The sequence below is a fragment of the Saccoglossus kowalevskii genome, chromosome 9 (assembly GCF_978046115.1).
Source record: "Saccoglossus kowalevskii chromosome 9, keSacKowa6.1, whole genome shotgun sequence".
Taxonomy (NCBI): Eukaryota; Metazoa; Hemichordata; class Enteropneusta; family Harrimaniidae; genus Saccoglossus; species Saccoglossus kowalevskii.
Genome location: NC_140649.1, coordinates 25,376,776 through 25,448,864, shown reverse-complemented (window position 1 = coordinate 25,448,864; position 72,089 = coordinate 25,376,776). Strand labels below are relative to the sequence as shown.

Here is a 72,089-nt window from a genome sequence, read left to right as displayed (position 1 = left end):
GCTCATTGCGCTGACAATGGAAACTGCACCATTGAAGGTGTATGCATCTGTAAAAAAGGTTTCACGTCTGTTGACTGTAGTATAGAGGCTGATAAAGCACCCATAGTGTATGAAATATATAGCAGCAGTGTCTGTGATATGCGGAGCAGATCATGTAGTAGAATTACTGTAGCAGCTTTGGGCATCTTCGACTCTGGGCACCTATCTTGTCATATTCACGAGTTTGAGGCATGTATAAATTATTTAATTATTTAATTAATTTATTTCCGAAAAATCCATATTAATCTAATTTTTGACTTAAAATTAAACTTTTTTATTTTTTGTTTACTAGTATAATACGGACACTGGTACTTTGATAGATACGGGGGTAGTAGCGGCCACATTTACTGACTTCATGAGTGCTTACCATATGACCTGTTATTTACCGGTGACATACGTAAACATGAGCCTGAAGTCGAGTAAGGAGCCATTAACATCGGCCATTCATGCATTTGGTATTTCTGTCAGCAATGATGGTGTAAATGAAAGCAACATGCTCTATTTCATTTTATATGACTCTGTTTGCGTCAATTGTCCAGAAGATGGACTATGTACCCAACGTGTAAGTATGGATTAATTGATCTTCGAGGCTAATCTTAAGCACCATTATAAGCCATCACTATGAGTTTGAATTATTGTTGTTTTATGTTTCACAGAAAGACGCTTGTCAGATAGATGGGAGATGCTATAGTGCTGGAGAGATCAGTTACTTCAATGATTGTCTCGTTTGTGATCCTGACAATTCAATTTCAGTTTGGACTTATCACTCTGGTTGGTATACTCTATTTTTTATTCAGATTGTTCACATCATAGCAATAATGTTCAAATTATTAGTATGCTATGTCCTAATAGATATCAGCAGAAACACAAACTCAAATATTTTTTTAATTTATGATGTTTAAAAGGAAAAAGAATGGATAACATTTGATCTTATATATTTGCCAAATCTAGAAAACTATAGGCAGTGTCACGAACAACCGATATTTTGCGACACGGAAATAGGATTATCAATATGGTGAGAGCACAACTTTTCTTTTGCTACAAAATATCATATTCGATACTTGTAAAAATAATATATGACATTTTTATTTAGATGTATGTCCAATTTTATCAACTACGAAGACAGCGACATCATTGTCAACGTCGATCAGAATTCCTGGAGTGGTTGAAGAGTCAACAACTGTAAACGTGGTTGTTATTCTGATCGTTTTTTGTATCTGCAATATACTTGTTACCCTAACTGTAATAGCAGTTGTACGGAAAAAGTAAGAAAATATACTATTTTTTTCAAATTAACGCAACATCATTCTCAGATGAATTAGCGGGAACTTGACATATCTTCAATGCACAGGTCATATGTTAGTTAAACGCTATAAGTACTATTATTTGTCCTCTACAAATGTAAGGAAGCCATTTTAATACATTTTGGCGATGTGTTATAAAACACACATTCATATATGACATATTTTAGACACATGTAACATAGATCTCTTGCACCCTCAGTGTCAGTCTAAATTCAATCACTATTATATTATTAAGTATTTACATTACCTGGATGAATCATTAATAAGACAATATACTTCTGTTTTTGTGTGGATTGAAGTAGACCTCAAACACGAATACTCAGCAGAAGGGATAAATCCTGTTGTCAACTGAAATCAGCAAAAATGTCATTTTCCGTTAAGGTATTTTAGATCGCATATGGATATATCTCATAGTATACCCGACTGCAATGATGGTTTACTCGTTGAATACATAATCACTTACATAACTGACCGAGCATTATAAAATCGCGTGGAAGAAAACTATTGGTTATCATTTTGATGCGATTGACAAATGTTTGAAGCTTATTCTCCTAAATTTATTCGTCCAGGCATGGGTATTAAAATAGCTTGGTATTTGTAAATTCTCTAAAATTACTTTAACAATTTTCTCAGTGATGTTTCTTTGTTTTGAAAACTTCCTCCCAGTTTTTAATTGTCAACTGTAACTACTGTCACATAAATAACATACAGTAAAGTCAATACACAAAATATATGTGACACCTGGTAATATGCATAGAATACACGTAGGCAAAATAAGGCAAAATCAGCATTAAATTAATATTAATAATTTAATTAATATATAGACCAAACGACCAAGGGAAAACCAATCAGAACAAACGACAAAATTGGTCCGTCTTAGTCTCAACGAAAATGTTTTCAAATGTAGTCCCAACGAAAAGTTTTACGATAAATAGTTGAAGTGTCGCTATTACTGTTACACGCATGCGTAGAATGTAATACCAATTTTAAGATCTCTAAGGATGTATGAGTTGGCTACAACACCATTGACTAGTGACTATGTCACGTGATATACACGCGAAATGTACAAGCATGCAGACTTGTTTAATTGTTTTTTATTTGTATTTATCAGGAAAGCTATGAATAACAGGGTGGATCCAGCGCTCAAACTTGGTGACAACGGTCTACAATAAGGAAACTCATCACGTAAACCAAAGCAACATAGCTTCAATTCATGTCTTCTTTCTATTATATGTGTGAAATATATACTCGATAGATTACACGCAAGTAGAACTGATCTATGAACGTCGATCAATAATACTTTAACATAATGCAATTACTCATGTTTAATATAGGATTTTATTGTCGTCACAGAGCTAGGAGTGAAGTGTTTTAGTTCATAAGTGATACCAATTTATGTAATAAATGAGTTGTTGAACACACTACATAGTTTGTTATTTTTTCAGTCATAATTCAAGACAAATAAAACGCGAAAATATATTGAATAGAGAATTATTTTTTCATTAATATTCTCGTGTAATTAGTAATTATGTGAAATATAATTGATATGTACTTAGGAATACTTTTTGTTATGGATTATTCTTAATATATTTCTTAATGTTCTTGTGAAAATCATGTTTTCTGTTTTTTATCATTAAAAGGAAATATTTTCACAAAGTCGAAAATAGAAAGCCGTAGTTTTAACTCTTGTTCAAAAATAAGTCTGAATTTATTTTTAAAGCTTTGGTAATTAATTCAATTTGTTTAGCCATTATGTGTCTTGAAAAGTAGTACCGCGAGATTTTTATTGAAACATTGAATTCCTTCACACCGTATGAAAACGGTAACTGTTTTACATGTCATGACCAGCATACGCGTTCCTTACCCACTTCCCGTTTCCACAGGCATAACAATAGCAATGGAGTTTGCACAATTAGGGGGAGCAGCCAATATTTAACTATGCGACCGAGTCCACAGAAAAGTAAGATCTGGCGCTCAGATTCTTCACATAAAGCGAGGAAGTATATTATGAGAACTGAGTGACAAAATGTAATTTCAACAGATTCAATTTTGTCTTTACTATGGAATTCCTATATATCCTTTCTATACATTAAGACCGGGAAAACATTTAGCTACTGCAAAAACACATGTTGCACGTTTATACCTGTACTAGATATTTTATGATTTTGAAAGTACCCTGCCCTTTTTGTTCACTAGACTGGTAAACAATTGTTTTTTAATAGGTTGATTAAAATTATATACACATAAATTATTCAGCAAGCGTAGGATTTTAATTAGTGTACTGTTATAAATAACTTTAAAAATAAAACTTTTCTATCACCATTCCATCATTTACAACTAGCATCGGAACAATTGGATTCACAGTTGAAAAGCTGCATTTACAATTAATTGTTCGTAAACCTGACATCACATGAAACCCTTCATTTGTTTACATTAGACGCATGAAAGCTATACACCATTTCTATAAATCTCGCCCTCTAGTGACAGAGCGCTTCTGTGGCGTCAACATGACGTGAATGGATGAAAGTAACGCTGTTCAATTCGTCATCTTTGTTTGGCTGTGTAGTAATTATTTATCTAGAATATAGTAAAATTTCTCAAAATATAATTTTCTTTAATGAACTAGTCCTATAGAGGTCATCGCCCTTCGGCAAATGACTCAAATTTATACAAAACTAAACCAAAGCCAATCAACCACACTTTGCTCAGAGAATGCGTATCAAATATTTAATTCGAAATAAACACAACATCAGTAAAATTGAAATCAACATGGAACCCAGCAGACTCACACAAAAATAGCCTCGAAAACTACATTGAGGCAACCGAAGTTAAGATATCCAAAATGACTACAAATAAATCCAAACAAAACATGAATCTGCCTAAAGAGCAGCAAAAAATAGACAATATCGTGATAACACAACTGTAATAAAACATTTCAGCAAGGATCGTGGAATGAATACAACTGAATGTATATATGACAGCCTTCATCAACTAAACAGCGAGAAATACTATACTAAAATTAATGGCAACGATATAATAGTTACAACTAAATTAGTCCATGACAGCTTATTACAGAAATGTGCAACCTGGAATTAATCGATTACGACACCTATAGATATACAGACCCATTTAAGGTAGCAACAGGGGAAATCTGGTCAAATTTTCATGTTTTTTTAATAATCGGTATATCACTTTCTTTTAGTGTATTATTTCAGTATAACTAACAAAAAGATAGTACTAATGTTATTTTAGACGTAAATTAGAGAGAAAACTGAGCACAGCAAACAGTCATTTAATTATTTACATAATCCAAATGATGGACAAATTGTGAACAATAGCATTACGTTGCTTCAAGTAATCTGTTGTCTCTGCAGCTTGGCTGTTAGCTATTGTAAATAAAAGCCCATCTTATCAGTTTCCGTTATATTGTCAGTGTCAACTGTTTCCGTACACACGCATTATTGAAAAAGCGAACGCACACCCAACACCTTTTTTTCGGCAAGGCAAAGCAACATCATTTTAACATTGGAATAAAGGGAGGTCGTCAAAAAAAAGTATTTTTAGCCCATGAATGAAGAGAAACGGGTCCGATTAAGTGGGTACAGCCGAAAATTAAATCCTGATTTTAGAAGACGCAACTTTTGTACGGAGAAGATTGATTGACACCGACACTGTTATTTTCGTTGACAAAGAAGTACGCGCGCGCGAGTGACAAACATTCGCTAATTTTAGTGAATTTGAAGTCTGTAAACGAGGAAAGTAGCGACATGCTGTTTTGTCGTTTTTGAAAGATAGGTGGAGTTCGGTTAGTGGAGGACATGGACAGACTCCATAGATGGCGCAGCTCTTTACACCACCGTACAACTATTTATTCACGGTGTCTCAATTTGCCCACCGATTTTATTTTATTATTATTTGTACCCTATTAATTCGCCACGTTCAAAAAATAATTTGTATCCTATTAATTTGCCATCAATATCGCTATATACCTTGTTTTCAGTATGTGTTTATCGTGTACACTTTACAGATTACTTCGAGTAGGTGTGAGCACCGGCGATCGTCGCAGCAAGCACAGCTTTGACCGGATGTTTCATTCACGCACAACAATAAAGTTGCTTTGCTGGATTATTATCTAGTCATCAAGCAGTAAATATATATTATGAATATCTATGATAAGCAATAATATCGAAAGCGTCGACAGCCACAGAGTTGAATCGGCATGCGTCCGCCATGTTGAAAAGTACATTCAGTTCTTACAAGCGTCAACTTTGTGGACCGCCCGGCTGCGTGAATTGACGATTTTGATTGGCCAAGCGCTTGACCGCTTGTCATAATTCCGTGATCAACAAGATGAGTGGTGCCTGGAAAACAATGGTTTAAAAAAAAAAAAAAAAAAAAAAAGCCCAAGTCTGTACTGTTATGACGCCAGTGCTTATTGCTAACGGTGTATTTTGTGTTACACTAAAAAGGCACATGGCCACGTAAATAGCCGCTAGATTCAGATCGCACGGCTTTCTTTTATTATTTCTAGCCAGTAACGTCAGAGGCAAAATACAGTCCCCAGCATGCATATCATTTGGTACAGGATAACTCTTTCTGTATGATTTTTGACAACGTTTGTTTGGTTGCACCAGGATTTTACCACTGCACGGGATATTCAAACCCAGACCTAACGTGAATTCTTCGTAATGCTTTTATTGCACTGTCACAGGCAAACGATGTGGCAGCGCCTACAGAACCGATGCGTCTTCGGTCTCAAAAATAATTTATCAGACGTTACACTGACTGCTTCTTGGCATTTCCAGTCATTGTAGATATTATGAGCTCATTTGAGACTTCAAAGTTGTAAATAGATGGGCACGTGCCAGCTTTGTTTTTAAACGGGATGTGTCACGCAATACGGACTATTTCCTGTCCCCTTCCAGTCAACAAAAGTGTTTCGTCTTTGCTCAGACAAATATTAACATGTCTGAGGTCTCCGTACACGGTTGTTGGTACTTCATTATTTGTGTACACCTCCTTTTCACGGCTGATTGTTTCAGTTTTTCGTTTATCTCCCCTTGCCGTGGTGACAACAACCGATGAATATGACGCAGACAGTAACAAAAATCACGGTTAATAATAACCGTGCCAAAACAATTTAATATACCCGACGGAGATGTGTTGAATATCGCAATCACGTGAATATGTTAATTTGGTGACTGTGCAGGAAATGTATTTCTAAGGAACGCTTTAGACAGTGTGGTTGTCACTGCAGTCGCAACTAAACAAAAATGTCTAAAATTCTAACGGTATTGATAATTTAAACCTATTGATTGTTTGGTTCACCTAATCCGCAAATAAACTAGATGCGATTAAATAACCAGTAAATATACTTGAGTAGGATGACCCGCCCATGTTTAGCATAACAAAGCATTTGAATTAATGAAGTGAATATGACGCCTTATTGACGAACCAGTGAAATGGATTGTCGCAAACATGCCGATTTCACCCTCCATGCAGTTTGTTTTAATAAAAAATAAAAAATAAATGCTTGCGCAATCCTAATAGCATTTAAATATCACAATTTCACAAAAGACAAAAATGTGTTGTTTTACAACGAACATTCAGGTAAATTTGTTTTTTGTTGTTTTCTCAGTTCACACATCTGCACTTTTTTGGACTTATCAAGAAAAAGTTGGCGGTACTTTATCTTACAAGTACGCGGTTGAAATTAACACCAAGTGTTGTCAGGATATCAAACTATACAAGTTTTGACGGGGAGAATTTTGCTGCCATTTTTTTCTTGTTTTATAACCCATAGGCTTCATTAATGACTTATTTTTTTAAAGAAATAATTAGTATTTATGATAATTATTAGAAAAATAATCTCATACAAGTTCATCGACACTTTATAAGAACCTTTCATTATTCTGCAAATCCCCAATCAAATGGTTAAATTGCTGGGGCAGAACTTTTTGATTTGTTGTTTTGACAGGGTCCAGTTAATCCCCAGTCACATGACCCCTGTGTAAAAAATCATTCCAAAATATGAAATATCAAATTCCTGAATATTTCAGCTTTCATAAAATATATAGTTTGCTATAAATGTGTTTTGATTTGAGTTGCTCAGATCATTTTAACTAAGTGACGGGATTTCTTCTGTTGCTACCTTAACTACAAAGTTAGAATGTCCCGGTGGTATTTACTGCCCAAAGTACACAAACCACCACCAGAGAGCAGTATATTCGTCGGTAGACCAATAATTAGTGGTTTCCTTGGTCCGACGGAGAGAGAAAATATCAGAACTGATTGACCATTTTTTAAATCCAATCAATAAAAAGCAACATACATACATCAGAGATATAACTTATTTCATTAACAAAATCGAAAACAAATACAAGTATCTGAAAATAACGTCCTAGTAACCATGGATGTTGTATCAGTATGTACTAATACTGTACACGAAAAAACGACCAATCAACTACCAATACAATACACACGAATTACAATCATGGTGATAGTCCTCTGAAATCAATACCATTGGAAAATATACTTATACTCGTTGAAATTATGTTGAAAAGAAACACATTCGAGTTCAATAATGAGTTAGCATGGGATCACCAGCTTCACCTGAGATTGATGACATAACATTCCACCTACTGGAAAATCTAATTTTACTACTTGGTGCTCAATATAATAAAACTTGTTATTGTTTTTGAGATGACATCTTCATGGTATTTAAAGCCACCGTACCAGAATTACACTAATTAGTTAAGGAAGCAAACACATGTTTCATAACAAATACCGCCTCACATTCGAATACTCTTCAAATTAGTCACGTACCTTGGCTTATATAAAGGACAACTCTTCCATGATCTGAATATATTAGACGTGAAAACGCACACAAAGGCAACGGAAATATCACTATTCAAATAATGTATTAAAGGTGAAACCATTCGGTATGCTGGAACATGTAATATTCTAAACGATTTTGTACCGAAAACACCGATACATCAAACACTGCATACGAAAGAATTTTGTTGTGAGTTACCATCAATGAACACATTTGAAAAACAAGTTATGAAGAGCATAACAAAACTGAGCCCGCTTGATTGCTCTACAGAACCTGGCCGGCTACATTATTTCTCACTCATTGATGCAAATGGTCCATTGATGCTGAATAGAAGTAAATTGTGAAGTATAAGTACGTGTAGTTACGTTCCCGTGTTGTACGTACCTACAAATGAAACCGGTGATGCAATACAAAATATGGTGAACATTACAGAGAGTAAACGTGGCAAGCTAGATAATTTAGTTGTGCTGTTCGATTCTGTTGACTCCAATTTTGTCCATGTAGCTTGAATGAATTTGCTTGCACATGTACATCCATCATTTTAAATGTAACTTTCATCGTGTTCCGTCTAGTCTGTCGAAAAAAAAACGTCCACATCACACACAGGCCCTGGCTAGCCACCTGACAAGTTCTGGCAAGGGATATCCAAACAGACTAGCCACTTTACAAAGGTGATATCCACATGCATATAGTAAAACAAATATGATCATAATTCAATCTCGCAAATTTAATTACATCAATGGTTATGTGCATATACCAGGATTGCATGACATAGAAGTAAAACAAGTATGTTGCTATATAATTTAGTGTACACACTCATTATAATTGGTTTAACAATATAAAATCCAGCATAAACCCTCACTGACAGTAATTTTGTACTACCAACCACACTACCGGGTTGTCATCTCCCTAGGCAAATTACTCATGTCAACTCTCACTAAGTAATTAAATAGCAAGTATGCACTAACCACTAGTTAACTGTTAACTCGCTATACAAATTACAACCGTTTGTCAATCGTATAAGTCAGATGGTCAACTATAGTATAGCTCAGTACGCAATCATGAAACAAGTAGTAATATAACAACGAAAACACCATAAATATAGCATCACACTATTTGTAAAATATCTAAAAACTCCAAGCCTGACATTCCAACAACAAGTTTATAGAGCTACTCAAAGCACAGATCACGTGAAAGAAATACACTACCACCAAAAACTAGAAAATATGTCTATCACTGTACGCATAAAAATCTATAGCCAGTTAAGTAAGAGTACATGGTAAAATATCAGAGGGTACATTGAAAAGCCAAGAAGTATAAATATAAAATTCAACAAAAAAGGTAATGAGATATATCACAACAAACAATCCTACCATTCAGTAATTGACATATGTTCACGCATATATTTTAGGTTACTAAGGTAACGCTCCTCATAACAACTTTGTTGTCTCTGGTTGCAGTGGGAACCAGTCACAAAGAACGAGGCAAGTTGTACTGATGGAACATAATCATGCATTGGACATACATAGAAATTCACACAGCAATTGAATATGCTTATAGTGTCGTTACATTACTGCCTTGATAATAGTTGCAACAATATTTGAAGATGTGAGGCTATAGTGAGATGAGTTATCTTTATGTTATACTGTCAATTGACGCACTTTAATCAACTATTAAACTACTGGTTCGAACGATTATAAGTATATCTGTACATCATTCCATAAATACATTTCAAGTACGGGGTTTAGCCTGATTTTTGTTGAAAATGAAGGTAATCTGTGATTTTTTTTGTTTAAATTATATCATTAAACATATTTCAAATCTTGTAGATGGAAAGTATGAAGCTCCTAATGATGCAAGTTCTAAACAAGGGAAGTATCAAGTATCGACATCTGTGTGATGAGTTGAAGCTTCACAAAATGCATTCTGCCAATACATCAATGTTTACTGATCTGGTATGCCAATTTAACTTGCATAGATTATTGTTACGAAAGATACGAAAACAATAGTAGCTAATTGTGCCTGTACAGGCGATAGTTGCCACGCCGAATGACTATATATTTTATACATATTGAAAATATCGTAGGAGACCTATTTTAAACACGTTAATGCTAGATATACGCATATTCTATCAGGAAAATATATATACCGGTCCATTATTTGCTTGTGTATTCAACTGATACACGTGGGCATCGGATATCTACCCCATTTAGAGTAATTGAAGTCAGTCATGTCTAAATATCGTCCAGCTACTAGATATACGCATGTACTGTTAGTAAATTATGCTACCAGTTCATCATTTGCTGTAAGATAATAGAAACGAGGATCTGTGCTCAAAATCGGGACTCGTATTTATCAATGCCGAGTAGTGACTGTCTTGCATTTAGAGTAATTGACGTCGACCATGTTGAAATATTCTTCAGGTAAACTGTGTCACAATCCAATTACCAAACTGCATTAATTCTCACTGTACGTTTATACAGTAGTTTTATATGGTTCAAATAGGAATGCAATAGCAATAAATATAAAATTTGAAGTAGTGTTAAACTTGTACAACCGTCAAATCATATTTATTGTCCCATTCGATAGGAGCCAATTTGTTTGATGTAAGTCATTTCAAAGTACATATTCCACTTATAATGTAGCAAACGCATCGAATAGCACTTCCAAAATAGATAATGAAATTTCAAATTATTTTCAAACAAAACTAGTATGAACAATGAATTTGGTGTTTTCTATCAGTTACAGTATTTCTATACAGAAACACCTATAGTGATGTAATGAAAGTTATCGAAGTGTTATTGAAACTGTTCCTGGGCATGATATATACGACATTACTTTTCCTGTAGGAATTGATGTGAACAACAATGATTACAAAACTTAAGCGACACCAAAACCTAGCGACAGTTTTTAGCAGACATAGGAATAGACTTGCAACTATTTGATGAGTTGGACATGTGTTTGGCAATAGCTAAAATGTTATTGTAAAATTTTCCCGGTCTTCATGAATATAAACGAGAGACAGCAATTCCGTAGTAAAGACAAAATTGAATCCTTTGAAATTACGTATAGTCACTCAATCTTTGTATTATACATTCCTCGCTTTATGTGGAGAATCTTGGCGTTAAATCTTAGTTTTCTGTGGACTCGGTCGCGTTGTTAAATATTGGCTGTTACTCCTAACCATGCTCACTAACTTTCCATTCTTATCTATGTGAGTAATCGGAAGTGGATAACGAACAGCTATGCTAGTCATGACAATGTAAAACAATTACTGTTTTCATACGATAGCTTTGTGATAAATACTGATGAAATTGGGTTATTTTTCATCCAACGATAACCTTGTGTGAAATCATTACAACTGGGCGGTTATATCTAAATATTATGTCTTTATACCATTGCGGTGATAAACATTGACAATGACACAATATATACTATTAATAATGTCAAGGGATGTGTTTTGGCTGGTTTAATGTTAATCAAGTCATAATCGTTTTGCTTCGAACAATAAAGAGAGGAGAGCCGTCGAGCTTGGGACGTACACTTAGCCTTCTAGCTCTACTCAGAGACAAACAATACTGTAACAATGAATCTATTGTATGGTGTAAGGTTATTGGAATGAACGAGCTTTAATCTCCAAAAACGATCTCTAATAGTGGCAACGGTAGACCAAACGAAGTACAGCAAACAATTTCTAAACCGCGATATTATATGAAAAGCTGCATTTAACCTCAGTTAATTGAAATATTTGATTATAACAACGCCCTTGTAACAACGACTCGCATCAATTTTGAATTTTAACCAATGAACTTTGTCATTTTGTATCACGTTATAGCTTATTTGATAAATCATGCGATTTCGTGTTCGGTTTCCCATGGATAGGTAACAATTCTGAATTATTATTACGTCTATATGATGAATGTTAATGTAGGTGGTCATAACACCATGCGTCACATTCCTATGTAGTGACGTACCACACAACCCGATTGAAGACATACACAATAATATTCTGTACCAGACATAGATGGAGACCATTTTAATCATTAACTTTTTGATGAGTGATAAATATTATGACTTGCAGGTGGTACATTGTTGATGTACTGTTTGGGTAATTCGGGGCAAGCAGGTTGATATAATCTGCGCGTTCCAGTAGCAGTTCAAGTACCCTGGTGGAAAGTCGGATATTGTGGATGTTCAAATATGTACATGCTTACTGGTAATTAGTAAGTGACGTCCAGATATTTGTACCCGTATCCCCACAAACTGTCAAGTTGGTAGGGGTTTGTTCGATTACATATTACAGAGTGCATATAGTAGAACTACCGTCTAGGATGTGACCATGTTGGACATATACGAGCTTCACAGAATATCTGGCACACATAACAGTAAAATCGATGCTGATAAGATAAAGGGAACTTCATATTTGCCATATACATCTTCCATAATTACCCGATAGGCAGCTGTTAAAACTGAAAATGGCAGTCGGTGCTATCAAGGTATTTCGTCAATATATATTCAAGCAGTCGCGGGAAGAGTACTAAGCTAATTATCTGTATTAGGTTATTTGGAGTAGTAGGGTAGTGTGTAACTTAACATTCCCTAATGTGTAAAAAGTAAAAGAGCTGGCCCAGTTATTTTCAGTTTCCCCAATCTTCTAAAATGTTATTTGAAACTAATTTGATCAGAGAGAAATGGAATTATTTGTCTTGTATTAGGAAATTTGCTACCAAACAGTCAGGCCAGTCGAGGAGAAAATTGTTTGTTGACAGGTTTTCTCGATGTCTCACATTCTGCCTTGTATATATGTTTCGACTCAACTGAAAAAGTTGGGTCTTACCAGATTGATATGCTACACGTGGATTGGGCTATCTGAGACAAAAATATGGAATTGATAGTATCCCAATGTGATAGAAGGAAGTATTCATGAGTAGATGAAGAAACAGTACCATGCGAGAAAGAAATGTATTGTTATGGGTTTTTCATTTTTCAAGGCGAATGTTCCGGCAAAGCTCTCAACTATCACCTTGAAGTATTTCATAGGTTTATGTGTATGTGCCTTCTCAGTTTAGAATTAGTTCATCAACAGCCAATCAAATCGCTTGTTTTATCGACGCGCTTGACCAAGCTATCAAAATAAATATGGCTGCGCATAGAGGAAGCTGTGTTGGATGTTGAAGCAATACAACGACCGTGACGATACCGGAACATCATACTACTCACATGTGTAGAGAGCAAAGATATTCAAGCAAGCTATACTTAATTCGAGTCTGATGTGTTCGTTGAAAGTCGCAACTGGAAGTCGTAAATGATTACGTTTTTATACTTTACCAGCCTTACCGAGCGTAGTAATATTATTGTTACCACTGAGTATTATAGAGGAGCAGGTGTTATACTTTAGAGATCATGATGCCACTGCAGCATTTATCGGCAGAAATGAAGCCAACGATGAAGACATCAGAAATGCAAAATTCCAAGTGATTTCTGGCAGTCATTTGTACCACGCTTTTATCGCGCAGCCACTTGACATACAAGATAATGAATGAAGTTACCGCATGTGGTTGGGGAGGGAAATATGTCTGAACTGAACAATATGTGGCAGTTTCTTTGCTCATGGATATTCATCAATCTGTGAATCTTAGAGTAGCGATATATTATTGGAGGGTAAGACTTATAAAGTGGGAATTAGCAGTCTTTGGGGGTCAATACAAAAAAGGTACTCATTCGGAGAACAGCAATATTTCTCATGTATGTTGGTTTGCATGTGACTTGCAGCTGTTCATACAGCTGCTTTGCCTGGCTTCTATTGAAGGTAGTACTTACTTGCATTGCGTTGTGTTATTGTGTGAAGTTGAGTTGTTAACATACTGAAGCTTTTAGTTATATTTGTCTTTAACATCTTTCATAGAAGTTATTCGCATTTGCAATCTCTGAGTTTCCAACAAATATTTGAGTGTAAACAACTTGCGTTTAATATTTTTTTACAATTACAAGTTGTTAAATTTAGAGAATAAACTCGCGTTTGATCAACTTGTTTGTTAAAATAATGTAATAAATATACTGGTATCATTGGATATTTGATTTAATTGTGAAACTTTCTAAAAAGTATAAATACCACTTCATCGAAGAAGATATTCACATTTTGGCTAAATTGTTTCCTTAATATAAGAAACGCCATCGGGACATCTAGCAAACCTTACATTAGGTCTTCTGTTACTCTCTTGTCACGATCGGGTAACTGTTGAACAAATTGCGATAGGTTCAGTTTAATTCGTAAGTTATTTTATTCATTTAGTTTCGTGGGGAATATTATTCTTTCGTGGTGTTTTTTTGTTTACTTCTTATGGTTCAACATGTTTCATTTCATTTGATTTACGATTTTTACCGTAGCGCTGACTCGAACCAACTGTCTTTTCAGGATAATTTTGTTTTATCTCGATGGCATGCTTGTGTACAGGCCACGGCGTTGGCCGTTGAGCGATGTTCCTTTTGCTAACTACTTCAATGTCTCGATTAGTTGAATTGGAAAGCAAAAAAGATGTTTTTTGGTTCCCGTGAGTATAATATCATGATTTATATTTCAGCTTAATAGTGGTTGCTATGACATTACTGATAAAGGTTAATGATAAGGCCAGATGGCGAACTAGTCGAAATCAGCCGAGACATCTCATGAGTTTGCATTTTTAAGATACACGGTACGTTGGTCGTAATCCAAAACTAATGGTGTTTGCGATTCTAAACTCATGCGGTATATCTGTGGAATGTTATTGCAAGACTATTGAAACCCATAAATATAAACTGGCGTTGACAACATGATAAGTAGTTTTCTTAGTAGAGCGACGATTAATCAATTGATTATGACGTATTCTGTACTTAGTGTGATTGGCTTAGATTTTATTGGACCCATACATAAATCTCGAACGGGGAATCGATATATTATCGAATTTACTGATTATTTCACGAAATGGGCTGAGGCTTTTGCGACGGAAGATATGAGTGCTCGAACAACAGCTAGAATTCTATTTGATGAAATTATATGCAGGTACGGAGCACCACGATGTCTCTTATCAGGGGGTAAAAATTTCTTGTCGGAAGTGATCAGGGCGACCTGTCAAATGTTTGGAATCAGAAAAGCAAACACAACACCATATAACCCACAATGTAACGCGAATACGGAACGTTTTAATCAAACATTAATTCAGGTATTAAGTATGTTTTGCGACTCTAGACAGGAAGATTGGGATGTATTTATACCGGCAGCGTTATTTGCGTATAGAGTAACCAAACAGGAAACGATTCAAGAAACGCCGTTTTACTTGACATATGGGAGACGAGCGACGTTACCAATAGATACAGTGTTGTTAGAACCAGAACAAGGGAATAAAACACCCCGAGATTATGCGGAATTACTGAAAGAAAAATTAAAAGTTGCCCATGAGACCGCTCTGAAATGCATTGAAGCTAATCAAGGAAGAATGAAATATTATTTTGACCGACGAGCGAAAGAGAGTACTTTTCAAGTTGGGACATTGTTTATTTGTATACGCCTAAAACAACATCGGGGTTGAGTAAAAAATTAGAACATTAGTGGCACAGGCCATATCGCACGTTTGAAAAAGTATCTCCCGTGAATTTCCGATTGCAACGCGTATGTGATGGGAAAATATTCAAAAATATAGTGCATGTAAATAGATTAAAACACGGGGCCTTACGAGAAGAGCAAAATGGCGAGAATATGGATAGGGAAACCCCTGAATTTGGAATTGTAAATACTGATGAGAGGAATACGGAAGTGCAAATTGAACCCCCACCCACTCGAACGGGAATTACTGAAGAAATTGTTCCTGATTTAGATGATGTGCCTGAAGGAGAAAATAATTCTGAAGGGCCCACAGGCACGGAGATGAACAGTAAGAATAGCGGATATTTTGGTATTGAAAAAATTATTAAGGGACGATTAAGGAAGGGTAAGAGAGAATATCTTATCAAATGGGTAGGTTACCCTAAAGAGCAAAATTCCTGGGAATGCTATGAAAATTTAAACGAACAAGCGAGATTATTTTTAGAAAACCACCCGATACCCCATATGGGGTCGGCAAGGGCCAATAAAAGAAAGCGGAAGAAGTTGATTAATAGTTTAGAAGTATATTAAAAAGAGATTAGTGTGTGACAAAACGAATGTCATTTAGACCCTGGGACGCACATCATTCATTACTAACAATAATACTTAACGAATTCATTCATACGGAATCGTTTCTCGATAAGCGTGGAGAGAATCTATGATAAGACCCATGATTAAGTTACAAGGAGAATGAACGACGTTGAGTGGTGGTGTGATACCTGCATTTCAATTGCGTACGAGTTGATGTCGGGGACACACCTTCATTTAAACGCCAGGCGGTGACGCCGTGGACATTTTGATGAGAACATAGGAAACATTTTAGGTGGGTACTTAATTTTACCATTCGATCACGCAAATTGAGAAATGACCGCGGATTTATCATTATCATGTATCATATCCCTTTCTTTTCATTTCATTACTAATTTTATAGTGCGTCTCCCGAGAAATTGATGTCAAGATGAAAATAGCGTTGGTGTTTATTAGTGTATTACTGGTCGTACGATGGAAACCATCTGTGCAGACGAAAGATTATGTTCTGCTCCCCAATTATGGAGTATTGTTTGAACGGGTAGCGAACATCGACAACAGTTTAACTTATTGGCATCATACGTTCGCAATACCTTATTTAGATATTCCTACGATGAGTGTGAATGAGTCATTATGTTCAAACGTAACGGTTCACCTCATTCCGAAGTATTGTGAGGAATACGGGGAGGTTTTGAAGTTAATTGAGCAACAGAATAAGTTCTATATGTATCACATTTCTAGAGACGAGAGGGCGATTCGTGTGTTGTTCCCAAAGATAGAGAGCCAAGATTTTGGCGATAAGTGACAGAAGAGGGGACTATTAGACTTTGTAGGGAAAATATCGAAATCTTTATTTGGACGTAAATATTTTGAAACAACATGTAGCAGCATTGGAAGATTCAACCGAAGTTATAACAAACCAAATTGTTGCATACGAAGATGATTTAAATTCATATGTTTTCACAACGAATAAGAGAATAGGAAATGCTTTAAATGGGATTAAGGAAAATCATGAGGCCATTTATTCGATCGTAACTAGTTTATCGCAATGGAGAGAACGCTTGAATAACATGGAACTCAATCAGGAGGCGTTAGAGAAAGAATTAAATTATGAACGACGATCCACACATTTAATGTTTCGATATGCTGTTACTTGAGAGAGAGACACAACGTAGGGTGGGTTCAATTGACGTGTTATTACAAGAAAGGTTGCCTTTACAATTGGTGAGCGGTGCGGAAGAAAGTACAAAGGAAATATCCCAATTTTGATACAGCATATACAAATTTGAATTATTATTACCATAATGCGAGAGTGACATTTCGGCGTACAGAGAGAAATGTGTACATAAAGGTTAGAATCCCCATTACAATAAGAAACGACATTTTTAAGGTGTACAAAGTGTTAGTTATGTCTATGCCACTCCCTTATGATTTAGGTGATAACCCTCAACATTTTGACAATAATACAGCAAGGAACGGACGCACGAAGGTGACGTCAGTCCCAGAATATTTTGGAATTAATGAAGATGAAACTTCCTATATTGAAATGAGTACGGACCAATTTTCAACTTGTAGTGGTCTGTCAGTAAAAGATTGCCCTTCTGTAATTACCATGATAAATATGCGTAAGTCGTCGTGTGCAAAGGCCTTGTTTTACGATAATAAAGAGGAAATTCATAATACATGTAAAATAGATTTAATAATTAATCCTGTATACAACCCGAAGGTTCTTGAAATTGGACAGGGAAATATTTTAGTGAATAGCAATAATACAAAATGGCTGATGGAATGCGGGGATAAAAGCCCAGAGCCTATTGAAGGTTGTACAATGTGTATAATTAAATTGCCATGTGGATGCGCGATACGATCAGACAATTTCTATATACCGCCATTTCTAACTAGTTGCACAGAAGATGAGGCCCCCACGTTTCTACACCCGGTAAATTTGCCATTTCTAATACCATTCTATGACCCAGAAGACTTGATAGAAATTACAGGGGAATCTATGTACGAAAATCCGTGGCGCGTACAACTAACTAACATTACCATTAGCAGGGGAAATTTGGATGAAATTGTACGTTCTGCTGCCCAATTAGTAGTAGATTTAAACAGAACGGCAGATTTATTAAAGAAAAACAAACCAATTTATTATTCTATGGCAGACAAATTATTTAGCGACACTATTGATGAAATCCCCGTTTCGCCCTTTTTGGAGGTCAAGACTGTTACTATAATTGAAACCATTCTGGCTATTATATGTACAGGGTCGCTGATTCTGTCAGTATATACAGTTTGTAAGCTGAGAACTTTGAGCATATTAATTGCAACCATTATTGTTATTGCAAGACTATTGAAACCCATAAATATAAACTGGCGTTGACAACATGATAAGTAGTTTTCTTAGTAGAGCGACGATTCATCAATTGATTATGACGTATTCTGTACTTAGTGTGATTGGCTTTACGATAGAAGGTCACACCTTAGAGTCTTTTACTGCTTTGTAATTGGTTAAATTTTAATGAATAATAAAGGATGATTCGAAGCTGTCTGGGTGTAAGCGGAAAACCAGCAGAAGAGAATAGGATGTGACTGGAACTGAGCTTGTGTGTGTGTTTCTGTAAAAGCCCAACGTGGAGGCGACCGAATCCCTGGTTACCTAAGTGAAAGGTTTTTGAACATCAAAAATACCTATCACAATAACGCCATGACCTAGTATCAACAACACGTCCATATTTCAACGAAGTGTGTGACCCTTGGCGTGACCGGACTGACTATATGATCTGTTATTGAATTATTATCTATTAAGCGAGGATTTATTACCGTTATTATATTGTCACGTGCGTATTGGGTGCCCCCGTCCCACTGCTAGTATACCCCCTAGTATATTTGTGTCATCATTATGTCGTTGCTGCAACTTTGTATTTGCACTCTACTGGTGTTTTGGGGAGGTAAGTATTGCCAATGTAATTGGTTCCAGTATTATTGGAACGTTCTTTTAAAATAGACTCTGCTCCTGTACTCGACGAGACATTCAAAAAAGTCCGATTGTAGGATTTCAAGTGTGTTGTGTACGTTGTTACCAGGCTCATCGAACGCGTCGCGGCGTGGCAACAACTAAAATGAAATATTTATTTTTCGATATGTTAATCATTCGAGAAGTATTCTTTTTAATTCACGGTTTTGCTTGAGTATGTGTCAACCCCTACCTTGTAGTCATTTTATTGTTCTAAGTTCTAAGTTTGTTTGCATAATATTTTTTCACGCAAAAACGTCGAATGTGTGTGAACATTGCTCTCTATTAGCCTAATGTTAGTTAATGTTAAAGTTTAGCTATTTTTCTTTTATTTGCAAAAATCCACAAAAATCGCATGGCCTCTTAGTCTCGGTAGCAAATATTCATTTTCACAGTTTGTGAAAACAGCACTCAAAAACTCTAAAAAAAACTTACCTTTGGGCTGGTTGTTGAGACTTTCCTTAGCAACATATAGCGATTTGTGACATAGTACGGGGCGTACTATGTCACAAATCGCTATATGTTGCTAAGGCACACGTACCATGTACATGAATGTATTTAAATCTGTGTAGCTGATTGGACGATAAATGCAATAAATCCACTGACATTTACTATGCTCGGGGCGAGCATAGTAAATGTCAGTGGATTTATTGCATTTATCAGACGATCGCAGGTTTTGATTATTTATACCGAGCTGAATAACAAAAGAATTGCAAAATCTTTATCTGTTAACCTATATAATGGCAGTATATAAACTTGTATCATCACTGTCGACGAAATTAGACACATGGTTCGCATGCTTGTGTGCGTTTCCATGGTAAATAGAACACGAAATCGCGTAATTTTTCAGGTGAACTATAACGCGATGTAAGACGGCAAAATCTATTAGTGGAACAATATTTTGTATTCTTTAGCCAGTTAGGGGAGATCGAACACAACACTTCTTCTGAACGCCATGAATTCTATCCAGGTTTAAAATAAAATAAATGATTGTGCATCGGCTAATTTTTACTGATGTAGTTATTTTTAGTTGCACAACTCGCGTACAGCAAAAATCTATAAGTTGAACATTCAACAGCAGCACCTTAATGTGTTTGAACCTTTGGACTTCTGAAGCAGGATCGATGGCGATATTTACAGTTGGTCGTCGGCTAGTAACTCAAATGTTTAACTTAATCGTTACACCATATGCACTTCGAAACAATCTGATCACTGTGTGTAATTATATTAATTATATGTGCTTAAGGTAGCGGAACTATTATTTGCATACTTGTTTTCATCTTCTAATTGTGACCAAATGACTACAAATAGACCCAGGAAAGTATATATTTTTAGAATCGCCAGACTTCAAGCTTTGCAAAGGTGTATTTGCCATGCCCGTATCTGCATTCCATGACCCGTTACTTAATCAAAGATGAAAAATTACTTTTTCTGTAAAAAAAATAATTACGCATTTATGCTGGCGATAAGAAGTATTTTTTTCACTTTTTCTAGTTGTTCAATAGTCTGGTAAATTGAATGTGTCTGGTCAGTTTTATGCAAGCAATGCGTTTTAAAAAATAGTGTGCTTAATTTCAATTACTGTTTTAGTCGCATTGCCCCCAACTCAAACCACAACTCGTTGGTAAATAATCGATGAAATAGTTTGTCTGGACACATTCAAGTTCCTCTCACTGTCACCTTAAAGCTGTGAAAATTTGGTGTTAATCCGACGACAATAAGTATACGTTATTTTTTGTTAAAGACCTTGTATTTTGAAAAAAACATAAACTCCTAGAAAACGTCCATGAAGTAACAGCAAAGATTTTCAAGCTTGTTTATCGGCACAATCAATTTGTTTTCCCACCAAGGTCTGCTTTAACATGTGTAGGGACATCCAAATGTGTAAGGCTATTGGAAACCAAAAAATTAAAGGAATGGGATAGCTGTAATTGGATAAATTCGGCATATGAAAACACCAAAATCAATGATTTTTTTTCAGTGGCTGTGTGACCTTGTGTCTGACACATTCATATGCAAATGACTAATCTGTGAAACAAACAGGGGCGGAGACAAACCACTCAAATGTTAGGAAACACTCATTGTGTGTCAGATAGCTACTGATAACACATCCTAACATTGCTTTGTCTTTAGTTTATCTTTGAAACTTATAGACACACAGATTAAACCTATGTTATTGATTTTGGAAAACACTACTGAGGCTGCCTTGCTTCCCTTCAGAAAATCTACATTTTAACCAACTTACATGACATTCTATGTTATGTTGACTTTATCACATGACAGTTTATAGTGCATTTCATCAATTAATAAATAAATGTGAAAATTGTAATTTTCAACACAAATAATAGTCTAGCTACCTTAAATGAAAAAGTCTATGGTCAAATAGGACATATTTTTATGATTTTGCTTTATGTGTATTGGATATGTGATCCCAACGTCAAAATAAATGTAATTTACAATGGGTGTACTCTGCGTACATGGAGTGGAAGAACACAAGAATACGCCGTATACCGTTAACGTAATGATCGGTTATCCTGCTGTATATGCCGTTTCAGTTTCAACGTAAATTGGCGTGTATTACTGCATTTACGTTTCTTCCGTCCAACTTAATCAGCAGTTATTTAGAGGTATACGTTATAAACGTTGAACGGAAATCTGCGGTTTTTTTTAGAAATTTCCGTTGATTTATGTCGAACTAAATGGACGACAAACGAAGCATTTCCGGCTGACGGTTACGCGATGGATACCACATCCCATATTCCGACGATTACGCGACGGTTACGCACGGTTTTTCTTCATAACCGCCATGTAACCGTTGTGTAACCAGACCGGAAACGCGCGATTTCATGCCGTGCAATAAGGTATATACAGTATCCTTAATTGTACATCTTGCCTCCAATACCCTCACCACACAGAAGTTTTTTCTTTCTTTTTTTGATTAGCAGGGTCGGATTCATACAACACTGAGAAGTCCGCCGGCGAATAAATGGACCCCTCCCAAAAAAAACGGAATTTTGAAAAGTACACACCTATATAATAGCTCAGTTTGCATTGTTACGTACTTTAATGTCCATTTATAACTTGTTCTATGTGCAGGTTCTCACATGTCCGTGCCAGTTTTTTTGCGATTTAAACGCACGCAATATTAAATATACTCGCCCAATTAAAGATAAAGACGTTTCCCGTGCATATGCAACTTACTTTAACGTTGAAATAATCATAGATGTCCTGTCAGTTATAGAATCTCAGCGTCGTTGGCGGATCCTGTTGTCGGTGTTCAAAAGATGATATATATGTCTGAAAATTGGGACAGTCGCAACAACACTAAATATTTTGTCCATATTTAGACAGAGCCGAATTCAAATTTCCCACTACTTAGTTAACACTAACATGCGCATTTATCAATGTATTATAGAAGACTTAAAGTTACTACTTACTACTGCATATAATGGAAACTGGTATCATACATTGACAGCAATAATTTAAGCATAACAGCCAGTGTTGCTAAAATAATGAAATACAATTTTGACCACAACGTTTTTAGGTGGCATCAAACTCGCTTTTCATCGTCGGAATCCAAATGACACTAGACCATAAAATCATGCATTTTGCCTGAAACGCCTTAATCAGTAGAACTGTCAATAATTTAAAGTTCAACACTGTCAATTTCACAGCTAAATGATAAGTTTGATTCCCTACAATGACCTCAGTAGTCGTGAATGATCCTGTTTTGATCATAATGTAGCAGATGCGTATTTGCAGCAGCAGCGGAGAGATCTGATGTTGCTAAGGGTCGAAGAAATAAAATGTTTCAGTTGGGATAAAGCTCGCATCAGGTCGATTGCAGAACTACAGAAAGCATGTATATAGCTATAAGCAATTTGCATCAACGTATATGCATCACCTCAGTAGTACGTACATGTGGTTCAGTAATAGCTATACTGGATTAAATTGTTTACTTCTAAGTAATAAGAACATGTTCATATATTGTTAGAACAAAATTATTTGTTCACAAGAGTTGTATACAACTGCTGAATCAGGTGTGGAGAAATTGGGCGCTTTGGGTATTGAAAGAGAAACATACACACCGTACATTCAAATTAGGCTATGTTGATAATGGAGAAAACTTCAGTTTAATTTTGTAATACAGAAGGCACTAGACATATCCACAGTATGGTAATTGATTTTTTCTTGCTGAGCCCCGTTTGTAAGATGTTCTTTGATTGGTTGGATAATTGGGACGGAAAATCTATGTTTACAGTTGTTCTCATTAAATCTAGTTTTTGTTCACCATGCTTTTTGACGTATACTCAGTGCCACTGTTTAATCTCCTGATATTTTTAGTGAATATTGCAGTAACCAAGGCAGAGGAAGACCCGTGTTTTATCTACACCCCGATAGACCAGCCAGAGAGAAGTATTAACTACCACGTTGACCCGAGTGACCCAGGAATACTTTGTGATATTAACTTATCATTCGAGTGGTACAGGTTTGTCAGTAAGGCTGGTGGTGAAATGACCACAAGAAATGACTTGCCGGAGTACAGTTGTGGTACACATATTCCCCTTTACCTGAATGGTACACACCCAGTGGGAAATAAAACAGTACTGCGTATTGCATGTGGTAATCAGTATGGTATTAAGTGCGATTATTATTACCTTATTCATGTTAAGAATTGTGGAAATTATTTCGTGTATAAGTTAATGAGTACCACGATGTGTACGAGGGCATTCTGTGCAGGTAAGTAATTGTTCATTAAATATATATGTCATCAGACAAGATCTCTTTATCTGTAAGCGTATCAGCGTTGTTGCTGCATGCCATTTGTTTTAGATTGTTCCTGGCTGCTTCCGAGGTATTTACAAGCCATGACAATTTGTGTGTCTATGATGTAAGGTTTCGCACCTCAACATACATCATACATGTAATTCTGAATTGGTTCTTCCAACTATTGATTGCGATTCTATTGAAATACTGCACACATCATAGTTATTTTAGGCCCTACGCGGAGGTTCTTACTGCAATAAACCCCGCCTACCGAAGTTACATTTAAAATTGCACAGCTCCTGCTGATCACTGTAAGCACTATATAGTTAACGAGAAAACTTATCAAAATTTTCTTTAAAACAAATTTAAAAACAAAAGTTTCCAAAAAAGCTTCAATGCTCAACCCATAAAGGAATTGCTTCCATGTCAACTAGTATTATTGTGTTTACGTTACCATGTCAACTCATTCTGTTCACAGTTTCTAACATGATATATATGGCGACATTGTCTGTTACAAATTTGATCACGATTTTGCTATATAAACACAGGTGTAATCATATTTAGTTGACAAGACTGCTATACTGATAAATTCGGGTCTTCTTTGTTTTGTGATTTTTTAAATGTTTTTAGCGTAGTCTTGAACGCCTATGACCGGAACTTAGCATTCAGGATTATTTTCCAAGTTTTTTTTTTTAAATTTCTTCCTAGAACCACTGTAATGCACATCATATTGACTTATTTACATATATAAACTTTTACATTTTAATAAACTCCCCGAAATGTTTTAGTAAATATTTGGCTTTCTACTTCTTCATATAAATCACCAAAGCGACTGCTTTGTATATGTATATGTACATGTCAGAGTTAGTCATTTTAAGTATGTATCTCAAACTGAGAAGCCGCATAAGCAGGCACTTATATTCTTATGAATATTATAGCACAAGTATAATTTAGAGTAACATTACACTAAGGGATTACATACAAACTAATGTGTAACGTACAACCCTAATGTAAATTGTACAAACAACACATCGCAATATAACAAAACGCTAAAAAATGTGTAAAGTTAGTTTTAAAACAATATTTGAACTTGACAAGATGGGCAGATAAAATGATCTTTTATTATATTGTGTGTTAACGACTTCAGGTTATATTACCATCAACTGCCGTGACCTAAGATTATGATCTAGGTCACATCAAACGTTGCTATAGTGACATCACCCAAACATGACAATAAGGTGATGATAACGATGATAAATTATACTGTGTGTTAACGACTTCGGGTTATATTTCCATCAATCGCCGTGACATATGATTTTAACGCAGGTCACATCAAACGTTGCTATAGTGACATCACTCAAACATGACAATAATGTGATGATCAAGATGATAAATTATATTGTGTGTGTCTGTGTGTGTGTGTGTGTGTGTGTGTGTAAAATTACGGGGTTTTGATAATGTAAGACCAGGGATCAAGGCTTCAACATATGAATATGCCTGATGCATTTTTGTAGAGGCCACCTAACTATACTAAAATGTCTACCATTGATGTTAAACGGTTTTATTGATATGTGTCTTTCAGGGACTGAGGTGAGATGCCCAGAAGGGCAGACGTCTCCAAATGGTTTTACCCCAAACTGTTCCGGTGAGTACATTATGTGTATCTTGAAATAAATATCGATTTTTGAACAAATACTTAACGAAGTGGATGTAATTATTGTGTTCACATTTGTTTTTGCTACGTCTGCATAAGAAAACAAAAATAGCGTAGTTAAACCTCCTTGCAGTGGATATCAGGACCGGTGTAACTATTACATAATAGTTACATCGACGTAAAACAGAACACGTTGCGACGACGTAAAGGGGTTAAATATGATGGTGCCACGTTTAAGCGCATTGGCGTCCAGGCTCAACTGCAATAAAAACTGCAAGGTGATGGCAGTTACGTTGCCGTTTGTCACGATAACTTCAATCGGTATTGCAGGACAATAACATCCATGGGAGCCGACAATATAGGACTTTGCTAGAAAAGATAGAAAAGCGTGTAGAAATAATCAAAGTTAAAATCCTAAGTTTATGTTGAGAAAACATGCTGCGAAAACGCGATCACATGCTTTCTTATTCCACGTGTTATTATTTTGACCAGTTGCAGAAATAGAATAAAGATTCGGAGGGTAATTGGCAAACACGAAATACTTTTTTTAAAGTGAAATAAAATGTAGTTTAGGCAAAAACAAATGATTAACAGTAGATATCTTTTGTTTTGATGTATATAAGCCATTTACAACTGTGTTATAATGGTTATAATGTTGAAAGTTGTTACGATTGGATTGATATGAGCGGTTATACTGGCATACTTACTACATCAAGCTTGAAAAGGACTTGGATATTTCGGACCAATAAGCAGTTTGTGAGAAGTTATCTCGCGTGAATGCGAACTAACTGTTCCACTAATTTTTAAACACAATCAGTGCTTGACTCAAAAAGTACAGCTTGCGCTGACTTTGATTGATTGACAACGCAATAGACCAAACGACTGAATATCAGATGTATTGTGTGATGAACCAACGAACATTGTGCTTTAAATCAGCACTCACTGTGACGCGTCGATAATATGGACGTAGTAAGTAACCATGAAAGACGTACTAACAAATTATAGATCATTCAAGTGGCAAACATCATAAGTACATGAGACGACCAGGAGTATAGAAGCAAAACATTAAGACGTTGCGAGTTACTTCTACCGTGACTTATATGAATTAGTTATTCACCGGGACAATAAGATTGAGAGACAAGCGAGAATTATCTAGTACGAAGTTACAATCGATATTATCTGACGTGCAAACATTGAACTATGTAATGGAGGAGTGTATGTTATAGCGGGCGTTATTAGATAACGTAGGGAGTACGTTGAACAGCCCCCATAAACAGATGACACGTACGCTGATTAGGACTCAAGCGGAAATCGTATAGTTGCTGGTGGGAGTATTTGTTTTGTTGAGCCTGGGGTCACGATTTTGCCTCAATGAAAAAATCTCAGTGGTAAATACGCTTATATACCCCAGCCATCCGTAGCTCTTCTGTAGACATTCATGGTGGGTGACAGTTCACTGCTCAGTGTTAATCGACGTTTTTGAATCCTGGACAGCGCCTGGATCACAATTTCTTGTCGGATTTCACTTCACTGTGAGCAATATACTACGCGCTCCAGGCTGTCTTTGAGACTATAGAACAACTATGGAACAGTGTGAAAAAGAAATTTAAAAGGATCATTCTATATAGAATATTATCTTTTTGATCGCTGAATAATATTTACAAGCATTTTGAAAACAAAACATAAAAGACGGCATCGACAAAAAAGACTGCTACCCCGACAACGAACAAAAAGTGGGGTTTCCTGATTATTAGGAAACGTAATTTGTATAAACTAATAACTATGAAACTAATAAACCATGAGTCAGAATATCATATTGAAAGTTTTCACCAACGATTGTTTAATGTCCAGCAACTTTAAAGCGAGTAATGTAACTCTCACTTATTTGAGTTGACTGAACTCTATATGCCTGAACACTCGTTGTATGTTATTCTATTCCTTAATTGTATTGTATTGAGTCAGTTATCTGAAATAAACCTCCTCATGAACGTTTACTCAATCTAAGCCATTCCATACTTAGTTTGTGAACATCAGGGGTTTACTTTGGTCTTTACTGATTTTTTAAGTAGTTTTGAAATACAAATTTGATCTTCAAACCAAGGGTAAAATTCTATAAAAAAAGAAACCTGTCGCTCTGTGTAATTAGGTGAAAGATCAACATAACTCAATTCATAGGAAATTACTTTTATTTGAGAAGTGAGCCGAAAAATAAATCATTTACCTATATGTCTGTCTTTCTCAATACAATGATATACACAGATACCCACCCGACACTATCGTCTGGGCCCGTTGTGTCAATATCTGTAGAAGAAAGATACTATGATGAACCATATCAACATTTGATGACACCCGTGTTTTATTGTGAGTTTACTCCCACGAAATATGACGACCACACGACGCTTTTCAATGTAAACTGGTATGTTGACGATGAACTTGTGAGAATAGTCAACCTAACACTTCATCAAGGCGAAGCTAGAGAATTCAAATTATCCTTAGATGACTATGACCACCCATCGACATTAGATAATGGTTTATACGCAATGGGACAGACGGTGAGTAATACATATGCCGTTCAATATCAATTTCATATCTTATTTCAGACTCAGCCCCGCAAGAACAGTACACGAATTAAACTTGTAAGTAGCATCACATGCTTTCAACCGTTCTGAAAAAATAAAATCAAAACCTAAACACTGACGCCACTGTGCACTGTGTAATTTTAGAATTGTAAGCATTTTTAGATTGATTCATTCATTCATTTATTCACTAACTCAAATTTTATGTTTTATTTTTAATCGTTTGTCAGGTAAAATGTGGTGTTGTTGCAAGATTTGAAGGATTGGAACCCGTCAACCCAGAAGTATTTGACTCGTACTTTGCTGGAATAACGGTAACAATATATATATATATATATATTATTACATTGTTCTATTGTTACCTACATTAATGTTCTCAAGTTGCTTACTGTAACGCATAATACTGTCCATAATTTGTACATATAAACCGATATTATTGTTGATTATTTGCCTGTGGTAGCCTATTATGGCGACTCACATTAATCTGTATTATTTTATAATATTATGAGTTTTTGATGTTAATCATTATTCACTAACTAATAATAATTGTTGCAATTTCGTTTTTTATTAATTTATTCAATTATTACATATTATGATGAGTCGATTCGTTCCTGTTTACAGATTATCGACACCGCTTTTAAACTCGACAAAAACAGTTATTCACATCCTATTCGCTTCATCAGTAGTGTTCCCATTGTCTGTGATCATGGGCAAGAGTTCTGTCGAACAACAGTTGGAGTTTATAGTACAGCGACTGAACTTCAATTTAGCGATTGTTATGTTCACCTCAATAATTCCTACACCGTGGGAGCAATTGAGACAATAGTTGTGACACGCCGCCGTGATGAACCGGTACATAAAGCTGAAGAGTACATATTACAATTTGACACATTCCAGAGCACGAATCCTTCATACTATGTGGGGTACGCCCCTGGAGAGGTCAGGGTAAGCGGCTATACTGAATATCAAGTTATTAATATGCGAAACATAATTAACCAATCATTGATATTTATATTTTGAATATATTTGTAGGTGAATGTAGATGACGACAATGCTGGGCAATGTCGAGCCACGGGTCTCTTTCACTACCGTACTTTTGATTTGACGTAAGTTACATACTAGCTATGTTTATGCCATACTAATACTGTAGAAAATTAGCATAAATGCAAATGAATTGAAATGAAACAACAAGTTATTTCACACTCAAACAACCAAATCACACGAGAGCGTAGTCAATGTGCATACTGTGACGACGTTTGCTGGGACATTTGATGGAAATGTGGGAATAAATCGCATTCGTGGATTCATTTGTAGGAAAAAAAAACTGTAAAAAATATCGACTGTTATCTTGTTTAATTATATAAAAATGTGTTTCCTCGCAGATATTATAACTGGTATGGAGTTGGTGATTATGTGATGATAAAAGAAAAGAAAGGGTTTGAAAAATACAATTTCAGGGTACGTGAATGGTTAAATACGTTTGAATTAAAACATCAAAACATGTTCAAAACAACACGCATCCAACCTGTACTTGATACGTACAACAATTCGTGTAAGGTTAAATGGTCAGCAAAGCTACATCCAACATACATATGTACTCTCTAATCTAAAACATGCATTAGCCAATTCCGTTGGAACTTGGCACACAAGCAAAGTAAGGACCTAATTTCATTTCAATATTGTGAACATAGACTGACATAATTGAAATTAGAATAAAATTGTGTATTTGACAACATAAGTGTGAATTTGTTACTAAAGATGTGTGTCAGGGCCGGTTAATATCATGCCTTTGTGGTTATATGAAATTGATGGGCTGTGATTGAGTCAACTTGGTCTCTTCATACTGAAATCATAAGCTATAAGTTATTGTATAGATTGTGTGCCTACTAAGTTCGAACTTTAATTGTGTGTAGGTTGAAGTCCGTCTGATGGAGTGTAACCGAGGTAGCTGTGAAAATCTTTCACGTATTTGTGCAATAGCTGTACGTGAAGGAAATGACGTCGCTTTTGTTGACAACTGCGATGACATAATGACGTATTACGTGCACAGAGATCCTCTATATTGTAATCCAGCGTTTAAACTGTCCATATCGCCAAATGGTAGAGAAGTACGGGTAGGATTTCACAATCATAAATATTCATAACCTGGCATAGCTTTGGAAGTGTCCATAGGCCAACTAGTGGCTGACAAACTGTCCAATAATAATCAAATTTCTTGATACAGAGTTTTTATCATCATAATGAAAATATGTGTACTGAATCGAAATAATTTAATGGGTTAAATCTCATGTTCATTCACCTCAAATAACAGATACAGACTGGGTCCGGTCAGTTAGTTCGATATAGCGGTGTAAATGTGTATATCGACTTCAATGAAGCGCTATATGTTAGTATAGAAGGACTATGTGGCTCTTTTGATGGAAATAAAACAAATGATTTATACTATGTGGACTCGAACACAGGGGACATAATACGGAATACTGATGCGGACACGTTTGCAAAGACATTCGAGTAAGGACCTTTATTTTAGTTATTAAATGTCTCTGTGTCATGAGTACAACTGTTGTTTTTTGTTTTAACTGTTGAATTATACAACATCTTCGAGCGAAGATTTACTTTTATTAATAAACTGATACATAATACATCGATCACTGTGACAACAACTCCATGTGATATTTTTTGGACAGTATGATTTTGTCGTCTTTATGAAACGTCATTGGTTTCCATAGAGACAGCTTCATAATACAATGTTTTTATACTTTTTGGGTGGTATATGTTTGTTCGGTTCTTCGATCACTCTATGGAATGTCAGCTACTGTCCTTAAACTATATATGTCCAAAAGCAGTAATATTATTTGTAGTAGTTTTATCAATTGTGTAAGTTTTCGAGCGGAGCATTTGTCGTTACCCTAAACCAATGATGCCATGCTTTGCGTTTATCTACAGGCTAGATAAAGGCACAAGTCTCTTCTATGAAGAAAATCTTCCCACTGCAAATCCTGATCTGTCATCTCGCTATCATACATGTCAATGCTTAGTGGAGGATCCTGATAAACCGGAAGACGGGAATATATTTTGCGGGAGTTATAGCGAGCCAATACAAGGATATGATGATGGCACTGAATATTTTACATGTGAGAAATTACATCAACGAGCAATCAATGCAAGTAGTATTAAGACATACACTGACGACTACGCAGTCTATAAATCTATGTTTAGTCGCTATCGTCCAGATACACCCGTCAATGTCTACAATGCAGATAGCCTACCTACCTGGCCTACACCCAGTGGTATCACAGAAGAGGAAGCTATGCAGGCGTGCCACGATGCAGTCTACCAATCCAATATAATTGAATATTGCGAACAGGTTGTAGGATTATCAGAAGATATTGACAATGTACTAGTGGACTGCAAGTTTGACATTCAGGTTTGGCTGTTCATTGATTCAGAAATACAAGCATATGAGAATAGATGATGTCAATGTGATCGATTCAGATTGACCCAACACTGCGATAAAGACTTTCTGTTTTCAACATTATGAAATTATTTCATTTTTTTAGAGGGGGGGGTGAAAACAACAGATTTTAAAAAAATATATTAAGTAGAAATGATATAATTTCATTATTACCGATTACACAATATTTGCTATATTCTCTACAATTGCATTTCATTTTTCATGAATTAACACTGAAATGTAGTGTATTCAACAAATAGTGCATGAGAATTAACTTTAATAAATATGATTTTACTTGGTGAAAATGCATAAATTTTTCTGCATAAATATAAAAGGATTCTACAAGGTCGCAAACGGGAAGACCTTATCGTTATGTTATCCCTAGATACATATTAATATAGACTCAGTGATTAAGAGATTACCAGTGGTGATGTGCTCGTACTGTCTCAATGGAAACATAAGTACAATTATTTTCTGTAGGTGATGGATGATACATCTAGCTCAGTAAACGCACGATCAGTGTTAGAAAGCAGTTGTTTATCGGTAGTCTACAAAAATACAAGTTTGTGGGTAATGAATGGTGAAGGTAAATTGGCCCCACCAGAGTACATTGTGGGAGCAACGTGTCCGGCTCATTGCGCTGACAATGGAAACTGCACCATTGAAGGTGTATGCATCTGTGAAAAAGGTTTCACGTCTGTTGACTGTAGTATAGAGGCTGATAAAGCACCCATAGTGTATGAAATATATAGCGGCAGTGTCTGTGATATGCGGAGCAGATCATGTAGTAGAATTACTGTAGCAGCTTTGGGCATCTTCGACTCTGGGCACTTATCTTGTCATATTCACGAGTTTGAGGCATGTATAAATTATTTAATTATTTAATTAATTTATTTCCGAAAAATCCATATTAATCTAATTTTTGACTTAAAATTAAACTTTTTTATTTTTTGTTTACTAGTATAATACGGACACTGGTACTTTGATAGATACGGGGGTAGTAGCGGCCACATTTACTGACTTCATGAGTGCTTACCATATGACCTGTTATTTACCGGTGACATACGTAAACATGAGCCTGAAGTCGAGTAAGGAGCCATTAACATCGGCCATTCATGCATTTGGTATTTCTGTCAGCAATGATGGTGTAAATGAAAGCAACATGCTCTATTTCATTTTATATGACTCTGTTTGCGTCAATTGTCCAGAAGATGGACTATGTACCCAACGTGTAAGTATGGATTAATTGATCTTCGAGGCTAATCTTAAGCACCATTATAAGCCATCACTATGAGTTTGAATTATTGTTGTTTTATGTTTCACAGAAAGACGCTTGTCAGATAGATGGGAGATGCTATAGTGCTGGAGAGATCAGTTACTTCAATGATTGTCTCGTTTGTGATCCTGACAATTCAATTTCAGTTTGGACTTATCACTCTGGTTGGTATACTCTATTTTTTATTCAGATTGTTCACATCATAGCAATAATGTTCAAATTATTAGTATGCTATGTCCTAATAGATATCAGCAGAAACACAAACTCAAATATTTTTTTAATTTATGATGTTTAAAAGGAAAAAGAATGGATAACATTTGATCTTATATATTTGCCAAATCTAGAAAACTATAGGCAGTGTCACGAACAACCGATATTTTGCGACACGGAAATAGGATTATCAATATGGTGAGAGCACAACTTTTCTTTTGCTACAAAATATCATATTCGATACTTGTAAAAATAATATATGACATTTTTATTTAGATGTATGTCCAATTTTATCAACTACGAAGACAGCGACATCATTGTCAACATCGATCAGAATTCCTGGAGTGGTTGAAGAGTCAACAACTGTAAACGTGGTTGTTATTCTGATCGTTTTTTGTATCTGCAATATACTTGTTACCCTAACTGTAATAGCAGTTGTACGGAAAAAGTAAGAAAATATACTATTTTTTTCAAATTAACGCAACATCATTCTCAGATGAATTAGCGGGAACTTGACATCTCTTCAATGCACAGGTCATATGTTAGTTCTACGCTATAAGTACTATTATTTGTCCTCTACAAATGTAAGGAAGCCATTTTAGTACCTTTTGGCGATGTGTTATAAAACACACATTCACTATATATGACATATTTTAGACACATAGATCTCTTGCACCATCAGTGTCAGTCTAAATTCAATCACTATTATATTATTAAGTATTTACATTGCCTGGATGAATCATTAATAAGACAATATACTTCTGTTTTTGTGTGGATTGAAGTAGACCTCAAACACGAATACTCAGCAGAAGGGATAAATCCTGTTGTCAACTGAAATCAGCAAAAATGTCATTTTCCGTTAAGGTATTTTAGATCGCATATGGATATATCTCATAGTATACCCGACTGCAATGATGGTTTACTCGTTGAATACATAATCACTTACATAACTGACCGAGCATTATAAAATCGCGTGGAAGAAAACTATTGGTTATCATTTTGATGCGATTGACAAATGTTTGAAGCGTATTCTCCTAAATTTATTCGTCCAGGCATGGGTATTAAAATAGCTTGGTATTTGTAAATTCTCTAAAATTACTTTAACAATTTTCTCAGTGATGTTTCTTTGTTTTGAAAACTTCCTCCCAGTTTTTAATTGTCAACTGTAACTACTGTCACATAAATAACATACAGTAAAGTCAATACACAAAATATATGTGACACCTGGTAATATGCATAGAATACACGTAGGCAAAATAAGGCAAAATCAGCATTAAATTAGTATTAATAATTTAATTAATATATAGACCAAACGACCAAAGGAAAACCAATCAGAACAAACGACAAAATTGGTCCGTCTTAGTCTCAACGAAAATGTTTTCAAATGTAGTCCCAACGAAAAGTTTTACGATAAATAGTTGAAGTGTCGCTATTACTGTTACACGCATGCGTAGAATGTAATACCAATTTTAAGATCTCTAAGGATGTATGAGTTGGCTACAACACCATTGACTAGTGACTACGTCACGTGATATACACGCGAAATGTACGAGCATGCAGACTTGTTTAATTGTTTTTTATTTGTATTTATCAGGAAAGCTATGAATAACAGGGTGGATCCAGCGCTCAAACTTGGTGACAACGGTCTACAATAAGGAAACTCATCACGTAAACCAAAGCAACATAGCTGCAATTCATGTCTTCTTTCTATTATATGTGTGAAATATATACTCGATAGATTACACGCAAGTAGAACTGATCTATGAACGTCGATCAATAATACTTTAACATAATGCAATTACTCATGTTTAATATAGGATTTTATTGTCGTCACAGAGCTAGGATTGAAGTGTTTTAGTTCATAAGTGATACCAATTTATGTAATAAATGAGTTGTTGAACACACTACATAGTTTGTTATTTTTTTCAGTCATAATTCAAGACAAATAAAACGCGAAAATATATTGAATAGAGAATTATTTTTTCATTAATATTCTCGTGTAATTAGTAATTATGTGAAATATAATTGATATGTACTTAGGAATACTTTTTGTTATGGATTATTCTTAATATATTTCTTAATGTTCTTGTGAAAATCATGTTTTCTGTTTTTTATCATTAAAAGGAAATATTTTCACAAAGTCGAAAATAGAAAGTCGTAGTTTTAACTCTTGTCCAAAAATAAGTCTGAATTTATTTTTAAAGCTTTGGTAATTAATTCAATTTGTTTAGCCATAATGTGTCTTGAAAAGTAGTACCGCGAGATTTTTATTGAAACATTGAATTCCTTCACACCGTATGAAAACGGTAACTGTTTTACATGTCATGACCAGCATACGCGTTCCTTACCCACTTCCCGTTTCCACAGGCATAACAATAGCAATGGAGTTTGCACAATTAGGGGGAGAAGCCAATATTTAACTATGCGACCGAGTCCACAGAAAAGTAAGATCTGGCGCTCAGATTCTTCACATAAAGCGAGGAAGTATATTATGAGAACTGAGTGACAAAATGTAATTTCAACAGATTCAATTTTGTCTTTACTATGGAATTCCTATATATCCTTTCTATACATTAAGACCGGGAAAACATTTAGCTACTGCAAAAACACATGTTGCACGTTTATACCTGTACTAGATATTTTATGATTTTGAAAGTACCCTGTCCTTTTTGTTCACAAGACTGGTAAACAATTGTTTTTTAATAGGTTGATTAAAATTATATACACATAAATTATTCAGCCAACGTAGGATTTTAATTAGTGTACTGTTATAAATAACCTTAAAAATAAAACTTTTCTATCACCATTCCATCATTTACAACTAGCATCGGAACAATTGGATTCACAGTTGAAAAGCTGCATTTACAATTAATTGTTCGTAAACCTGACATCACATGAAACCCTTCATTTGTTTACATTAGACGCATGAAAGCTATACACCATTTCTATAAATCTCGCCCTCTAGTGACAGAGCGCTTCTGTGGCGTCAACATGACGTGAATGGATGAAAGTAACGTTGTTCAATTCGTCATCTTTGTTTGGCTGTGTAGTAATTATTTAGCTGGAATATAGTACAATTTCTCAAAATATAATTTTCTTTAATGAACTAGTCCTATAGAGGTCATCGCCCTTCGGCAAATGACTCAAATTTATACAAAACTAAACCAAAGCCAATCAACCACACTTTGCTCAGAGAATGCGTATCAAATATTTAATTCGAAATAAACACAACATCAGTAAAATTGAAATCAACATGGAACCCAGCAGACTCACACAAAAATAGCCTCGAAAACTACATTGAGGCAACCGAAGTTAAGATATCCAAAATGACTACAAATAAACCCAAACAAAACATGAATCTGCCTAAAGAGCAGCAAAAAATAGACAATATCGTGATAACACAACTGTAATAAAACATTTCAGCAAGGATCGTGGCATGAATACAACTGAATGTATATATGACAGCCTTCATCAACTAAACAACGAGCAATACTATACTAAAATTAATGGTAACGATACAATAGTTACAACTAAATTAGTCCATGACAGCTTATTACAGAAATGTGCAACCTGGAATTAATCGATTACGACACCTATAAATATACAGACCCATTTAAGGTAGCAACAGGGGAAATCTGGTCAAATTTTCATGTTTTTTTAATGATCGGTATATCACTTTCTTTTAGAGTATTATTTCAGTATAACTAACAAAAAAATAGTACTAATGTTATTTTAGACGTAAATTAGAGAGAAAACTGAGCACAGCAAACAGTCATTTAATTATTTACATAATTCAAATGATGGACAAATTGTGAACAATAGCATTACGTTGCTTCAAGTAATCTGTTGTCTCTGCAGCTTGGCTGTTAGCTATTGTAAATAAAAGCCCATCTTATCAGTTTCCGTTATATTGTCAGTGTCAACTGTTTCCGTACACACGCATTATTGAAAAAGCGAACGCACACCCAACACCTTTTTTTTGGCAAGGCAAAGCAACATCATTTTAACATTGGAATAAAGGGAGGTCGTCAAAAAAAAGTATTTTTAGCCCATGAATGAAGAGAAACGGGTCCGATTAAGTGGGTACAGCCGAAAATTAAATCCTGATTTAGAAGACGCAACTTTTGTACGGCGAAGATTGATGTGTATAGTGACACTGACACTGTTATTTTCGTTGACAAAGAAGTACGCGCGCGCGAGTGACAAACATTCGCTAATTTTAGTGAATTTGAAGTCTGTAAACGAGCAAAGTAGCGACATGCTGTTTTGTCGTTTTTGAAAGATAGGTGGAGTTCGGTTAGTGGAGGACATGGACAGACTCCATAGATGGCGCAGCTCTTTACACTACCGTACAACTATTCATTCACGGTGTCTCAATTTGCCCACCGATTTTATTATATTATTATTTGTACCCTATTAATTCGCCATGTTCAAAAAATAATTTGTATCCTATTAATTTGCCATCAATATCGCTATATAACATGTTTTCAGTACAGTATGTGTTTATCGTGTACACTTTACAGATTACTTCGAGTAGCTGTGACCACCGGCGATCGTCGCAGCAAGCACAGCTTTGACCGGATGTTTCATTCACGCACAACAATAAAGTTGCTTTGCTGGATTATTATCTAGTCATCAAGCAGTAAATGTATATTGTGAATATCTATGATAAGCAATAATATCGAAAGTGTACGACAGCCACAGAGTTGAATCGGCATGCGTCCGCCATGTTGGAAAGTAAATTCAGTTCTTAAAAGCGTCAACTTTGTGGACCGCCCGGCTGCGTGAATTAACAATTTTGATTGGCCAAGCGCTTGACCGCTTGTCATAATTCCGTGATCAACAAGATGAGTGGAACCTGGATTAAAAACAATGGTTTTAAAAAGAAAAACAAAAAAAGCCCAAGTCTGTACTGTTATGACGCCGGTGCTTATTGCTAACGGTGTATTTTGTGTTACACTAAAAAGGCACATGGCCACGTAAATAGCCGCTAGATTCAGATCGCACGGCTTTCTTTTATTATTTCTAGCCAGTAACGTCAGAGGCAAAATACAGTCCCCAGCACGCATATCATTTGGTACAGGATAACTCTTTCTGTATGATTTTTGACAACGTTTGTTTGGTTGCACCAGGATTTTACCACTGCAAGGGATATTCAAACCCGAACCTAACGTGAATTCTTCGTAATGCTTTTGTTGCACTGTCACAGGCAAACGATGTGGTAGCGCCTACAGAACCGATGCGCCTTCGGTCTCAAAAATAATTTATCAGACGTTACACTGCCTGCTTCTTGGCATTTCCAGTCATTGTAGATATTATGAGCTTTTTTGAGAATTCAATGTTGTATATAGATGGGCACGTGCCTGCTTTGTTTTTAAACGAGATGTGTCACGCAATACGGACTATTTCCTATCCCCTTCCAGTCAACAAAAATGTTTCGTCTTTGCTCAGACAAATATTAACTTGTCTGAGGTCTCCGTACACGATACGATTGACACGGTTGTTGGTACTTCATTATTTATGTACACCTCCATTTCACGGCTGATTGTTTCAGTTTTTCGTTTATCTCCGCTGGCCGTGGTGACAACAACCGATGAATATGACGCAGACAGTAACAAAAAACACGGTTAATAGTAACCGTGCCAAAACAATTTAATATACCCGACGGAGATGTGTTGAATATCGCAATCACGTGAATATGTTAATTTGGTGACTTTGCAGGAAATGTATTTCTCAGGAACCTTTATACAGCGTGGTTTTCACTGCAGTCGCAACTAAACAGAAATGTCTAATGTTCTAGCGGTATTGATAATTTAAACCTATTGATTGTTTGGTTTACCTAATCCGCATATAAACTAGATGCGATTAAATAACCAGTAAATATACTTGAGTAGGATGACCCTCCCATGTTTAGCATAACAAAGCATTTGAATTAATGAAGTGAATATGACGCCTTATTGACGAACCAGTGAAATGGATTGTCGCAAACATGCCGATTTCACCCTCCATGCAGTTTGTTTTAATAAAAAATAAAAAATAAATGCTTGCGCAATCCTAATAGCATTTAAATATCACAATTTCACAAAAGACAAAAATGTGTTGTTTTACAACGAACATTCAGGTAAATTTGTTTTTTGTTGTTTTCTCAGTTCACACATCTGCACTTTTTTGGACTTATCAAGAAAAAGTTGGCGGTACTTTATCTTACAAGTACGCGGTTGAAATTAACACCAAGTGTTGTCAGGATATCAAACTATACAAGTTTTGACGGGGAGAATTTTGCTGCCATTTTTTTCTTGTTTTATAACCCATAGGCTTCATTATTGACTTATTTTTTTAAAGAAATAATTAGTATTTATGATAATTATTAGAAAATTAATCTCATACAAACGTTCATCGACACTTTATAAGAACCTTTCACAGCGAAATTATTCTGAAAATCCCCAATCAAATGGTTAAATCGCTGGGGCAGAACTTTTTGATTTGTTATTTTGACAGGGTCCAGTTAATCCCCAGTCATATGACTCCTATGTAAACAATCATTCCAAACTATGAATTATCTAATTCCTGAATATTTCAGCTTTCATAAAATATATAGTTTTCTATAAATATGTTTTTATTTGAGTTGCTCACATCATTTTAACTAAATGACGGGATTTCCCCTGTTGCTACCTTAACTACACAAAGTACACAAACTATCACCAGAGTGCAGTATATTCGTCGGTAGACCAATAATTAGTGGTTTCTCTGGTCCGACTGAAAAAATATCAGAACTGATTGACCATTTACAACATACATACATCAGAGATATTACTTATTTCATAACAAAATCGAAAACAAATATAAGTATCTGAAAATAACGTCCTAGTAACCATGGATGTTGTATCAGTATATACTAATACTGTACACGAAAAAACGACCAATCAACCACCAATACAATACAAACGAATTACAATCATGGTGATAGTCCTCTGAAATTAATACCATTGGAAAATATACTCGTTGAAATTATTTTGAAAAGAACACATTCGCGTTCAATAATGAGTTAGCATGGGATCACCAGCTTCACCTGAGATTGCTGATATAACATTCCACCTATTGGAAAATCTAATTTTACTACTTGGTGCTCAATATAATAAAACTTGGTATCGTTTTTGAGATGACTTCTTCATGGTATTTAAAGCCACCATACCAGAATTACGCAAATTAGTTAATGAAGCAAACATGTTTCATAACAAATACCGCCTCACATTCAAATACTCTTAAAATTAGTCACGTACATTGGCCTATATAAAGGACAACGCTTCCATGATCTGAATATATTAGACGTGAAAACACACACAAAGGCAACGGAAATAGCACTATTCAAATAATGTATTAAAGGTGAAACCATTCGGTATGCTGGGACATGTAATATTCTATTTCTCACACATTGATGCTAATGGTTCATTGATGCTGAATATAAGTAAACTGTGAAGTGTAAGTACGTGTAGTTACGTTCCCGTGTTGTACGCACCTACAAATGAAACTGGTGATGCAATACAAAATATGGTGAACATTACAGAGAGTAAACGTGGCAAGTTAGATAATTTAGTTGTGCTGTTCGATTCTGTTAACTCCAATTTCGTCCATGTAACTATTCAAATAATGTATTAAAGGTGAAACCATTCGGTATGCTAGGACATGTAATATTCTAAACGATTTTGTATCGAAAACACCCGTCCGATACATCAAACACTGCATATGAAAGAATTTTGTTGTGAGTTACCATCAATGAACACAGTTAAAAAACAAGTTATAAAGAGCATAGAAAAACTGAGCCTTCTTGATTGCTCTACAGAACCTGACCGGCTGCATTATTTCTCACTCACTGTTATCTTGTATCACGTTATAGCTTATCTGATAAATCATGCGATTTCGTATTTGATTTCCCATGCATAGGTTAACATTCTGAATTATTATTACGTCTATATGATGAATGTCAATGTTGGTAGTCATAGCACCATGCGTCACATTCCTATGTAGTAACGTACCACACAACCCGATTGAAGACATGCACAATAATATTCTGTACCGGACATAGATGGAGACCATTTTAATCATTAACTTTTTGATGAGTGATAAATATTATGACATGCAGGTAGTACATTTGTGATGTACTGTTAATTCGTGGGAAGCAGGTTGATATAATCTGCGTTTACCCGTAGCAGTTCAAGTACACTGGTGAAAATCTGTAAAGTCGGATATTGTGGATGTTCAAATATGTACAAGCTTACTGGTAATTATTAAGCGACGTCCAGATATTTGTACCCGTATCCCCATAAACTGGTGGGGGTTTGTCCGATTACATATTACAGAGTACATATAGTAGGAGTGCCGTCCACGATGTGACCCTGTTGGACAGATACAAACGTCACAGAATATCTGGCACACATAAAAGTAAAATCTAAGCTGATAAAATAAAGGGAACTTCATATTTGTCATATACATTTTCAATAATTACCAGATAGGCAGCTATAAAACTGAAAATGGCAGTCGGTGCTATCAAGGTATTTCGTCAATATATATTCAAGCAGTCGCGAGAAGAGTGACATACTAAGCTAATTATCTTGATTGGGTTAATTGGTGTAGTAGTGTGGTGTGTAACTTAATATTTCCTAATGTGTAAAAGGGAAACGAGCCAGTTATTTCCAGTTTCCCCAATCTTCCAAAATTGTATTTGAAAATAATTTAATCAGAGAGAAGTGGAATTATTTGTCTTGTATTAGGAAATTGGCTACCAAACATTCAGGCCAGTCGAGTAGAAGATTATTTGTTGACAGATTTTCTCGATGTATCACATTCTGCCTAGTGTATATATATATATACAGAATGGACTGGTTGGCCAGATTGATATGCTACACGTTGATTGATCTCTCTGATACAAAAAGTATGGAATTGATGGTATCCCAATGCGATGGAAGGAAGTATTCAGGATCAGGTGAAGAAACAGTACCATGCGAGAAGGAAATTTATTGTTATGGGTTAGAGCATATTGAAATTTCAAGGCGAATGTTCCGAGAAAGCTCTCAACTTCAATTATTTCATAGGTTTATGTGTACGTGCCTTCTCAGTTTAGAATCAGTTTATCAACAGCAAATAAAATCGCCTGTTTCATCGACGCGCTTGACCAAGCTATCAAAATAAGTATGGCTGCGCACAGAGGAAGCTGTGTTGTTAGTGGCACTGAAACTGGTAAATGATTACGTTATTATGTTTTACTGGCTTGACCGAGCGTAGTAATACTCTTGTCACCACTGAGTATAATGGGGGAGCAGGTGTTATACCCCAGAGCTTATGGCACTCCATTTATATCGGCAGAAATGTAGCCAAAGATGAAGACATCAGAAAGTCCATGTGAGTTTTGGCATTCATTTGTACGACGCTTTGTATTGGTCATAACACTTTCTATTGCGCAACCACGTGACATACATGGTCAAGAATGAAGTACGTGAACAATACGTGGTAGTTTCTGTGCTCATGAATATTCGTTTATTTATGAGTCTTAAATGAGTGACATATTATTTTGGGGGCAAGAGTTAGAAAGTGGGAATTAGCAATTCTTGGGGGTCAATACAAAAAAGGGTCCCACTTGGAGAACAGGAATATTTTTCATGTATGTTGGTCGTTTGCATGTGACTTGCAGCTTTTCATACATCTGCTTTGAATGTGAAGTTAAGTTGTTATCATTCCGAAGCTTTTGGTTGTATTTGTCTTTAACATCTTGCATAAGAGTTATTCGAAGTTGTAATCTTTGAGTTTCCAGGGCATTGCCTTATTTTATATATAGGTCAACCACAGGCACGGATGTGATTATAACCCAGGCCCGTCTTATCAAAAAACAGATGAGTGACCCACAAGACCATAATAGACTGACCACTTGTGCATATGATAAGAGTATATATATAAAGATATACTACATATTTCAAATATTCATTCACAATTGTCAACAGTACTGCTAATTTGGTGTTTTCTGCTTGTGTAAACTAAATGTATGCCAAAAATCCGATAGTGCACATCTTGGGTATGAATAAATTTAGTGTTTGCAATAAAGATATTCTCTTCTACATTGTCTGCGGGTAAGTTGTAATGTTTCGATCATTACAAGTTCTTACACTGAGAGAAAACATGTCTCGACAAATATTGGTCTTGTATTTGTGAGTGCCCGAGGACGTTAGTACCAAACCAAGATTCTTGGGTAACAAGCATTCCAAAGTAAAATAGGCCGAAACACTTTTATAACGCTTGATCGGGTAGCGCTTGGTCCAGCAGAAAGGGTTAAGCATGAAATTGCCCCACGCTAGGGACTCAGTCCTCTATTTCGCACGGGTCCAATGTCCGCCCATCAACACCGTCTGATGAGTGTTCCCACTACGTCCATCACTTAGACGAGGAGAGTTATGCAGTCGATGTTGCTTTTGATCCCGCCCCCTGGACCCTGGAAGCGACAGCACTACCGAGAGCGACTGCTTCAAGATCGAAGATGGGGGTATGTAAATCGGATCACTAGGATCGATGTTCCCCACATCACACCACGGCGTGGCGTATGGATTTGTTACGAAAAACAGAAAAAAGTGAGCAAGGGTGTGTCCGAGACACCTCTGGTGGCTGGGACGTCCTTTTCCGGAAGCGTCTGCAGGTCCTAGAGGGGGGGGGTACCTATAATGGAGGGAAAACAATTCCTTGTCCCTGGATCGGCCAGACGATCCCTGGTTGGCAGAGTGCTGGGGGGGGGGGTACAACACCAACGTCCTGATGTGCTTGTTCCCTTTCGAAATCGGAGGATTGACACCCCCCCCCCCATCAGCGGTCTGTGGACTAGGTCTCGGTGGACTTGGTATCACTAGAGAATCCACATAGGGACCGGCAACAGACAGGTGCAGTCAACGAGTAAATTTTCAAAAATGTTTGGTATTTATGTTTGATCAACAGTAACTTAATTTAGGAACATTATTGAGGCTTAATTTAATTTGAAGGGGAGAGGTCAATCTGTTCGCAACTTCCCTCCCTCTCAACCAAATTAAATTGCCCTCCCACAGTTTTGTGCTCCCATTGCCCTCTCCCCACTCAGTTTTTGTTCCCCGCTGCCTTCTTTCCACCCGGTTTTGCTCCAACTGCCCTTTCGCCACTCAGTTTTGTTCCCCATGACCCATTTCACCGGCAACACTCTTTATTAAGAGAGTTGTACCCAAGTTCAAATTTTGCACTTCTGAAAAATACAATGTACAATCAGTGATTTTGCCCTCACTCGCTCAATCTAAAAATGGAACTTGCCTGCACTCTGAATAAAAATCTTCTCCTACTGGAATTCCCCTCTGAGAAACCCTATTTTTAATTCCCTCTCACTGAAGATGTTTTATTTTGCCTGCCCGCTAAAAATACCCTGCGAACACATTTTTTCACTAACAGCTCCGTTGACTGCACCTGAACAGACCCCATGAAAGTAACAATCTCCATGGGAATAGCCTCGCCGTTGCCGGCACGATCGGGCAGACTGCAAGGATGCCCTCCAACCAGCAGTCGGAGCTCTCAATCGTCGGAGCAGTACCAAGGTACCGGTAGACAAACGGGAGGACTTTCGCCCATTCTAGCACTCCACTCACACACGCCCACAGGGCCCGAACTGAACGCACGATCAACGTGATCAGTCTTGGCAACACGCACACGGTCCTGAAAAAAACATCCCAGACTTCGGAATCCCAGTTGGCGTACACGATCTCGTGACAAAACCCTGAACCCCGTATCCCAAGCCCAGATGACATTTGCTATGGGGTAACCAACCTAGGAGCTCTAGGAGGCAATTGCCGTACGACTGAAATGGTTCTAGGAGGTGAGGAGATCAACGGTACATTTTGAAAACCACATCAGCAAAATAAACAAGGCAGGCATGAGTGAAACAAATTAAGTTTTTTTTTTGAACATTGTCCAGTGTTCCAGCAGCTGCACAGATCTAAATACATTCATGTACATGGTACGCGTGCCTTAGCAACATATAGCGTTCTGTGACATAGTCCGCCTTGAGAATTGTAAATATCAGTGGATTTATTGCATTTATCTTGTTATTACTTGCACGACAGAAAATCGCATGTTTTGATTATATATACTGAGCTATATAACAACTTTAATAATGGAAGTATTCATATAAACTTTATTTGATTTACGATTTTTACGGTAGCGCTGACTCGAACCAACTGTCTTTTCAAGGTAATTTTCTTTGTGTACAGGCCACGACGTTGATCGTTGGGTTGTGTTCATTTTGCTAACTACTTCAATGTTCAACGTTTTTTTTTTGGGGGGGGGGTCTGGTGAGTGAAACGCCATGACCTAGTTTCAACAACACATCCATGTTTCAAAAAAGTGTTTGACCCTTGGCGTGACCGACCGGCGTTACTATATGATCCGTTATTACAGTATTAGCTATTAAGCGAGGATTTATTACCGTTATTATATTGTCACATGCGTATTGGGTGCCCGCACTGCTAGTATACCTAGTATATTTGTATCAGCATTATGTCGTTGCAATTTTGTATTTGCACTCTACTGGTGTTTTGGGGAGGTAAGTATTGCCAATGTAATTGGTTTCAGTATTATTGGATCGTTCTTTTAAAATTGACTTTGCTGCCGTCCTCGACATTCAAGAAAAGTCCGATTGTAGTATTTCAAGTGTGCTATCTACGTTGTTACCAGAACGTGTCGCGGCGTGGCAACAACTACAATGAAATATTTATTTATTTTTCGATATATTAGTCATTTAAGAAGTATTCTTTTTAATAAATCGGTATATGTATTGTCACAGTTTTGCTTGAGTATTTGTCAACCCCGACATTGTAGTCAGTGTATTGTTTTAAGATGTGTCTTCAAGGTGTGTGTATTTTTTTCACGCAAAAATTTCGAAGGTGTTCGAACTTTTCTAGCGATAGCTCAATGTTAGCTTATGTAAAGTTTAGCTATGAAAATTTGTAATTTCTTTTATTTGCAGAAATCTGCAAAAATCGCGTGGCCCCTTATTCTCGGTAGCGTAGTTTCATTTTCACCACCTGGCTATCACAGTCAGTAAAAACAACGTTCGGAAACTTAAAAAAAAACTGTATATTGGGCTGGTTGTTGAGACTCTTCTTGGCAGTGTTAGAAGATAACTCTTACATGTGCAGCATATGTAAATTGGTTGTTCGGGATTGTCTTCTAGTTGTGTGTGTACCGTTTTCTGGATTTTCCTGGCTGTTTTCCCCGGCTCTTTGTCCGGCGTTCCAGTAGGTACACAGAATCTAAATACATTCACGTAGTACCTGGTACTGGTTTGCGCGCCTTAGCAACACATGGCGTTCTGTGACATAGTAAGCCCCCAAATATAGTAAATATCAGTGGATTTATTGCATTTATCTTGTTATAACTTGTATGACAAACAATCGATTGTTTTATTATATATACTGAGCTATATAACAACTTTTAATATAACAGTATTCGTATAAACTGTTATCATTACTGTCGACGAAATCAGACATATGGTGCGCATGCTCATGTGCGTTTCCATGGTAAATAGAACATGAAGTATTGTGATGCGTTTCCATGGGAAATCGATCGCCAGTTTAATTAGTTTAATTTTAAAAGTCGACAGAGTTGTTGTCAAAGGAACGCTGAATGGTTGATCCAGTTCCTTGGCGTGTCTATCAAATCATTCAATTTAACTGAGATCAAAAATAACGTTTCCTTACACGGTCACGCACAGGTTCGTACGGACGGCCTTAAATCACGTGGCCTTAAATAGACTTCTGCAGCGAAAACGTGCGATTCGGACGATGACCGAACACAAGCGAAACAGAAAACATGCATTTATTTACATTGTAACGTGAGCTAATCCTAGAAACAGTCCGATTCCATTTTCTATGCAAATTATTTGTTTAATGATACAATAATTTGTATTCTGTAGCCAGTCTGTAGCCTCTCGAACGCAATGAATGTTGTCCGGGTATAAATAAAATAAATGACAATGTATAGGCAAGCTTTTACTGATATAGTTATATTTAGTTACCATGACCTTTATGAGTTTGGTTCTTCTACACAGTTCACAGTTCACATCCACCACGTGCACGGTGTTGTATTATCAGGAACGATGGCGATATTTACAGTTGATCGTCGGCTAGGAACTCGAATCTTTAACTTAATTGTTACACCATGTGCATTTCGAAACAATCTGATCACCGTGTGTAATTATAATTTTAAATGCCGTATTTGCTCTGAAAAATATAAAAACGTATATAATAGCTTAGTTCGCATTGTTCACGTACTTTCGTGTTCATTTCATAACTTGTTGTATGTGGCAAGTTGAATATTTTGTCCATATTAAGACAAAGCCGAATTTAAATTACCCACAACTTAGCTTACACTAATATACGCATTTATCAATGTATTATAGAAAACTTACTACTTACTACTGCATATAATAAAAACTGGTATTATACATTGACATTATATAGAAGTAATAATTTGACCATAACAGCCAGTGTTGCTAAAATAATAAAATACAATCATGACCTCAACATGTTTGGTGGCATCAAATTTGCCTTTCATCCTCGGAATCCAAATGACATTAGACCAGAAAATCATGTAATTTGCCTGAAACTCCTTTATCAGTAGAATTGTCAATAATTTAAAATTCAACACAGTCAATTTCACAGCTAAATGAAATGATAAAGTTTGATTCCCTACATTTTGCAAATGTTGTAGTCATGAATGATCCTGTTTTGATCATAATGTAGCAGATGCGTATTTGCAGAAGCAGCGGGGAGATCCGATGTTAAATAAGATGTTTGAGTTAGGATACAGCCCTCTTCAGGTCGATTGCAGAACTACAGAAAGCATGTTTCGTATAGGATTTATTCAAGTTGACGTGTGTGCAGTCAGAAACAATATATATATATATATACGATCACTCACGATCACAGAAAAATCGTTTTCAATTTGTAATTAATGTTAACTAAAAAATGTTAACTATTTTCCCACATAGTTATATTATTTGCTTCTCTCAATGTCTATCCAATAATACAGTTTTTGCTGTATGTAGTCTTCACACCTATCATAACTCAGTTCAATCGTGGTTGATATCGATGATGACGTCACGCAAAATTGTAAACATATCATCACCCAAAACACAATAAGGAGGCACAGATGGTGTCTCAGAGAATTCTCTCGAATTTGAGAAGGGAATTCTTATATGTGTTGAATTCTACCATAATAGTACAGTAAAAATCGAAAGTTTCACCAATCTTATATTTTATTAAGTTAGCCACATGATACATAATATCAATAAACAAATAATTACCTCTACTCTATCAAGAAACCGCTGCAGGAAATAAAGCTCTATAAAATGATAAAATTGAATGCGTATTATTTGTAGTGATGTGTACGTTACAAGACAAATGTTATAAAATAAGCCTGCATACTCCATGCAAAGAAAGTGCGACTGCCCACTTAATCTAAATGTTCTTTCTGATTGGATAATGTTGAACTCAAAAATATCAAGTAAATCTCTTATAACAGCCATTTTGATTTATAAAAATATTTATTTATTTATTTATAAATTAATTATAACGTTCTAAATCTCGAGTGTGGTTTATTGTATCTGCGATTGTATCAGTTAGTGGTTGCATCTGTGATTCTTGTGTTGCAGACTGCAGTGTGTATAATGTGATAAGGTATTTGATATATTTGAATAAGAAATTTGTTCACAGGTGTTATAAAGAGTTACTGCTGAATCAGTTGTGTAGAAATTCCAAATTCCAAATTAGGCTATGTTGATAATAGTTTAAGTTTGTAATACAGAAGGCATTACCCCAGACATATCCACAGTATGGCAGTTGATTTTTTTCTTGCTGAACCCCGTTTGTAAGAGGTTCTTTGATTGGTTGGATAGTTTGGACGGAAAATCTATGTTTATAGTTGTTCTCATTAAATCTAGTTTTTGTTCACCATGCTTTTTGACGTATACTCAGTGCCACTGTTTAATCTCCTGATATTTTTAGTGAATATTGCAGTAACCAAGACAGAGGAAGACCCGTGTTTTATCTACACCCCGATAGACCAGCCAGAGAGAAGTATTAACTACCACGTTGACCCGAGTGACCCAGGAATACTTTGTGATATTAACTTATCATTCAAGTGGTACAGATTTGTCAGTAAGGCTGGTGGTGAAATGACCACAAGAAATGACTTGCCGGAGTACAGCTGTGGTACACATATTCCCCTTTACCTGAATGGTACACACCCAGTGGGAAATAAAACAGTACTGCGTATTGCATGTGGTAATCAGTATGGTATTAAGTGCGATTATTATTACTTTATTCATGTTAAGAATTGTGGAAATTATTTCGTGTATAAGTTAATGAGTACCACGATGTGTACGAGGGCATTCTGTGCAGGTAAGTAATTGTTTATTAAATATATATATATATGTCATCAGACAAGATCTCTTTATCTGTAAGCGTATCAGCGTTGTTGCTGCATGCCATTTGTTTTAGATTGTTCCTGGCTGCTTCCGAGGTATTTACAAGCCATGACAATTTGTGTGTCTATGATGTAAGGTTTCGCACCTCAACATACATCATACATGTAATTCTGAATTGGTTCTTCCAACTATTGATTGCGATTCTATTGAAATACTGAACATATCATAGTTATTTTAGGCCCTACGCGGATGTTGTTACTGCAATAAACCCCGCCTACCGAAGTTACATTTAAAATTGCACAGCTCCTGCTGATCACTGTAAGCACTATATAGTTAACGAGAAAACGTATCAAAATTTTCTTTAAAACAAATTTAAAAACAAAGTTTCCAAAAAAGCTTCAATGCTCAACTCGTAAAGGAATTACTTCCATGTCAACTAGTATTATTGTGTTTACGTTACTCATTCTGTTCACAGTTTCTAACATGAGATATATGGCGACATTGTCTGTTGCGAATTTGATCACGATTTTGCTATATAAACACAGGTGTAATCATATTTGGTTGACAAGATTGCTATACTGATAAATTCGGGTTATTCTTTGTTTTGTGATTTTTTAAATGTTTGTAGCGTAGTCTTGAACGCCTGTGACCGGAACTTAGCATTCATGATTATTTTCCAAGTTTTTTGTTCTAAATTGCTTCCTAGAACCGTTGTAATGCCCATCATATTGACTTATTTACATATATAAACTTTTACATTTTAAGAAACTCCCCGAAATGTTTTAGTAAATATTTGGCTTTCAACTTCTTCATATAAATCACCAAAGCGACTGCTTTGTATATGTATATGTACATGTCAGAGTTAGTCATTTTAAGTATGTATCTCAAACTGAGAAGCCGCATAAGCAGGCACTTATAATCTTATGAATATTATAGCACAAGTATAATTTAGAGTAACATAACACTAAGGGATTACATACAAACTAATGTGTAACGTACAACCCTAATGTAAATTGTACAAACAACACTTCGCAATATAACAAAACGCTAAAAAATGTGTAAAGTTAGTTTTAAAACAATATTTGAACTTGACAAGATGGGCAGATAAAATGATCTTTTATTATATTGTGTGTTAACGACTTCAGGTTATATTACCATCAACCGCCGTGACCTAAGATTATGATCCAGGTCACATCAAACGTTGCTATAGTGACATCACCCAAACATGACAATAAGGTGATGATAACGATGATAAATTATATTGTGTGTGTGTGTAAAATTACGGGGTTTTGATAATGTAAGACCAGGGATCAAGGCTTCAACATATAAATATGCCTAGCGCGTTTTTGTAGAGGCCACCTAACTATACTAAAATGTCTACCATTGATGCTAAACTGTTTTATTGATACGTGTCTTTCAGGGACTGAGGTGAGATGCCCAGAAGGGCAAACGTCTCCAAATGGTTTTACCCCAAACTGTTCTGGTGAGTACATTATGTGTATCTTGAAATAAATATCGATTTTTGAATAAATACTTATAAACCTCCTTGCAGTGGCTATCAGGACCGGTGTAACTATTACATAATAGTTACATCGACGTAAAACAGAACACGTTGCGACGACGTAAAGGGGTTAAATATGATTGTGCCACGTGTAAGCGCATTGGCGTCCAGGCTCAACTGCAATAAAAACTGCAAGGTGATGGCAGTTACGTTGCCGTTTGTCACGATAACTTCAATCGGTATTGCAGGACAATAACATCCATGGGAGCCGACAATTTAGGACTTTGCTAGAAAAGATAGAAAAGCGTGTAGAAATAATCAAAGTTAAAATCCTAAGTTTACGTTGAGAAAACATGCTGCGAAAACGCGATCACATGCTTCTTATTCCGCCTGTTATTATTTTGACCAGTTGCAGAAATAGAATAAAGATTCGGAGGGTAATTGGCAAACACGAAAAAGTTTTTTTTAAAGTGAAATAAAGTGTAGTTTAGGCTAAAACAAATGATTAACATTAGATTTTTGTTTTGATGTATATAAGTCATTTACAACTGTGTTATAATGGTTATAATGTTGAAAGTTGTTACGATTGGATTGATATGAGCGGTTATACTGGCGTACTTACTACACCAAGCTTGGAAAGGACTCGGATATTTTGGACCAAACACAATCAGTGCTTGACTAAAAAAGTACAGCTTGCGCTGACTTTGATTGATTGACAGCGCAATAGACCAAACGACTGAATATCAAATGTATTGTGTGGTGAACCAACGAAAATTTTGCTTTAAATCAGCACTCACTGTGACGCTTCGATAATATGAACGTAGTAACAATGAAAGACGTACTAACAAATTATAGATCATTCAAGTGGCAAAAATCATAAGTACATGAGACGACCAGGAGAATAGAAGCAAGACATTAAGACGTCGCGAGTTACTCCTACCGTGACTTATATGAATTAGTTATTCACCGGGACAATAAGATTGAGAGACAAGCGAGAATTATCTAGTACGAAGTTGCAATCGAGATTATATGACGTGCAAACATTGAACTATGTAATGGAGGAGTGTATGTTATAGCGGGCGTTATTAGATAACGTAGGGAGTACGTTGAATAGCCTCCATACACAGATGACACGCACGCTGATTAGGACTCAAGTGGAAATCGTATATTTGCTGGGAGTATTTGTTTTGTTGAGCCTGGGGTCACGATTTTGCCTCAATGAAAAAATCTCAGTGGTAAATTCGCTTAAATACCCCCAACCATTCGTAGCGCTTCTGGAGACGTTCATGGTGGGTTACAGTTCACTGTTCAGTGTTAATCTACGTTTTTGAATCCTGGACAGCGCCTGGATCACAATTTTTTGGCGGATTTCACTGTGAGCAATATACTACGCGCTCCAGGCTGACTTTGAAACTATAGAACAACTATGGAACAGTGTGGAAAAAAAATTAAAAGGATTATATTATCTAGAATATTATCTTTTTGATCGGTGAATAATATTTACAAGCATTTTGAAAACAAAACATAAAAGACGGCATCGACAAAAAAGACTGCTACCCCGACGACGAACAAAAAGTGGGGTTTCCTGGTCATTAGGAAACGTAATTTGTAATATCAGTATTTATCAGAATCGAGCACATCTACAGTTACATTGATTGGAAACTAATAAACCATGATGACAAGGCATCACCACGTAGAGTCAGAATATCATATTGAAAGTTTTCACCAACGATTGTTTAATGTCCAGCAACTTTAAAGCGAGTAATGTAACTCCCCACTTATTTGAGTTGACTGAACTCTATATGCCTGAACACTCGTTGTATGTTATTCTATTCCTTAATTGTATTGTATTGAGTCAGTTATCTGAAATAAACCTCATAAATGTTTACTCAATCTAAGCCATTCCATACTTAGTTTGTGAACATCAGGGGTTTACTTTGGCCTTTACTGATTTTTTAAATAGTTTTGAAATACAAATTTGTCACTGATCTTCAAACCAAGAGTAAAATTCTATAAAAAAAAAAAAACATGTCGCTCTGTGTAATTAGGTCAGAGATCAACATAACTCAATTCATAGGAAATTATTTTCATTTGAGAAGTGAGCCGAAAAATAAATCATTTACCTATATGTCTGTCTTTCTCAATACAATCATATACACAGATACCCACCCGACACTATCGTCTGGACCCGTTGTGTCAATATCAGTAGAAGAAAGATACTATGATGAACCATATCAACATTTGATGACACCCGTGTTTTATTGTAAGTTTACTCCCACGAAATATGACGACCACACGACGCTTTTCAATGTAAACTGGTATGTAGACGATGAACTTGTGGGAATAGTCAACCTAACACTTGATCAAGGCGAAGATAGAGAATTCAAATTATCCTTAGATGACTTTGACCACCCATCGACATTAGATAATGGTTTATACGCAATGGGACAGACGGTGAGTAATACATATGCCGTTCAATATCAATTTCATATCTTATTTCAGACTCAGCCCCGCACAAACAGTACACGTTAGAATTACTTGTAAGTAGCATCACATGCTTTCAACCGTTCTGAAAAAATATATTTACACTTTAATTAGCTGAGAAAGGTAAGATGTTGGTTGCTAGAGATGGTTCGCATTTCAGGTTTGTAACGCAATGGGGAGACGTTAAAATTTAGCACTTTTTTGAACACAATAACAATGGATATCACGCCACATGACCAATCATCGTCTGCGTTTTTATGTATTCATGCACTTGGCTGATACATACCACATTCTATTGGTTGAGCGATTTGAGAAATGATTTTTCGATTTTCTTATGTAATTTGCCATTAATGCAACATTTTTTACAGAAGCAACTACAAATCATGGATACTACAATTCAAATGTCATGAGATAAATGCGGTTCATGGTTTGCTAATTGCAGAATTGTTTGTTTGTTTTTGACTTGAAAGAAAAACACTATTGTACGCATTATGTATTCGATTACTTTGACCCCATACCCTATACATATGCAAAACAACCTAAAATATTCAACGACAATACTCTGGAAATTACTCCTCGAACTGTTATAATGAACAGATGCAGATTCAAAACGCTATTAAATGACCATCGTTTTAACAAATAGTTTATCATTTATTGATCTATATTATTAATTTATTATTTAAAGGGTCATGAGCTAGACTGATTAAGATGAACTGTGTTGGCCAATCACAACTAGACTCATCAATTTAGGTATATCCTAGGCAAAGGAATAAAAACGACAAAAAGTAAAAGTCTGAGCGACAATAATAAACTTAGTAAATTAATTCTTACACGCCTTGCGATAAATGTGAACCTGAAGGAAGCATCTCAATGTCATTGTCTTCAAGATATAAAACTGTTATATTTCTGTTGATGAATACAAGTGTGTTGTTACAATTTAATATAGGCCATGAGGTCATCTCATGTAATATCGACGCAACCAAGTAGATAGTTTCCAACTCATGAGGAATGACAGTAATATCGTGTCACGCTTAAAAAAATTGGACCCTAAATAGTAAAATCAAAACCTAAACACTGACGCCACTGTGCACTGTGTAATTTTAGAATTGTAAGCATTTTTAGATTGATTGATTGATTCATTTATTCATTAACTCAAATTTTATGTTTTATTTTTAATCGTTTGTCAGGTAAAATGTGGTGTTGTTGCAAGATTTGAAGGATTGGAACCCGTCAACCCAGAAGTATTTGACTCGTACTTTGCTGGAATAACGGTAACAATATATATATATTATTACATTGTTCTATTGTTACCTACATTAATGTTCTCAAGTTTCTTACTGTAACGCATAATACTGTCCATAATTTGTACATATAAACCGATATTATTGTTGATTATTTGCCTGTGGTAGCCTATTATGGCGACTCACATTAATCTGTATTATTTTATAATATTATGAGTTTTTGATGTTAATCATTATTCAATAACTAATAATAATTGTTGCAATTTCGTTTTTTATTAATTTATTCAATTATTACACATTATGATGAGTGGATTCGTTCCTGTTTACAGATTATCGACACCGCTTTTAAACTCGACAAAAACAGTTATTCACATCCTATTCGCTTCATCAGTAGTGTTCCCATTGTCTGTGATCATGGGCAAGAGTTCTGTCGAACAACAGTTGGAGTTTATAGTACAGCGACTGAACTTCAATTTAGCGATTGTTATGTTCACCTCAATAATTCTTACACCGTGGGAGCAATTGAGACAATAGTTGTGACACGCCGCCGTGATGAACCGGTACATAAAGCTGAAGAGTACATATTACAATTTGACACATTCCAGAGCACGAATCCTTCATACTATGTGGGGTACGCCCCTGGAGAGGTCAGGGTAAGCGGCTATACTGAATATCAAGTTATTAATATGCGAAACATAATTAACCAATCATTGATATTTATATTTTGAATATATTTGTAGGTGAATGTAGATGACGACAATGCTGGGCAATGTCGAGCCACGGGTCTCTTTCACTACCGTACTTTTGATTTGACGTAAGTTACATACTAGCTATGTTTATGCCATACTAATACTGTAGAAAATTAGCATAAATGCAAATGAATTGAAATGAAACTACCAGTTATTTCACACTCAAACAACCAAATCACACGAGAGCGTAGTCAATGTGCATACTGTGACGACGTTTGCTGGGACATTTGATGGAAATGTGGGAATAAATCGCATTCGTGGATTCATTTGTAGGAAAAAAAACTGTAAAAAATATCGACTGTTATCTTGTTTAATTATATAAAAATGTGTTTCCTCGCAGATATTATAACTGGTATGGAGTTGGTGATTATGTGATGATAAAAGAAAAGAAAGGGTTTGAAAAATACAATTTCAGGGTACGTGAATGGTTAAATACGTTTGAATTAAAACATCAAAACATGTTCAAAACAACACGCATCCAACCTGTACTTGATACGTACAACAATTCGTGTAAGGTTAAATGGTCAGCAAAGCTACAACCAACATACATATGTACTCTCTAATCTAAAACATGCATTAGCCAATTCCGTTGGAACTTGGCACACAAGCAAAGTAAGGACCTAATTTCATTTCAATATTGTGAACATAGACTGACATAATTGAAATTAGAATAAAATTGTGTATTTGACAACATAAGTGTGAATTTGTTACTAAAGATGTGTGTCAGGGCCGGTTAATATCATGCCTTTGTGGTTATATGAAATTGATGGGCTGTGATTGAGTCAACTTGGTCTCTTCATACTGAAATCATAAGCTATAAGTTATTGTATAGATTGTGTGCCTACTAAGTTCGAACTTTAATTGTGTGTAGGTTGAAGTCCGTCTGATGGAGTGTAACCGAGGTAGCTGTGAAAATCTTTCACGTATTTGTGCAATAGCTGTACGTGAAGGAAATGACGTCGCTTTTGTTGACAACTGCGATGACCTAATGACGTATTACGTGCACAGAGATCCTCTATATTGTAATCCAGCGTTTAAACTGTCCATATCGCCAAATGGTAGAGAAGTACGGGTAGGATTTCACAATCATAAATATTCATAACCTGGCATAGCTTTGGAAGTGTCCATAGGCCAACTAGTGGCTGACAAACTGTCCAATAATAATCAAATTTCTTGATACAGAGTTTTTATCATCATAATGAAAATATGTGTACTGAATCTAAATAATTTAATGGGTTAAATCTCATGTTCATTCACCTCAAATAACAGATACAGACTGGGTCCGGTCAGTTAGTTCGATATAGCGGTGTAAATGTGTATATCGACTTCAATGAAGCGCTATATGTTAGTATAGAAGGACTATGTGGCTCTTTTGATGGAAATAAAACAAATGATTTATACTATGTGGACTCGAACACAGGGGACATAATACGGAATACTGATGCGGACACGTTTGCAAAGACATTCGAGTAAGGACCTTTATTTTAGTTATTAAATGTCTCTGTGTCATGATTACAACTGTTGTTTTTTGTTTTAACTGTTGAATTATACAACATCTTCGAGCGAAGATTTACTTTTATTAATAAACTGATACATAATACATCGATCACTGTGACAACAACTCCATGTGATATTTTTTGGACAGTATGATTTTGTCGTCTTTATGAAACGTCATTGGTTTCCAAAGAGACAGCTTCATAATACAATGTTTTTATACTTTTTGGGTGGTATATGTTTGTTCGGTTCTTCGATCACTCTATGGAATGTCAGCTACTGTCCTTAAACTATATATGTCCAAAAGCAGTAATATTATTTGTAGTAGTTTTATCAATTGTGTAAGTTTTCGAGCGGAGCATTTGTCGTTACCCTAAACCAATGATGCCATGCTTTGCGTTTATCTACAGGCTAGATAAAGGCACAAGTCTCTTCTATGAAGAAAATCTTCCCACTGCAAATCCTGATCTGTCATCTCGCTATCATACATGTCAATGCTTAGTAGAGGATCCTGATAAACCGGAAGACGGGAATATATTTTGCGGGAGTTATAGCGAGCCAATACAAGGATATGATGATGGCACTGAATATTTTACATGTGAGAAATTACATCAACGAGCAATCAATGCAAGTAGTATTAAGACATACACTGACGACTACGCAGTCTATAAATCTATGTTTAGTCGCCATCGTCCAGATACACCCGTCAATGTCTACAATGCAGATAGCCTACCTACCTGGCCTACACCCAGTGGTATCACAGAAGAGGAAGCTATGCAGGCGTGCCACGATGCAATCTACCAATCCAATATAATTGAATATTGCGAACAGGTTGTAGGATTATCAGAAGATATTGACAATGTACTAGTGGACTGCAAGTTTGACATTCAGGTTTGGCTGTTCATTGATTCAGAAATACAAGCATATGAGAATAGATGTTGTCAATGTGATCGATTCAGATTGACCCAACACTGCGATAAAGACTTTCTGTTTTCAACATTATGAAATTATTTCATTTTTTTAGAGGGGGGTGAAAACAACAGATTTTAAAAAAATATATTAAGTAGAAATGATATAATTTCATTATTACCGATTACACAATATTTGCTATATTCTCTACAATTGCATTTCATTTTTCATGAATTAACACTGAAATGTAGTGTATTCAACAAATAGTGCATGAGAATTAACTTTAATAAATATGATTTTACTTGGTGAAAATGCATAAATTTTTCTGCATAAATATAAAAGGATTCTACAAGGTCGCAAACGGGAAGACCTTATCGTTATGTTATCCCTAGATACATATTAATATAGACTCAGTGATTAAGAGATTACCAGTGGTGATGTGCTCGTACTGTCTCAATGGAAACATAAGTACAATTATTTTCTGTAGGTGATGGATGATACATCTAGCTCAGTAAACGCACGATCAGTGTTAGAAAGCAGTTGTTTATCGGTAGTCTACAAAAATACAAGTTTGTGGGTAATGAATGGTGAAGGTAAATTGGCCCCACCAGAGTACATTGTGGGAGCAACGTGTCCGGCTCATTGCGCTGACAATGGAAACTGCACCATTGAAGGTGTATGCATCTGTGAAAAAGGTTTCACGTCTGTTGACTGTAGTATAGAGGCTGATAAAGCACCCATAGTGTATGAAATATATAGCGGCAGTGTCTGTGATGTGCGGAGCAGATCATGTAGTAGAATTACTGTAGCAGCTTTGGGCATCTTCGACTCTGGGCACTTATCTTGTCATATTCACGAGTTTGAGGCATGTATAAATTATTTAATTATTTAATTAATTTATTTCCGAAAAATCCATATTAATCTAATTTTTGACTTAAAATTAAACTTTTTTATTTTTTGTTTACTAGTATAATACGGACACTGGTACTTTGATAGATACGGGGGTAGTAGCGGCCACATTTACTGACTTCATGAGTGCTTACCATATGACCTGTTATTTACCGGTGACATACGTAAACATGAGCCTGAAGTCGAGTAAGGAGCCATTAACATCGGCCATTCATGCATTTGGTATTTCTGTCAGCAATGATGGTGTAAATGAAAGCAACATGCTCTATTTCATTTTATATGACTCTGTTTGCGTCAATTGTCCAGAAGATGGACTATGTACCCAACGTGTAAGTATGGATTAATTGATCTTCGAGGCTAATCTTAAGCACCATTATAAGCCATCACTATGAGTTTGAATTATTGTTGTTTTATGTTTCACAGAAAGACGCTTGTCAGATAGATGGGAGATGCTATAGTGCTGGAGAGATCAGTTACTTCAATGATTGTCTCGTTTGTGATCCTGACAATTCAATTTCAGTTTGGACTTATCACTCTGGTTGGTATACTCTATTTTTTATTCAGATTGTTCACATCATAGCAATAATGTTCAAATTATTAGTATGCTATGTCCTAATAGATATCAGCAGAAACACAAACTCAAATATTTTTTTAATTTATGATGTTTAAAAGGAAAAAGAATGGATAACATTTGATCTTATATATTTGCCAAATCTAGAAAACTATAGGCAGTGTCACGAACAACCGATATTTTGCAACACGGAAATAGGATTATCAATATAGTGAGAGCACAACTTCTCTTTTGCTACAAAATATCATATTCGATACTTGTAAAAATAATATATGACATTTTTATTTAGATGTATGTCCAATTTTATCAACTACGAAGACAGCGACATCATTGTCAACGTCGATCAGAATTCCTGGAGTGGTTGAAGAGTCAACAACTGTAAACGTGGTTGTTATTCTGATCGTTTTTTGTATCTGCAATATACTTGTTACCCTAACTGTAATAGCAGTTGTACGGAAAAAGTAAGAAAATATACTATTTTTTTCAAATTAACGCAACATCATTCTCAGATGAATTAGCGGGAACTTGACATATCTTCAATGCACAGGTCATATGTTAGTTAAACGCTATAAGTACAATTATGTGTCCTCTACAAATGTAAGGAAGCCATTTTAATACATTTTGGCGATGTGTTATAAAACACACATTCATATATGACATATTTTAGACACATGTAACATAGATCTCTTGCACCCTCAGTGTCAGTCTAAATTCAATCACTATTATATTATTAAGTATTTACATTGCCTGGATGAATCATTAATAAGACAATATACTTCTGTTTTTGTGTGGATTGAAGTAGACCTCAAACACGAATACTCAGCAGAAGGGATAAATCCTGTTGTCAACTGAAATCAGCAAAAATGTCATTTTCCGTTAAGGTATTTTAGATCGCATATGGATATATCTCATAGTATACCCGACTGCAATGATGGTTTACTCGTTGAATACATAATCACTTACATAACTGACCGAGCATTATAAAATCGCGTGGAAGAAAACTATTGGTTATCATTTTGATGCGATTGACAAATGTTTGAAGCGTATTCTCCTAAATTTATTCGTCCAGGCATGGGTATTAAAATAGCTTGGTATTTGTAAATTCTCTAAAATTACTTTAACAATTTTCTCAGTGATGTTTCTTTGTTTTGAAAACTTCCTCCCAGTTTTTAATTGTCAACTGTAACTACTGTCACATAAATAACATACAGTAAAGTCAATACACAAAATATATGTGACACCTGGTAATATGCATAGAATACACGTAGGCAAAATAAGGCAAAATCAGCATTAAATTAATATTAATAATTTAATTAAAATATAGACCAAACGACCAAAGGAAAACCAATGAGAACAAATGACAAAATTGGTCCGTCTTAGTCTCAACGAAAATGTTTTCAAATGTAGTCCTAACGAAAAGTTATATGATAAATAGTTGAAGTGTCGTTATAACTGTTACATGCATGCGTAGAATGTAATACCAATTTTAAGATCTCTAAGGATGTATGATTGGCTACAACACCATTGACTAGTGACCACATCACGTGATATACACGCGAAATGTACACACATGCAGACTTGTTTAACTGTTCTTTATTTGTATTTATCAGGAAAGCTATGAATAACAGGGTGGATCCAGCGCTCAAACTTGGTGACAACGGTCTACAATGAGGAAACTCATCACGTGAACCAAAGCAACATAGCTGCAATTCATGTCTTCTTTCTATTATATGTGTGAAATATATACTCGTTAGATTACACGCAAGTAGAACTGATCTATGAACGTCGATCAATATAACTTTAATATAATGCAATTACTCATGTTTAATATAAGGTTTATAGAGAGACATTTCATTGTCGTCGCAGAGCTAGGATTGAATTGTCTTAGCTCGTAAGTGATACCAATTTATCTCATGTTATAAATGAGTTGTTGAACACCGCACCTAGTTTGTTATTTTCTTTCACTCATAATTCAAGACAAATAAAATGCAAAAATATATAGAATAGAGAATTATTGTTTTCATTAATATTCTCATGTAATTGGTAATTATGTAAATTATAATTGATATGTACTAAGGAATACATTTTATTATGGATTATTCTTAATATATTTCTTAATGTTCTTGTGAAAATCAGTTGTTTTTCAGTTTTTATCCTTAAAAGGAAATAATTTCACAAAGTTGAAAAAGGAAAGTCATAGTGTTTACTCTAGTTCAAAAATAAAACTGAAATTATTTAAAAAGCTTTGGTCAATGTATTTAGCCATCCTTGAATTGCAGTACCGTGGAGCTCTTTATTCAAACATTGAATTGAAATATTGAACTAAGTCGTAAAATATTTAGCCATATGAAAACGGTAACTGTTTTACATATCATGACCTGTTCGTTATCCACTTCTGATTTCCACAGAAAAGTAAGGTCTGACGGCCAGATTCTGCACAAAAATCAAGTATATAAGTATACTACGAGAATTGAGTGACTATATGTAATTTCAACGGATTCAATTTTGTCTATTATTTCTATACATTAAGACTGGGAAAAAAATAGCTATTGCAACAAACATTAATAATTCATAGTCCCTGTTCAATATTAGCTGTAGTCGATGTAAATGCTCAGTACATGTGACATCAATCAATGTTTTTTTTTAACACCAACATAGATTATAGATTGTGTTACTGTCAGTATAGTATCTACGTGGAAACTATGAAGTACATTGAACTATATCTTACAGATAGTGAACTAAAATGTCACAAGGAAGCATTTGCCATTCAAATTTCTAAATGAAGAAAGAATAACTGTTCTAGACATGTTACAGAATGATATTTTACGGGTTTTTTTTGACAAAATGGCCACTATTTCGAAAAATTTGATCAAATCTCAAGACAAAACATGTTGTTGTGTTACCTTGCAGTATACTACCTATTACAAACTTTCAAATGAATCAGGGCATATCTTTCAGAGGAATCAGCACGAAAACGGAAAATAACAAAATGGCCGCCAGTCGGCCATCTTCGACCGAATCTCGAAAAAAAAGTGACGTGCACCTATAACCCAATATGCATGATCACCAAACAAAGTTTTATTGAAATCAGCCTGTTCAGCTCCGGGAAACCGCCTTTTTTGTTCACCAGATTGACAAAAAATTGTTTTTGGATAGGTTGATTTTAATTATATACAGATAAATTATTCAGCAAGCGTTGGAACTCAATTAGTAAACTGCTATAAATAACCTTTAAAATAATTCTCAACTATCATCGGAACAATATAATTCACAGTTGAAAAGCTGCATCTGCATTTAATTGTTCCTGCACCTGACAGCACATGTTCCAATTTTCAAATTAACGAACGCCACTAACACGTTTGATTTTAACAGAAGAACACTTTCCTTTGTTCACATTAATAGACGCATGAAAGCCACACACCATTCCTATGAAATCTCGCCCTCTAGTAACAGAGCGCTTCTGTGAAGTCAAAGTGACGTATATGAATGAAAGGAATATTGTTTAATTCGACAGCTCTATTTGGTTATGTAGTAGTTATTCAACTAGAATATAGTAAAATCTCTCACAAACATCATTTTCATTAATGTACGAGTCATATTCAAACAATAAACTAATCACATACACTTTTTCATCTATCAACGGCGAACTCGGGTTGTGACTTTCCGAATTATATATTTCAAGATTATTGTTACAGTTATTGATGGTCGACAAATAGTTACACTTTGTTAAGTCCGTACGGGGTTGCTCACGTTGAACTACCGTTTAGATCAAATCTATCGATGGCATATATACTTGCATGCCAAACAACTATTGATCACAGATGTTATCCATCAGTCGATCAGCCATGACCTAATTTGCATATCCACTATCATGTGTGAAATGATCATTACACCTTGAACTATGGCGACTGCTTCACCGAATTTAGACTTTTTTTCAATGATAAAACCTGAGAAATAAATTCACGACTTTTACATAAAATCCACACACATCATGGTTCGTAATACCCAAGATTTTATTATCAAAATAAGCAACAAATAATTTACTACAAGGCAAGAAACATGAGCTTGAAATTCAAGATGTACATCTGGACAAATTTCTCAAAAATCAGCAGAGGCACACAAAAAAAAAACGCTTTTGTGAGAGAAAGATGGATATTAACCAAAAAAATCTGGATACTTACTGTATTTTTTTTCAGGGAGTTTAACGGTAGGGCCCAACAGTAAAGAAAGAAATCCGACCCTGCTGTAACCTCACTATTTAATGGGATTGTTCTAAATGACGGAAGGGCAGATGGAATGTAAAACAAATTTACGGGAGTGTGTAGGGTGAGTGACATTCCAGTATATGTGAAACCAATAATTAAGTTATTTATCTGAGGGTCCACTGACTAAATGATAAAGTTGAGAAAAATGGAGAATTCCAGAAATATAACAAATTCAATTAATGTTTGAATCTAGACTGGCAAAATTGGGACTTCAGAAATTAGTTATTATTCATTTTTTTCAGGACCCCAAAAATTGAAATGATATTATTGGCTGTTTTTATTATCGCAATGTTCATGCACAATCTGTTCAATTCTGTAGTGTGGTACTTTAGTACTACAAATAATGCACCAATGAATTTAAACACTGCCTACATCCCGATACCTACTGATTTGAAACAAACTTGCTGCCTAAATTTTTACAATTGTAATGTAAAAATAAACTACAGTTCAACATTTAATGGGAGCATATAGAGGTCACTGACTGGTCGCCATATTGTAAAATGTAGCCTTCTTTCAAAAAAAATTTAAAATATTATACAGGTCCAGTACAACTATTCCACAGTGGTACAGAGTTTTATGTGTACTGCCCGAGATATGCAAATTAAAGTACTGTATAAAATATGCGTGTGAGGTCATGGCTGTTCGACTGCTATACCATCTAAATAATTTTTCAATAAACCGTGTGAATATGTGATCACCACACTGCATGGTGTAGCTTAAGTTTTGCAATGACAGTAACGTGCTTGCAAATCATTAATATTGTCCAAGCATTTACTTGTACGTCCATGCTGATGAAGAGTGCTTATTCCAACCAGAGGATAACTAGGATCTATGTTTTTCACATCAATCCCTACAGGAACGGTAATGTCGTATATACCATGCCCAGGAACGGTTTCAATAACGCTTCGATAAAGCTTAATTCTGTTCTTTTTTATTCCATTACTGTGCGTGTCTTTATCGGAATCCTGCAACTGATAGAATTCATCAAATTCATTGCTGATAATATTTTTGTTTTGAAAAGAATTTGAAAGAGTTGAAAGCTCATTTTGCCACACTATAAGTGGAATATGTACTTTGAAATGAATTACATATTAGAAAACAAATTGGCTTCTATCGAATGGGAAGATACATATGATTTTGGATGATGCACAAGTTACTGTATAGTTAGTGTATAAACCAAAAGTGCATACAGCGGAAATCAATGCAGTTTGGTAATTGGATTGTGGCGCAGTTTGTTTTCTATGTCTAGCCATAACACACAATAACTCAAAAAATAAAAGACAGTTTAACTCAACAATATTTAAACATGGTTGACGACAATTACATGCTGCTAATATTGAACTGTCGAATGGAGTGGATATTCGATGCATACGTGTATTACACAAGCAAATGATGGACTGGTATCATATATTGTTCTTACTTCATATGCGTATATCTAGCATTGACGTGTTTAAAATGGGTCCCTTTCGATATTTTCAACACGGGTAAAATATAGTCATTCGGCGTGGCAACTATCGCCATTACAGGCATAATTAACTACTATTCTTTTCGTATCCATACTTCTATGCAAGTGAAATCGACATACCTGCTTAGTAAACATTGACGTATTGGCAGAATGCATTTTATGAAGTTTCAGCTCATCACAGAGATGTCGATACTTGATACTTCCGCTGTTTAGAACTTGTATCATTAGGACCTTCATACTTTCCATCTACAAGATTTGAAATATGTTAATGATACAATTTTAACAAACAAAAAACAAAAAATCACAGATTACCATCATTTTCAACGAATACCTGACTATTTCCACTTTGAAATCTGTCTTGTGTGTTTGTAAATGTATTTATAAGACGCTGTACGAGGATATTCACAACCGTTCGATCCAGTAATATATTATAAAAGTTTATCTAAGTGTGTCAATTGACAGTATAACATAAAGACAAGTCATGTTTCATGCTGTCATCGAAGTAATAACACCACTATGAACGTAATAAATTACATGTATTTTTCTATATGTTCTTAAAGCCAATGCACGATTTTATTCAATCAGTACAACTTACCTCATCTTTTGTAGCTGGTTGCCATGGTAAGCAGGAACAATAATGTGGTGGAATACCAGCATCACGGCAGCTTCGGTTATGAGGGATTGTATCGAATAGACTAATGCCTCGCCTGTCAGTTGAAGGAATGCTTAGCACGTGTAGTAGTGTTTAATGAACATCCATAGCGGTTGTTAATCTGTGGGCGTTATTTTGCAAATTCAAAGCAAACGACGGATGCTCAACTCTGAGTTTTGGCGGAAGGAAAATGGAAAAGAATGGCAATAGTTCTTCTTGTCGTCCTTGAGGAGTTTTCCGTACCGACGAAAACCGTGATCCGTGATCAGACATGAGGATAAAAATGGTATTATCGAATAATCCTTTATAATATACTGCTGTTAGATAGGCGAGTAAATCGTCATCAGCCCACTGGAGCGTACTTATACTATCATGTGATATTTTGTTGAGGAAAGTGAAAGCAAAATGGGGTACATTTTTGTAGGTGTTTTGGAAATTGTGCAAATAATCGAATAATATTTGGTGTTGTGGTTTATTACCAATACAGAATGAAACAGACGATGTTTTTAACCAAAATGGTTGCATGTAATGGCTGGTTGGCTGATCCCTGAATCCTTTAAAGTAGTGAGAGAAAACATTTATAGTTGGTGAATCTTCGGCATACATCGTGACATATCCGCTGCTGTTAAACCTATTCCAAATAAATGGACAATTGTCTAATGTGTCAGACATATCACAAATTTCATCTTTTCCAGTATACGGTTTTCCCAGTAACCATGGAAAAAAGGCAGATACTGTGCCATCACCAAGAATGTTATATTTATGCAATACGAACGATTTCATAGTGTTTATTAAAAATGAGTATGATTTTGGAAGCAGCCGCAAAACGCTCATCGACGAGGTTGAATCAAATCCTAGCATGACAACGTTGGTCTTCGACAGACTAGACGGAACACGATGAAAGTTGCGTTTAAAGGAATTTCTTGGATGTACATGTGCAAGCAAATTCGTATATTCAGCTACCCTATTCGATGTGACAGATTTACAAGTTACTTGGACAAAATCGGAGTCAACAGAATCTAACAGCACAACTAAATTCTCTCCTTTGCCACGTGTACTCTCTGTAATGTTCACCACATTTGTTATTGCATCACCAGTTTCACCTTTAGATGCGTACAGCACAGGAACATAACTACACGTACTTACACTTCCCAGTTTACTTCTATTCAGCATCAATCGACCATCTGCATCAATGAGTGAGAAATAATGCTCAGTTTTGCTATTCTCTTTATAATATTTTCTTCAGCTGAGTTCATTGATGGAAATTTACACGAAAAATTACTTTCATGTGCAGTGTTTGATGCATTGGTGTTTTCATCACGACCCGCAATCTTTTTAATGATCCATTCGCTCTTATGGTTTTGTTTCGGTCCAGAGGCAAGCATATATTTTGAATGTAAATAACACATTAGTGTAAGGTAAATCGACATTAGTATATAATACCTGGGTAGTAGTGCCATTTTCATCTTGGTCTGAAAAAAACAACAAAACAAACAAGGAATTATTCACTTATCATTAAATACTAGTACACCGTATCGTGGTCAGTATACCGTTTTATTCGTGTAAAGCCCGTTGCACTGTGTCCGACTGGACATGCTCAGCTCCGATCCATCGCAAGTAATGTCAACACGTACAATCTAGACAAATTGTAACAGGCTCAATCGGATTTTAAGATTGAACCTGTTTTAATACCTGGAGTTCTGGAAGTGGTGAAATGTGGAAAGTTTCTAATCAGTTGAGTATATAGCAGTGCAATACAATGAGGAGTGAAATTAGTCACTATTTAAACTGATTTAATATCGGAGCATGTTGAATCGCGCATGCCGGATATTTTTTTATAGCTATTGATATTGTAGCTATTTCCTATATTTTTTCAGCCTACTGAATGCACAAATTTGCTGCCTTTCAATGTTTCTTACAAATGTAAAACTTGTACAAGCTGTAATGTGAAAATAAACTACGGTTCACCGTATTTGTATTAACAAGTCGCCATATTGTAAATGTAGCCTTCTTTCAAAAAATCACAAAATATTCTACTGATCCAGTACAACTTTTGGAGATGTCTACTTAGAATAACTATCATATTTCATATTCATACTATCATATTTATAATTTTGAGAAAACGCCAACCTCTGTGTTAATGGTGCGGCGCAGAATTAAGGTTGTCCTCAATTGAGATGGTTGATGCAAACATCAAAATTTCATCATCAAAATTTATTTTCCAAAGATTTGTTACGATAATAATAACACACAAGTGACGATAAGCATACTAACTTGTCACCCAGAACACATATTGTTGATCTGATCAATATTTATTACAAAATCCGTCGGTAAAATAAAGACGAGCAGTGACACACTACTCCACAGTGGTAAAGAGTTTGATGTGTACTGGCCGAGATTTTCGAATTAGAATACTGTATAAATTATGCAAATGAGGTCATGGCTGTTGGACTGCTATACCCATCTAAATAATCTGCCGCAATAGACTGTGTGAATATGTGATCACCACACTACATGGTGTCGCTTAAGTTTTGCAATGACAGTAACGTGCATGCAAATCTTAATATAGTCCATGCAATTTACTTGTACGTCCATGCCGAAGATTGTAAGATTGTTACTTTGCAAATTCGAAGCAAACGACGGATGCTCAACTCTGAACTTTGGTAGAAGGGAAATGGAAAAGAATAGCAATAATCCTTTTAGTCGTCCTTGGGGAGTTTTCCGTGCCGACGAAGACCGTGATCTGTGATCGGACAGTAGGATAAAAATGGTATTATCGAATAACCCTTCATAATATACTGCTGTTAGATAGGCGAGTAAATCGTCATCAGCCCACTGAAGAGTACTGATACAATCATGTGATATTTTGTTGAGGAAAGTGAAAGCAAAATGGGGTACATTTTTGTATGTGTTTTGGAAATAGTGAAAATAATGGAATAATCGAATTGTGCTTTATTCCCAATACAAAATAAAACAGGCGATGTTTTTAACCAAAATGGTAGCATGTAATTGCTGGTTGGCTGGTCCCTGAATCTATTAAAGTAGTGAGAGAAAACATTTATAGTTCGTGAATCTTCGGCATACATCGTGACATAGCCGCTACTCTTAAACCTATTCCAAATAAATGGTCAATTATCTAATGTATCAGACATATCACAATTTTTTTTTTTTTTCAATATACGGTTTCCCCAGTAACCATGGATAAAAAGAATATACTGTGTCTTCACCAAGAATGTTATATTTGTGCAATACGAACGATTTTATAGTGTTTATCGAAAATGAGTATGATTTTTGAAGCAACGTTCATAGACGAGGTTGAATCAAATCCTAGCATGATAACGTTGGTCTTCGAAATACTAGACGGAACACGAAGAAAGTTACGTTTAAAGTGATTTTCTGGATGTACGTGTGCAAGCAAATTCGTATATATTCAGGCGCCCTTTTTGCTGAGACGTACAAGTTACGTGGACGAAATCGTAGTCAACAGAATCGAACATCACAACTAAATTCTCTTCTTTGCCACGTGTACTCTCTGTAATATTCACCATATTTTTATTGCATAATATGACAGAACCCACACCCTTCCCGTGGCTTTCGTTGCGTACGGAAGTTATTTTCACGAGTGATGCGGTGTATCCTGCGGCCGTACTTTCACAGCGAAGCGAGTGAAAGTACAGCAGAATACACCGCATCTCGAGTGAAAATAACTTCCATACGCAACGAAAACCACGGAGAGGGTGTGAGGTTCTGTTATTATTACATATGTTCCATATTTAATTATTTAGTAATAAAGAATGAACGTGCAAACCGGGATGGAATTTAGGTCGGGGAACCCCATTGCCCATTAATATGTTCCAATATAAGTGTTACGCCCTAGCAGCGCGTGTCAGTATAGAACGCGCCCGGAGAACGCGTGTCACTGTTTGTTTGAAATTAAAATAATCGGTATTTTCACGGTCGATATGCAAATGAACATTATGGTCGTCCAAGTGTTTCAAAAATGGCTAGATTAAATCGAGGACGCTATTTTTATTTCGTGCACGATAAAACTCATTTGGGTATGCTGAATTTGTATTCGACAACGCTAAATTTTCATTGGTGCACGCTAAATTTTCATTGGTATGAGTTAAAATTATCGAACATGCTAAGCTCCATTGGTAACGTTAATAATATGGCTCCAGCTAAACTTGGATTCGATAGTGCTGAAAAAATCGAGAGCGCTAACAAAAATTCGATAGCGATAGAAATTTTCTAGGGAGCTAATTATTGCACATAAAGTTAAGGTGTCTCAATCTTTAACCCGGAAATAATATTTGTAAATCTAATCATTGTGCTGCCACAAGTGGCGCTGCTCGTCTTGTTGGGCCATTGTTTGCAGCGCGCGTTTCTGAATGGAGCCGATTTTGAAAGAACTTGGGATGGGATCTCTCCTATCCCATTTTATTAAGGAAGAGGTAAGGGAATGTCGATTTTGTTACTAGTTACTAGTTATACTTTACGTATCAGGCGTAATTTCGTTTTGGTCACGAGCGAAAGAACTGCGTACAGAAGAACTGTCCGGACATCGGGACAAGATGTACGTTGTTTCTGTTACAGTCACTTGTTACCTATAACATGGAGCTAGAAAGCTCCATGCCTATAACAAGTCTTTTATTAACAATCGGAGGTCCGTACCGCCCCTACTACGCATAAAAATAGACTATAGTCCGATTGTTAATAAAAGACTTGTTATAGGAAACAAGTGACTGTGCTTTCTGTGTTTTTGAAGCAGACGTGTATAATCCCAATTTTAGTCACGGCGATTCCGATGAGAGTAGAATTATAATCAAAATGTTATTATTTTTACCAGATTTTAACTCATCAAAATCAAATAATTTCTTTAATTTAAAAGTATTAACGACTGACATGGGCACGGTTTTTCTGTAGATTTAGACTGTTGTTTTTAATTTACATTATCAAACAAGGGGTGTCAACAGTCAATGTCATAAAGCTGGCGATGTTATAAATGCCTCATTAATATACATTTTTATGAATCTGAATGAATGGTAGCAATCATATTCAAAATCAAAATGAGGTGCAGTTAACTCGCTCATTGTAATTGATGAGTGGTTTGATTTTCCATGGTGATTTAACCCCTTCCCTCCAAATAAACTGTTTGTTGAGTAATCATGACTTTTGGGGTATTTCAATACCAGTATTTCAATAAACAATATTATTGTTCAACTATATTTATTTACCTCACACAGATACATAAATACAACAAGTCATTGTCAATGGCATAGTTCCTGTCATGTTTTAAGTGACTTTGTCAAACAATGCAAGCATAGTCAGATTATGTTTAAATATTGGGATAGTATTTAGCATATTAAAACAATGCTTGATCAATAATCAACGTGCACACTGTGGTGCCATCAAACGTGCCTAAAATACAGTTGATGACATGTTCAAATTTTGCAATTTTATCCACTGACTAGGCTGGAATGGTTGATTTTAACCAGTAACACATGCAAAAACATGTAAATGCTTCTTGCATTTCTCAAAAGTTTGCCAACTTTCTTTCAGAAGGAAGATTTCAGGACTTGCACCCATTTGAAGGGAGTCAAAAATTCATCATAAAAATTTTAGATACGAAATAAGTATAGATATGAAATAAAGTCACAAACATCATTCAGTCATGCTCTACTTTAATTTTCAGCTAGTTCACAAAGCTAGAAATAAAGAGTACTACTTAGGATGCTGAGATGTTTGATGCAGTTATATTGCAATACATTACGTTTAATACAAAATTTTATTTACAGATAACCCCAGAAATGGTGTCTTCATTGACAGCCGACGACTGGTTAAAGATGGGGGTTACCATCGGAAAAAGATTAAAAATTATTGAGAGGTGTAGAGCTTTTGTAGGTGGGTGATCTTCATTCTTGTCAATCAACTGTGCAAGGCAATGGACTGTTTACCTTGAAACTGGTCTGAATTATGTATTCTTCTCTGACAACTTTGATAATTTTTCTCTAGAAAATGAAGAAAAAGGAGAAATTGAAAGAGAAGTTTCAAATATATTTAGAAGACGAGAGTCTGTGTCATGCCGTGCAACA

General features: G+C 35.6%; 4 protein-coding genes and 3 long non-coding RNA genes across 7 annotated transcripts in view; 6 read left to right on the top strand and 1 right to left on the bottom strand.

Annotated features, from left to right (window-relative positions):
• LOC146739018 (von Willebrand factor D and EGF domain-containing protein-like) overlaps nucleotides 1–2,538 on the top strand; it is an 11,293-nt gene extending 8,755 nt beyond the window's left edge. The window contains exons 11-14 of the mRNA XM_085504039.1: nucleotides 332–601; nucleotides 696–810; nucleotides 1,133–1,304; nucleotides 2,455–2,538. Of these exons, the coding sequence (XP_085360165.1) occupies nucleotides 332–601; nucleotides 696–810; nucleotides 1,133–1,304; nucleotides 2,455–2,515 (618 nt within the window). The 3' untranslated portion in view covers nucleotides 2,516–2,538. The remainder of the gene's footprint in view (nucleotides 1–331; nucleotides 602–695; nucleotides 811–1,132; nucleotides 1,305–2,454) is intronic.
• A 26,575-nt stretch (nucleotides 2,539–29,113) lies between these two features.
• On the top strand, nucleotides 29,114–29,769 carry LOC146739017 (uncharacterized). Its single transcript, XR_014930596.1, has 3 exons — nucleotides 29,114–29,279; nucleotides 29,367–29,440; nucleotides 29,717–29,769. It is a non-coding gene; the product is annotated as an uncharacterized LOC146739017 (long non-coding RNA).
• A 595-nt stretch (nucleotides 29,770–30,364) lies between these two features.
• LOC146739016 (von Willebrand factor D and EGF domain-containing protein-like) lies at nucleotides 30,365–33,034 on the top strand. Its single transcript, XM_085504038.1, has 5 exons — nucleotides 30,365–30,448; nucleotides 30,646–30,845; nucleotides 31,281–31,761; nucleotides 32,269–32,646; nucleotides 32,750–33,034. Exons 1-5 carry the CDS (start codon nucleotides 30,365–30,367, stop codon nucleotides 33,032–33,034), a joined length of 1,428 nt encoding a protein of 475 aa, XP_085360164.1.
• Nucleotides 33,035–33,619: 585 nt separating this feature from the next.
• On the top strand, nucleotides 33,620–35,178 carry LOC146739015 (uncharacterized). The gene is made up of 2 exons (XR_014930595.1): nucleotides 33,620–33,722; nucleotides 34,869–35,178. It is a non-coding gene; the product is annotated as an uncharacterized LOC146739015 (long non-coding RNA).
• A 20,150-nt stretch (nucleotides 35,179–55,328) lies between these two features.
• LOC144350387 (uncharacterized) lies at nucleotides 55,329–56,122 on the top strand. The gene is made up of 3 exons (XR_013420227.2): nucleotides 55,329–55,633; nucleotides 55,721–55,794; nucleotides 56,070–56,122. It is a non-coding gene; the product is annotated as an uncharacterized LOC144350387 (long non-coding RNA).
• Nucleotides 56,123–56,615: 493 nt separating this feature from the next.
• On the top strand, nucleotides 56,616–61,283 carry LOC144350388 (von Willebrand factor D and EGF domain-containing protein-like). Its single transcript, XM_085504037.1, has 8 exons — nucleotides 56,616–56,801; nucleotides 56,999–57,198; nucleotides 57,634–58,114; nucleotides 58,620–58,997; nucleotides 59,101–59,370; nucleotides 59,465–59,579; nucleotides 59,902–60,073; nucleotides 61,223–61,283. Exons 1-8 carry the CDS (start codon nucleotides 56,616–56,618, stop codon nucleotides 61,281–61,283), a joined length of 1,863 nt encoding a protein of 620 aa, XP_085360163.1.
• A 3,310-nt stretch (nucleotides 61,284–64,593) lies between these two features.
• On the bottom strand, nucleotides 64,594–69,542 carry LOC144343755 (uncharacterized). The gene is made up of 6 exons (XM_085504036.1): nucleotides 69,459–69,542; nucleotides 67,277–67,466; nucleotides 66,149–67,178; nucleotides 65,938–66,049; nucleotides 65,463–65,588; nucleotides 64,594–64,842 (listed from the first exon to the last, which is right to left on the bottom strand). The coding sequence occupies exons 1-6, from the start codon at nucleotides 69,540–69,542 to the stop codon at nucleotides 64,594–64,596; spliced, it is 1,791 nt and encodes a 596-aa protein (XP_085360162.1).
• Between the last annotated feature and the right edge of the window lie 2,547 nt (nucleotides 69,543–72,089).

Excerpts from the sequence above, each read along its gene's own strand:
- LOC146739016 (XM_085504038.1), top strand. The coding sequence starts at position 30,365 with ATGACGTATTACGTGCACAGAGATCCTCTATATTGTAATCCAGCGTTT. Across the intron at positions 30,846-31,280 it reads ACGTTTGCAAAGACATTCGA|GCTAGATAAAGGCACAAGTC; the intron begins GTAAGGACCTTT and ends GTTTATCTACAG. Across the intron at positions 31,762-32,268 it reads ACTGCAAGTTTGACATTCAG|GTGATGGATGATACATCTAG; the intron begins GTTTGGCTGTTC and ends TATTTTCTGTAG.
- LOC144350388 (XM_085504037.1), top strand. The coding sequence starts at position 56,616 with ATGGAGTGTAACCGAGGTAGCTGTGAAAATCTTTCACGTATTTGTGCA. Across the intron at positions 59,580-59,901 it reads AGTTTGGACTTATCACTCTG|ATGTATGTCCAATTTTATCA; the intron begins GTTGGTATACTC and ends ATTTTTATTTAG. Across the intron at positions 60,074-61,222 it reads ATAGCAGTTGTACGGAAAAA|GAAAGCTATGAATAACAGGG; the intron begins GTAAGAAAATAT and ends TGTATTTATCAG.
- LOC144343755 (XM_085504036.1), bottom strand. The coding sequence starts at position 69,542 with ATGGTGAATATTACAGAGAGTACACGTGGCAAAGAAGAGAATTTAGTT. Across the intron at positions 67,179-67,276 it reads ATCAAACACTGCACATGAAA|ATGGTCGATTGATGCTGAAT; the intron begins GTAATTTTTCGT and ends TCATTGATGCAG. Across the intron at positions 65,589-65,937 it reads AACCAGCTACAAAAGATGAG|ATGGAAAGTATGAAGGTCCT; the intron begins GTAAGTTGTACT and ends CAAATCTTGTAG.